Source organism: Hesperophylax consimilis, chromosome 1 (genome assembly GCF_061612785.1).
Source record: "Hesperophylax consimilis isolate HC1 chromosome 1, BYU_Hcon_1.0, whole genome shotgun sequence".
Taxonomy (NCBI): Eukaryota; Metazoa; Arthropoda; class Insecta; order Trichoptera; family Limnephilidae; genus Hesperophylax; species Hesperophylax consimilis.
Genome location: NC_142836.1, coordinates 45,407,993 through 45,480,081, shown reverse-complemented (window position 1 = coordinate 45,480,081; position 72,089 = coordinate 45,407,993).

Sequence of the window (72,089 nt, the reverse complement as noted above, 5' to 3'; positions counted from 1 at the left end):
AAAGGTTTAGGCGTCGCTTTGATATTTTTCTTGCTTTTTAAATATTGTAATAATTTTCATAAATAACGATAGAAGATAAACTAATTTTCTAGTGTAACATTTGTATTTGATGCCATATTTGTTAATTAATTATTATTTCATTTCGATTTCTTCTCAAGGGAAACAAAAAATAATTATTAGCTTTCTTTTCTTAATCTTTCTCCTCTCAGATATAATATATCCGAGTAGAATTGGTGATCATTTTTTTAAGGTTATTTTAGGGGTGTAATAGTAATATTGTTATATTATGAATAAATTTGATGTATTCAAAATTAAATTAAAAAAACGTACTTGCGATATTTAAAAAAAAATCAATTTACAAAAAAATCGTAATATTTCCTGTCCGTCACAATGCAATGCCTATTGACAATATTTATAGCGAATAACAGAATTCACCCTGCACTACGCGGCTTCCACAGGCGCTTAGCATGTGAGGGTGCTTCGTTAGGCGCGCACGCTTCTCGAGGCCCGGCACCGCATCGTCACAGTCTAAGCGCGCCCTAGGTTTGAATGGAGGGTGCATCTATTGAATATGTATGAAGGCATGCACCCTCCTTGGCTCTTTGCGGAGAAAGTGAAAGGTGGTTACAAACTTTCCGTTAAATTAAATGTATACATTTTTATAAATCACACATTCTTATTGTTTATCGTTTTGAAGCATTTCAAATATCAACGTAGTTTCAGAAAAGAAAGCTCATCACGATGTGGACTTCAACTACATTTTTCGTTAATTGTTAAAAAAAATAAACAAATAAACGACCCACGGGCTGTGTTTGTGATATTTGATCGTTGTGCATAAAATCAATACTTCTCCCAATACGATTAAGTAAAACGTATATGTATTTAATAAGCCAGGCTATTTTTTTCGATTTTTATAATCCTGCCCAAAAATAAAATCACGAGCACAACCCTACAAATTACTCAGCAATCAAGCCACTTTACAATCGAGATATCCACAGCCACAACACACGAAATAAAAAATAAAATCCGCATTCCTCTGACATACACTACAACATATGGGATAAAGTATCTGAAGTATATTGCCCGTTCAGTAATGTATGGAAACAGCTATCATATTAAAAAAGCCATAGTAACGCTTCAAAATAATATTTTTTAGTACATTTTACAAAGGAAAACACTTAGTTTACAAGTATTTCTAAATCATTCATAATTTATTGATAACAATTTATTTATTTTATTAAAATAGTTTCTATCATTCAACCAAAGAAACATTTTTTAATTTTTAATTTAATTTTAATACTTATAACAAACGTATTTTTTTTTTTTTTTTTTTTATTTGCTTAATCCAGGTACGTTCTTAATTTCACCAGGAACTAAGCTGTGCATCTAGATTCCTTTATATATTAAACAATTGTGTGTTTTTCAATTTTTTCTGTTATGGTGTGCGTGGATGTTCTTATTGAATTGTAGTGTGTCTCTAAAGTAGGTTGGTACTAAATGACTATGAGTGACTAAGATATGAAGACTGACAATTCCCTTAAAATCCTACCTTGGGTTTGTGCTCATACGACATGTATATCCTTGTTTGTTTATATTTTTATTTTCTCTGGTTGTTTTTACTACTTAAAACCTCTTTTAAAAATTTTATACTGTATTTATTGTATATAAAAATTTTATTTTTCATTTATCAAAACACTTATAATATAAAATTATATTACCTCATACTATTGAAAATTTGTCATAATTTCTCTGCAGCAAGAAATAATATTTTTATGATTGACAGATGTGTGTACTGTAAATTGAATAATTTGAGACCACCCTGTCTTTATTTTATCTCGCTAACAGGGTTATATGGCGTCTATACTTATTTGAGTTTACTACATAACTACACTTTAATACAACCGGGACGATACTCATCTACGGGAGGTAGGAGAGCCAGGACTTCAGAGGGAGGAAGGAAGTATAAAGTAAACAAAATATATGCACGGGGCATTGTGACGTCATTAAGCAGTCTTTGTTTGGGCGCCATGACATGCGCACAAATAATGCAATCTGTCTTTATTATCACCAGACAACGTATTACGTAAAAACTACGGTGATACGTTGTATGGAACGTTTACGTTGTCATTCGATTGGTTCTTACGTTGATTGGACGAGTTGATGATACCGTTTATATGCTCGTATAAATGTTAACGTCGCTTTTATATACATGTGCGGGATTACTGTTTGAGGGATTGACTTTGTTAAAGCTTGTTTTTATCGGGGAGTGAAAATCTTTAATACGTTTTTATGCATATTTTTCAGAAAACTTACATTCAAAATTCGGCTGACGATTTTAGGCTAATTTATTTTATGTAATCGACTCATTGGAACTTGAAAAAAAAACAATTGAAATTTACGCTTACTTATTCGTTTCTTACACCGCTACGTTTTCTTTGCGCTTTAAGATTTTTAAGATTTGAATTCGAATGAAGTAAAAACAAATAAGATTTTTTTACTTGTACAGCTGTGGCAAACGTTCACGGTGTTAAAAGATTTAGATTATAAGAATAACGCATTATTAGCGCTTTTGGGAATAATTTCATTGCAGGATTTGTAAAACTGAAAGAATGCTAAAAAGACAACAGAAAAAAAGGCTGCAGAATGATCAATAAATAATTACAGCAGCATGTCTCTTCTCAGCAGCAACCACATTTATTATTATTGCATATTTATTATTGATCAGTTATGTAAATTATCAAATTATGTCCGAATTCTTGACACATCAGTTCCAATATTAAAAATAAAAATTTAAGGAGTTATCTGATAAAAACATTTGCAGGAAAACGGATAGGTGTATTTATCCCGTGTGTGAATTCTTGACACAATCGGTTCCAATTTTGAGAGTTCATTGAACCAAAATTCCAATCGCAGACAGACCCGCAACCAAAATAGTACCCATTGAAAAACGATAAAGGAGAACTAAATATTAACACAACATAATGAAGAGAAAAAAAATATGTGTAATTTGTACGGTTTACCTATAGTTTGATTATTTGTGATATTACGATATATTATGAGTTATTCTGTCGGAGTCAATAAAAGCACTTATTTCTACATGCTTGCTAACTCTTCGACTAGTTTCCATTTAAAACTCAGTAAATACGTTAAAATTGATATGTATTGTATGCGTTAGACAAGGAGGCTCAATGTCCCCAGTGCTTTTCAACGTGTATATGGATGAACTTAGTAAAACACTAAATACGACAAGAATCGGATGCCATATTGCCGGGGTATGTATGAACAATATTAGCTATGCAGACGACATGGTCATACTAGCTCCATCGATAAGAGCGATGAGAAAACTTCTGGCAATATGCGAAGCTTACGTTGACAGTCATGGGCTGATGTACAATGCTAAAAAGTCATCCCTGCTGATATTTAAAGCAAATACTGGTCCCACTGTCATTCCACCCATACGTCTCGGCGGGGCCAACCTGACAATTTGCAGCGAAATCAAATATTTGGGGCATGTCATCACCGATGACCTAAATGATAAAAAAGACATAGAACGTCAAAGAAGAGTACTGAGTGTGAGAGCTAACATGCTTGCCAGGAGATTCAACAAATGCAGTCCTCCGGTGAAGAAGCAACTTTTCCAAACATATTGTATGAGCTTCTACACTAGCGAGCTATGGACGACATACACACAAGGCGTCATGAACACACTCCGAGTACAGTACAACCACGCATACAGAGCCCTATTTGGCCTCCCCTGGCGATGCAGCGCTTCACAGATGTTCACCGAAGGAAGGGTGCATGGGTTCGCTGCTTTGATGCGCCACAGAATAGCCGGGACGAGTCAGCGCTACCAGAGATCGAACAACACTCTTGTCCAGGCCGTTGCCCAGTGGCAGGGAGCGCCTCTACACCGGAGATGGAGAATTTCACTCAAGCCACCATAAAGTCCTAATGTGCACATCAATGTATTGATTTTTTATTTATTATTTTTATTTATATCTTTATTCATTTTATTTTTATGTATTAACTTAAATGTAAACTTTTATGGCAGGCAGAGCATTGCACACACCGCTCTGTCCAGCTGAAATAAACATTATTATTATTATTATTATTATTAAAAAATTGACAAATACAAACAGTAACTACTAATGCATTCCCGTTTGCAATTTTATTTCGTTACAATTACTGCACAAATCGCAAGTGCGACCCACTGTTGAATTTAAGAGCCACCTCTGGTCTGAAGCCCCAAAATACCTAAAAAAAGCCATTGACTCAGTGCAGACATGGGAGGCCCGTTTGACAGATTCCTCTATCATGACAAACGGATCGTAATCTTTTGAGCACTTGCGTAAGGTAGGTATGCTGTCCATATTCTACCAGTATTACAATGGAAGATGCTCCGATGAACTAGCGTCATTGATTCCTTTGGCACCGGTCCACAGTCGGAAAACACGCCAAATGCGCGCCTAACGTAATATGTAAACAATTGACATTTGTCACATGAGAACGGTTTGTTTTGACTACTCGTTCTTAAGTTCAACAGCTCGGTTGTGAAACGATTTGCTGTCCACTGTGTTGTGTCTTCCTTCCTACTGAGGGAAACTATTTTCCCCATGACCTACACCGTGGAATTAATGTAAAAAAAAGTTTTTTTTAGATAAAAACCAAGTTCATTGTTTACGTTTTGAACGCGGTACTTGTCAGGCTGCACCAGTGCATTGGTGGATATACTGCGTGTATCCGCCGTCACCCATCACCCCATATATCACGGTGTTATGGGCTTATTATAAAATTGATTGGATTTGGTCCATTCATCTAGTCTTTTTGTGTGCGGATTTTTTCCACGATCCGGCGTTTGTTGCCCTGTATTTTATCGCCCGTGACGCGAGCGGTAATTCCGCGGTTGCCGTATGTCGCCACGTTTCACTCTGCTGTGTGGATGCACCCTTATACGGCGAGGAGTTTTATGGATTCATATGAAACTTTAAATGCGAATTGATTTGAACGTAAATAGAGGTGAGAATTAGTGTACTCTTTTGATGGTTAATGAATAAGAGTGATTCATATTTACGATAATTCTGAGTCTAAAAACTTTATTAGATACGACATCCGCTTCCCGGTGGAAACTACGAATGCGAAACAAAGCTGTTTATTTTATAAGACAAAATAGTATGATGAGTTTAAGTCTTTTGTGCCATTGTGACGTTAATATTAATGGTAATTATTAATTTAAATAATATTAATAACCGAATTATTTAAATCAATGAGTTCGAATCTATTCCCTTTTCCCTTCATGGAGAAAACTTAGGTAGTCATATAAAATATTGCAAATTTATTAAGAATCTCATAATATGGTTAGAAACGGGGTTGCAGTCCTTTAAAGAATGAATTCACTGGTTCCTAGTAAACTTTCAATAAAACACGAATCGCAACGTTGCAACACGTGTTATTAAAAAATCCAGTATTTTCGCATTTCGTCGTTGTACACTATTAGAACGAACGCAGGTGCATGCACACATGAGTCGATATATTGTGAATGTACTAAAAGTTTACTATAAAACAGACTGCAATCCTGTTTTTAACTGGATTTTAATATATCAGGAATACTTTTTTCTCCGTGTTCTTTACAAATTATAAAAATTTATTCAAATAAAAAAATATATATTTTCATAATTATCACTCGTATAATATCCTTAACGTACGGCTATCGGTGAGCAATGGGGTTCTATAACTAAGTAATCAACTTCATTTCCATTGTGAGCTATGGAACTTTGAAACAATCGTTAAAAACGTAATATTTGTATAAATTTAAATAAACGTATACTCTGAAAAAACAGAGAAACGCAATGAATTATTAAAATAATAAATAATATAAACGGTTTTTCTAAAAAGGTGAATAATTTCTTAACTACAGAATAAATTTAATATTGTTGTACGTAATTGTTAAATCCCACAGTCAAACACTTTCAACAACTTTGCAACTCAAAAAAATCAACAACTTGTGAAGTCCTTCACAGCGAATTATCACAAAGGATATTTCATTTTAAATAAGCTTAAATAGTCCAGTGGCGCGACTTCACAAGTCGCCTGAATGGGACATCAATGAACCATGAAAATATTACATAATAGTTTGAAAGGGTGCTTAGTAAGGAAGCCAATTACGAAATGGCCTGCGGCATTTTGTTGGCATTATGGCACTTTTTCAATGACCTCTCGACCATTATATTTCAAAGAGTGCCATTAAAGCTAATACGGGGAAGTGAACGTTTCGTGTGACGTTAAATTATGTCCGTTGCAAGTGCTTACATTTTGTCATCTGTGCTTCTATCGATGACATTTTAGTTTACATCATTATGTATATGCAGTCCAACTTATATGGCTGTTTGATATTATTTACTATATTTGCTTTTATCGATGATATTTTACTTTACATCATTATGTATATGCAGTCCAACTCATATGTTTATTTGATATTATTTACTATTATTTGACTAAATACAAAATTTTTCGTAGTTAAATAATTTGATGAAACGAGAAATAATTAACTATTTTTTAAAGACTCATATGAAAGCTACCCTCTGTTTGAAATAACAACTTTGATAATGTTAATTGATTACATATGGCATATTCTTTCGTAAGCAAATTAAAGTTTATTTTATGGTGATAATATTAAAATGAATTTTCATGTACAATACTATAGATTGAAAATATGGATAATATGTTTTTATATATTAAAACCATTATTTGAAAAATTGTATTAATTTTAGAATTTTTATAAGTTTTATGTTCATACAACATATTTATGTGCATTAAAACACAATAATTGTATTGTGTGTTTTTGACCAAACCGGTTTTACCATTTTACAAAATATCTAGATATCGTTTGAAATGGTGAAACATGAGTATTGTAACAGTATTAAAAATATGTTCAAATTATTGGTAACCCTTTTAAATGCGCGATTGTAGGCTGTTTTCTGGTATTTTTTAAATAAATTTGTAATATATAGGAACACATGCTCATGCACCTACATTTATTTTGATAATATACAATACAACGAAATGCTGAAATATTATGATTTTTATGAAAAAATGTTAGTAAAACGTGAAACTTATCAATTTATTCGTAAAGGGCCTGCGATCCCGTTTTTAACCGGTTTACGAATAATTTGAAGAGATTATTAGTAAATAAAAAATATTTTGTATCAGTAAGTTTTCTACGTGGAAAGATAAATACATATACTGTACAAGCTAAAATAACATATTTCGTTTCACACAAAACGTTATAAAATCTTAACATCCCTCTGTATTGCTATTTATTTGTTGGTTTAAATTTTTTTTTTTGTTTCGCCTGTAGTTCGAGCTTTGCCCGTTAATAAAAAGTTCCTTGTTTAAAATCGTAATAAAGCTTTGTGGATGTAATCAGAAACTGATTTAGCCGCAAAAAATCATTCCGACCAACCAATCTGATAACAATTTCACAGTGTCGTGCGCGCGCACAATTGAAACGGCCCCGTGAAAGAGCGGATTAATTCGTATCTACCGGAGAATCGGCGCACAAAGCTCTGCAGTGTTGAATCATCGCAGGGAGATGCTTATCTGATCACATCACATGAAGTGACGCCTTTCGCCCAAAACATCTCCATTTGGTACCACAATCGCTACCCTCTCACCTCTCTGCTCCCTTGGTCCCTGGTCCCTGGTCCCCGGTAGGTACTCTCGCTCGGGCTCCCCAGCCGCATTAAAAATGCAAAGAACTGCAGGTTTAGGGGTGCACTGTCAATGCTGCGCAAGTGTCATTGAGTATTTGTGACGATATTCAAATTTATTTACAACACACGTAATTGCTTAATAATGACATCAAAATATTAAATAACCCGTCTTCACATTCTACTAGAGCAGACCCGCGAAAAATCACGGTATATTATATTTGAAAGAGAAAAAAAATCTGTTAAATAATATATTATAGGTAGGTACATAATTTATCTTTATTTTTCACAAAGACTGTTTAAATTTTGGAATTTAAGACTAAAATTCAAAGCAAATTTGACTTTATTGAACATGAACACACCCAAAATCATTTTTTAAATAATTGTTTAAATAAGTGTTTTTTTAACCCAATGCGACGCATGTTATTTTTAAGTACCTACGAATGTCATTGTGTTCATGCTTTAAAAAAAATCTTATTCTAACTAAATACCTGCGATTCGCGTTCTAGCAAAATTACATTTTAATATGTGAATAGGCACATTAATACAAGAGTCCCACTTACTCGGAGGCAGTACCTACCTACCTATAACATCATATTTTAACAGAAAATCTTTGTTTTCAAAATTGGAACCCATGTGTCAACAATTCAAACAAGCGAGAAAGCACCCGTTTAAATTATAACGTTTTCAAGAGAAAAAAAGTGATCATTCTGCAATAAGTATTGTCCTTATTCTGATCACAAATCCTAGCGCGGGAAAATCTGAAAATAAAATAATAAAAATATTTTAAAAGTGACAGACGGAAATTAACGAAAGTTTTCCTTGTAGAATTTTCATTTTAAATAACCGTTCCTGCACCCCCCCCCCCCCCTTTCCGAAGCATGACCGACAACAAGTGAGCAGAAAGTGTTCGAATTTAGAATAGATTGTTTCATTTCATTTCGCCCGCCAAAGGTGTCGGCGTGGAATGGAGTTCTTTTGAATTCAAAATGCCCCAGGGGCGGTTCTGGCTGGGGCATTAAGGGCACACTAGGGTAAACCGGAGAGGGGCAGACCCTATCAGCGTTAGATCAGACCCTGGGGACATATGGATTAAAAGTGGCGTAGCTTTTTGAAGCTTTCCCGAACCCCCATTCTCGCCGATGCCTATTAAGCTAAACAGCTCGCTCAGGACTCGGAACAGGCAGAGAACTCGTCTCGTCTCGTGCTTTCCTCACGTTTGCGCTTTTGTAAACCTAATTACACTTCACAGAGACTAATGTTTTCCAGATAATTGAATAAAGCTTCGTGTATCATTTTGTTGTTGGATACAAGAAAAGGAATCATTTCATTCTTAATGTGTCTACAAATAAAAGAGAACTCTTACAAAGATTTTTTATTTTTATCTTAGCTCCACACAGGAGACCTTGAGGTCAGAAAGTCAGATCAAAAAGTTTCCCACAACCAGTTTCGCCAAATCCGGCACGCCACGCAGTTGGTGGGCAGAATCATGTTGGTGGGCAGAATCAGCCACCAAGACCTGGAAAAAGCTCTTCATTTGAACACTTCTGCTATATATAGCAACCCGCTTGGAGTGATCTATGGTGAAGGTGTTGGTTTTCCAATAAATAGATCTCAGAGCAGCGGTACCCATGTCCGCCTCCCAAATTGAGAATATAATTGAGAAATTGATGGTGAAGAAATCACTGCTAGAGTCGACACTAATACATTACTAAATACCACACAGACGAATTTTAATAGCATACAGGATGCTTCAATCTCAATACTCAAATTCAGAATAGAAAAGCGATATTTTTAAATTAAGTTTTTAGGTATTTAGGTGTAGGTTTAGGTCCCTGCTAGCTAAAAACAGTAACTAATTTTGGCGTAAGCGGGAAAAACTCCTATTTTCAATGACTTTTCGAATAACATCACTGTAGGCAGTAAGTGTGTATTGTCTCTGTGGTCAGCTTAAATTGCGCGATTTATAGCGTCACGCAATTTGAGTTTTTTTATTTTAAAATAATACAGAACAGGCATTCTCGACCGGTCATTAAAATCTCCATTAAAAAAACTTGCACATAATACACATCTAATAATTCATTGCAGTTTGTCATTTCGCGGAATGCCGAGCCGCGTGAATTTGTTTCAGAAGAAAATTGATAGTGCCTATTTTTGGGCATTGAAAGCGTTCTGCGGCGGATAAAACAAGAAAATCACAGTTGCCAACTGTCTATGTCTGGCGCCCGTCCGAACTTGGATGCCTAAGTATATCTAACCACTATAATACTACGCTACTTCGCTTTGTCGATAATCCTAATTGATTTACTGTGTCTCTTTAACATATATATCTTGCAAAATTAACGTTAAACTAAATTCCAGCAATTACGAAATAAGCTTCACGTGGAGATACTTAATGTTTTTATTGAACTCTTTATTTGAATTGCTAATTTAGATCAAAAGATGGAATAAACCAGTCAGTGGTCGTAGTGTTTTCAATTCCTATTTTGGCCTCCAAGACGACACAAGTAACATTTTCTGTTTGATCTGGTCACCAAAGATGGCTAAAGGTATTTTACTTTTTAATTTTTATTAATTATTATTAAAGATACATAGGAGAGTAGTACTCACAGACCTCTTAACTAAGGATTCCTGTTGCGAGGCGGAATGTAGGTTGTTGTATCGGTGCTACATCATGAAGTCCTCATCTTCGTGTATCATGTTTTGTTGATTTCATTTTCTTCGTTTTTTCAAGCAACGCTGTAACGTTTTGATTCTGAATGGTGGTCTTTCACAGGGCGATATGGAGAGTATCTACAAATCAGAATGAGGTGATTTCCTCACGAAAACGGCGCTATACAAATAATAGAATCATTATTTTTATTATGACGAGAAATCAGAAAAATAACAGTCAAGGGTTAATTGGTTCATTCCAAAGCAATCTATAAAACTCAACATTAAAATATGCACACTGACAAATAATATATGAGAAATAATATTTTATAGTTCAATATTGTAACTGTTCGTAAGGGCCCGTAGATCGGCACTGACCTGTGGTGTATTAAATGTTGAATTCGGTCTTTCTCGAGTGGGTAAAAAGTCTTCAGAGACCATAGCAACATCTGTGTTTCAAAAATAGTATACATAATGCGAGATATGTTATATCAGGCCGGCAATTTGATATTTGATAAATGCGGGGAGCAAACTGAGAGAGAAAGAGTGAGAGTGCGCCTGCCGAGGGACGTGGGGAATTAACACGAGTGTGAAACTTTAATTGGACCCTTGCAGGGGATAGGGTTGTTATAAATTATTCGTACCGTTTGATGTTATCTCTTTATGACGGGAATATTTATTACACACTTTGTTTGTGATGTGTTTCTAATAGTCCGTGAGTTTTCATTACGCCTCCTCTCCTCGCAGAGAATATGCTATGATGCGTAAATCACAGCCCAATCACTGCGGCGCATGGCGGGATGCATAAGGATATTCATGAATCATAATTCCTTTTAAACTGATCATACTATCACCAATACCAAAAATATCTCCGATTAATTCATAGCGGTACCAAAGTAGCTGATTTAACATTTACACATAAAATTCGAAACAATAACATCGACTGTACCAAACTTATGTTCCTAGTTAATTTACACATACCTTTGAGACGTACACGATACAGCGCTATTCCAAACACATAATTACAAAGCAAATGCAGAATCTAATTCTCCAATTAACAGTGCTCTTCATATATTCAATAACATTTTTTCTAAATTCCAATATCGACATTTTTTCCTGATTTTAAAATTAAAATGAAATATAAAAAAAATGAAATTTAAAAGTGGCATTATGTCAATAATATTATAAACTATTAAATCCGCATATATATGTACACACACTCAAACATGCACAGACACCTATACACTACACACGTCACCCGGTAAATACTGAATATAAAATCACATAATTTACCTTGAAAAATTTAAAATTTGTTAATTGTTTCATCTCTGTAACCAATGTACTGTTTGTTTTTATAATATTAAAAAAAATCGCTGCTAATATAGATACTTGGTCAACTTCTATCTTTGTTTTCTTGAATGCATCTGAGAAAAAATTCTAATAGTGTTTAGTGTATTGTATTTGTATAATTAGCCAACATTGCGAAATTTTCTTATAATTAAGTAGTGAAATTTTAATAAACAATGACACAATGCAGCAGGAGGATCCATCCCACCTTTACTTACTCGTACCGTAAGTACAATCCTTACGTTTACTGTCAGTTTTATGTTCGATCTCTTGGCGAAATCTGAGGTAGGTATATATTTTTATTATCTTTATCTATCATGTAAATTTCTCTATTCTTTAGAAATAAGGTAATTACATATGAAATCTCTATTAATATTATGAGGTGTGAATACAACTCCTCCATAGAAGCGATAGATTGTGTTTGGAAGTGGGGTGCACAGCATTTTATTGTATTTATTTATAAGTAGTTAAGTAGTTAATTAATAATATGGTAGGTACATGTATTGTGTGCTGTAGTGGGTACATTGCAGTTAGAAAGTAAATAAAATAATTACATTACATAGTACAGTATAATTAAATAAATTTAAGTAGATATAACGCATATATCGTATTGGTAATAAAACATTATATTGTGTATATATTTGGAGAAGAAATTGTCGATTATGGAAACTGAGTGTGATAGGTTATTTATAAGATCAATTCATGTGGAAACAGATTTAAATTTTGATTTGAGATAGAGAATTCCACTTCTATAAATAGATTACAGGTTATTTTTTACAATCTTTACATGAATTCAGCAAAACAATTTTGATAAGTAAACCTGCAAATTATGTGCCAAAAATAAACACAAGGATGAAACAAATTTTTACTGTAGATACTTTTAACATTTAAACTTTCAGTGCATACATATACATGCTAGATTAATCCTTCGGCCAACTGCCAACCACCTCCATTACACTTCATTAAACACTGCAAAGGCTTCCTGAACAAATGGTTACATAAATTCGGTCACTCCGTCAAGTCTTGAGTCTAGAAGCCAGTGGACTCGAGTACCACTCTGCAGACCTGACCTGATCAAGGCGGCAGCAGTCAGGGCTGCTTTATGACAAAGATTCATTTCACATAATTGTAACAAATATTTGAAATTCTTATTTTATCGGTCACTATTACGATTAGTATAAGTATACCTGTGTTATTTTTGTGCTAAGGAATCCTACTGTATAGCCAGTTTTCGAGTATTTGGCTAATATTGAACTCTTATTTTATAAAGAAAGAAATACTTACACTGACGAAATATTCAACAATCGTGTCAATTAAATAACTCTATTCCAAACATTCATAAACACAAAACACATGAAATAACAACTAATACTATATTAGACGCACTTGAACTCGGAGTCAAAAGCATATCCAAGTTGCAACTACAATACATTTGGTCAAAAAAGCTTGCCATACTATGGTACAAAAATCTACAACAAAATTCCGCTCTCATTCAAAACTTACAGCAATATGATGACATTTAAATCTCGACTAAAAATATGGATACAAAACATAGGGAGAACAGAAATAGAAAATATACTGACACCAAATACAGACTGAAAACGAAACCACTCAACTGAACAAAAAATACAATTAAGTATATTTACAATTATTTATTAAAAAAACACTTCTTAATATTTATTTTTTTGGAATAACTTAACTTTTGAATAGTGAGTGAAACCTCAAATTGTAACATTTAATTATTGAAGACAATATGAGCAATTCAAACCTTTAGCAATTGTGCCCCGGCAAGGGAAGGATCCTGGGTTCGAGTCCTAGATAAGACCGATCTTTTTCTGATTTTTCTGTTTCAAATATTCGTTTAGGAATTGCTAATATTGTCTTCAATAATTAAACTTCTTCATATATTTATAACTACTTAATATAATCCACACTATTCATTTTAGTCATATGTGAATGAAATCCTCAGTACGGGAGATCCCAGCGAGGATATCTATATCTCTATTTTTTACAAAAAAATGGAAGACACTTATTACTATAAATGATGAAACGCTTCCGAAACCTGAAAATTAAGGGAATAAAAATTTAAAAAAAAACAAAAAAAACCTTATAATAACATGCCCAAGAAAAGAAGACGCAAAAAAATTAAAAGATAAGATAAATGAAGTCGACAAAACCATAATAGCGGAGGTACTTCTGAAAACGGATCCATGCGTAATATTCAAAGGTTTTGACAAAGACTATACCGAAAAAGAATTCTTAGAAGACATCATTGAACAAAACAACGACATCAAAATGATATGTGAAAAATACCAAGACAAAGAAATATTACAAGTTAAGGCCATCATTACAAACAAAAAAACTAACAGCAAAAACTTAATACTACAAACAAATCCCGAAATGAGACTACATCTTATTAATAAAAAAAAATCATCTAGGATTCATGAGAATCTATGTAGAAGACTGCAATCCTCTTACCCAATGTTTCCACTGTCAAAGATTTGGACACACAGCACAAAAATGCTACAATAGAATGAATAAACCAACATGCAAGCACTGTTCAGAAAATCATCCCATCTCCGAGTGTAAATCCCTGGAACTGCCTCCCAAATGCGCTAACTGCAACTCAGCTAACAAGAAGAAAGAAATAAACTCCTTGAACAGTAAAATGAATGAAGTAGACCACCGAACAAACAGCGAAACATGTAAGTTCCGATCTTACATGCTTAAATTAGCCAAAGAAAGAATTAACTACGACATTGAATAAAAATCTTATAAATAATTTTGTGTAATACAACCGAAAATGGATTAAATGGATGATTTCTTAAGTAACGAATTAGAGTTAAATATTAAAATTCAAGAATATGAATGTATATGTACCGATTCGTGTAACAAAATTATTTCTAAAAACATCAATGATATAATTATTATGCACATAAACATCCGTAGCGTTCAAAAAAAATTAGATGAATTAATTCTAAAAATAAATAATTTAATTAAAAAACCGGACTTTATAGTGTTATCCGAAACATTTACGAACGCTGAGTCACCGTCTTATAACTTACCTGAGTACAACTATATTTCTACCAAAGTAGACATCAATAAAAATTCCGGAATAATAATATTTGCAAGCAATAAATTTAGTATTGTTAACATAATAGAACATCCAATACACTTAGTAAACTGCATCGAAGTACATTTCAAACTCGGCAAATCCATATACCATCTAATAGCTATCTATAGAACGCATGGCTCGAGTATTATAACATTTATTAATGACCTCAAATACATATTATTAAAATTAAAAAATAAACTTTGCTTCGTCGTAGGAGATTTTAACGTTAATATTAATGAAAAAATAGAAAATAATAACAAAAATGAATACATCAATTGTATGACTGAACAAAATTTTATATCTTGCATAAATAAAAATACTAGGGAAATAAAAGAACATACTCCATCTTGTTTAGACCACATTTGGACAAATGTAAACATTAAAGATCTTCACAAAATAAAATCAATTGTTTGGAAAACTAACATAACTGATCATCACTCATGCTTACTTCTGTATAATAATAATATTAAACATAAAAAACATAATTCAATAACCAAAAAATCAACAATAGATATGACTATTCTCTCTGAAAAATTAAAAAAGGAAGATTGGAATAATGTTTTAAACAGTGATGATACTGAAATTTGTTCGACTAACTTCGAAAATATTATGTCACAACACATTAAAAATTCGACAACTGAGATAACAACACACATAAAATCAAAATTAAGATGTTTAAAACCTTGGATTACCAAAAGACTTATTATAACTATCAGAAATAAAGAAAAACTTTACAAAATAACTTTAAAAAATCCCCAAGATGAAAAAGCATATATTTTCTATAAAAAATATAAAAATAAATTAACATCTTATATTAAAAAAAGTAAAGAAGAGTATTTTAAAAATAAAATATTATCTTCAGAAAATAACCATAAACAAATGTGGAAAACTGTTAATTTCGCCATAGAAAATACAAAAAAAACACAAAACATTAAGTACATTGAACATGATAAAAAAATTATAGATGCCAATATACAGCCTAAACAATGTGCAAACATATTTAATTCCTTCTCTGCAAATGTTGGGAAAAATCTTGCGAAAAATATTCATAAACCTTCAAACCAAGAAAACCATAAAAATAAAAATATACAGAAACGTAATATACTTTCAATTTTTGAAACAAAAACAGAATGTGAAATCTCGAAAATAATAGAAAATATGAAAGGAGGTTCGTCCCCCGGTTTTGATTCTATTACGACACACATGTTAAAAACTATGAAACCTCACTTAATAAAACCTATCACTCATTTAATAAACTTAAGTTTAACACATGGAATTTTTCCAATGAACTACAAAACAACAATAATCTCACCTATTTACAAATCTGGAGATCCACATCAAGCAACGAATTATCGCCCAATATGTCTTATTTCTAATATAGGAAAGATCTTTGAAAAAATAGTAAAAAAACAATTGGTAAATTTTCTAGATAATAATAAAATATTACACAAAAACCAGTTTGGCTTTATAAAATCACTCAGCACACAAGATGCTATTGCTAACGTAACTTCATACATTTACGAATCATTAGATAAAGGTAAAAAATGTGCGGGTATATTTATTGACCTTAGAAAGGCATTCAATAGCATATCCCATGAGATGCTATTAAAAAAAATTGAATAATATCGGCATAAAAGGCAACGCGATTAAATGGATCACCGACTACTTAAAAAACCGTCCTCAAGTAGTAAAAATCAATGGTGTTAATAGTGATCAAGAGATTACAAGCTTTGGAATCCCCCAAGTTACAGTGCTTGGACCAATTCTATTTACTATATATGTAAACGATATTTTTTTTCAACCTTTACACGGTCAAATTACGTCATACGCCGATGATACAGTATTAATAATAAGTGATAAGACTTGGGAAAATGTAGAATTAAAGGCCACAGAAGACATCAACACGCTCAAGAATTTTTTCGACACTAATTTACTGTCACTTAATAATGAAAAGACATTTGTAATTCCATTTGCAATCCATACAAATGATACTCCTAAAAATTTTAACATTGTCATACATAATAATACTAAAATTCACAGCCAAAACTATTGCAAATCAAACTGTACAGTACTAAAAACAACAAATAAAATTAAATATCTAGGAGTAATTATTGATAAAAATCTGAAATGGAAGGAACAAATAAGTCAAGTAGTAAACAAAATTAGAAAATTAATATATATATATATTTTTAAGAATTAGAAACTTTCTGTCGATAAAAAATCTATATTTAATTTACTATGCCTTAGTTCAATCCACTTTACAATACGCTATTATTAGTTGGGGATCCGCGTATAACCGAGTATCCTTCTTCCAATTGAAATTATACAAAGAACAATTATTAAAATTATATTAAAAAAATCCTTTGACTACCCAACAGAACGCCTGTTTGAAGAATTTCAAGTACCTACATTTAAAGACCTATATATCAAAAACTCATTAATCCAAATAATAAAAGAAAAAGATAAATATCAATTTTTAAGTGAAAGTAGAACGCGACTTAGACATGTTTTTCTATACCCAAAACTAAATACGTCTTTTGCACAACATCATTATACTTACCAGGGAAGAACTTTTTTCAATCGTCTACCAGAAGAAATCAGAAGCATTAATGATAAAACCCGAATACTGCTCTCTGTCAAAAGACACTTTAAAAATATTCTGAAAAAAAAACTACTGTCATTTAATTAATCTCACAAATATCCTTAGTTTTCCATAACTTCCTTTCTTTTTTAAATTTAATAAATTAATATATTATCCATCACTACTATCAACAAAAATACTACAGCAAACATACATTTATGTAAAAAGAATTATATTAAGTACTAACTAACAACAACATTTATGTACACTCCCCTTCCATACACAAGCAAATGCTTTCAATGGAAGAGTAGTAAAAAAATACAAGATGTAAAATGAATTATGTACCATGTAAACTTATTATTAAAAATAAAAAATAATTACAAAAAAAAAAAAAATCTTGAAATGAATAGAAATTATTTTTAAATAATTTTAATTGCATGGAAAACAAAATTTTTACTACAATAATAAATTACTTATTCAAAAAGATCTTATTTGACAGGGTCCATCAGATAACAGTTAATGGTACCAAAAGAGAGGGTTGAACGGTGAATAGAAATTAGAATTCATATTAAAAGATAAGGAAATCAATGATACCAGAAGGGTTGCAATAATAATTACAGTCGGTTCCGTCTAACACTGGACGATTTAAACGTTCATGTTATGAATGATGTTTACGTCCATGGTATATGTGATAATGCTGTTATTATTTTTTTTTAATTGTTACGTAAATGAATCATCACCTTCGTCAGTAGCTCCGGGTGCATTATCTGGTATCCAGTAGAACGTACGCCTCCCTACATTTGGTAACCTGATAACTAATCAAAATGATAATTCAATACAACTTTAAGAGGAAGCTACAAACTCAAAATTTATATATTCTTGTTATGCCTTATATCGTCACGAATATAGGTAATAGGCATTAATATCGCTAGACAAACGCAGTCCAGAAACACTAGATTTCAAGCACAAAAGTGGTTTTTATTAATATTGTAAACAATTTTATAAGAAAGAAAAAAAGTTAATCAAGGGAAAGTGTCACAGATAAACTTACCTAAATCAAATCCTTAAATTAATTTGCACTTAATTTCGTTAATTTGTACATCTAAAATATGAATTTCGAAACAAGAGTATTCTTATAAAGTCGCGAAAAGTGAGGAAATAAAAACTAGGTTAAATTGTTTCGGTTAGTTTTTTTCAAAGCTTTTAATGACTTATCACTTTTTAAAGGTGTGTTGAATTGTGATGTGTTGAGTTGAATGAACCCAACTTATATATGTTTTAGTACTATAGTATCACTTATCACTTGTCAACAGCAGTTTTGATTCGTATGTTACCACCTGCTTGTCTAAGTTTCTCGGTTTTCCAGTGAAGAAGTCAATTTTTGTCATTTATTTTTCTGGGTATCGTGAACTGTTTCTTTTTCACTTGCTGTCCTCGAGTTGATTCATGGAGTAGTAGAATTATATTTTATTATTTTTTTGGTAAACTAATGTTTAAGATAAGATTTTTTATGCATAGCACAAAGGGTAACAATTATTTTTATAAGCAATAATTATTAGCCTGAAACACTCATCCACATTGAAAAATCTCCTGATAAAAGATACATGACGCCAACGGGACTTGAACCCGTGTCCTTTCGATTTCCGGTCGACAGCTCTGACCACTGAGCTATGGCGACTTATCTCTTATATGAGAAATAATTCAATATAATTATAATCAATTTACTGCTTATTACATTTTTTCACCTGAAAACAACTAGTATATATTGAATTATTTCTCATATAAGAGATAAGCCGCCATAGCTCAGTGGTCAGAGCCGTCGACCGGAAATCGAAAGGACACGGGTTCAAGTCCCGTTGGCGTCATGTATTTTTTATCAGGAGATTTTTCAATGTGGATGAGTGTTTCAGGCTAATAATTATTGCTTATAAAAATAATTATATTTTACTTTAAAAATACTTTTTAATAATGATCTTTTAAAATGTCATTTTATGATATGGGATGATTTTTTCACCCTTATATTTTTACAGCCCTGCTGCAGGTAGAAAGTGGGGGTGCCTTAATCGGATTAGTGGCGACCAGGACGCACGTGCATTCAATCGCGGGCCTCGCGCACTAAAGAAATATTCCCGCATTTCCTGATGCCTCTGAAAACAAATGTTGCAAATTATAATGGAGGCCACCAAATTGCGACATTGGCATTGCACGGGCCGTGGTAATCGCATTTACGCACTAACAAAAACATGGACTGACGAGTTACACCATCCACCGAACAGAAAAAAAACCTATAATAATTCAATGTGTTCAACACCGAAATGAAATATGATGGATGTTGCCAATACTTCACATAAGTTTCACCTCCTTTACCTCACTGCAAGCCAATAAACATGATATTATGCTAAAGAAAGAATTTCGGTATTTGAAATAGTTTGATCAATTCAAACATAATTAAGAATTTAGGGATATAGGGACACGCCCACAACACAATTCTACGGGTTCATCTCTTCAGTATACTGATGAGTAGATGTACAATGTTTCAAAACGGCCCAATAATAGGCAATTGACATAGAGAAAGTAGTTTATACATCCCATAATTAACACCAAGGCCGACTAGAGTACAGGCTTGAGCATCTGGCAGATTTTGAAGTGTCACGTGATTAAGTCAGTGCCATCGAGCAACGACATTTTGTAAATGGCGGCGATTGTTATTGATACTAGTTGTTACTGCTATTACATGTGTTGTTTCAGAATTGCCCATGAATATAATCTAGTCGGCTATGATAAAAACATCGTTGATATCCAACATCCAATGGGAGACAGCGCAAGAAGAGGATGATTCGTGTAATGTTAACGCATGCAGAAGTAATAACTTCGGTAATCCGAGTAATATATTCCAATTTTGAAAATGAGACTTAAATTTACTGAAAATCAAGAGTTAAATTAACTAGCGCAGATGCGTGAAAAATCACGGGACGTCTTCAAATCTTGACAAAATCCATTCAAATTTTGAATCTGTGTCACCAATATTATATTACGAAAGATAGGTACCTACTTTTGGTAATCAGGTCCAATATTGATAATTAGACTTAAATACAAAGAAAATCGGCGGTTATTGAACCAGAGTAATGCAGATAGACAGAATCACAACCGACATTAGTATTTTTGATTCTAATATTCAAAATATGATTAGAAAGCTTGGGACATAAGGTTATTCTCTAACATCGCTCACTGAGTGAGGGCATCCGACCAGCGGCATCCGCGGGTACCAGGAGCACACGCGTGGCCGGGGGTGTCAGTACCAGTGCCAGTACCGCCATCGCCAGGTCCAGCGGGCTGGTAATCAATACAAGGTGCGTACGAGGGAGGAATGCTAAGTTAACCGTTCCGGCTGACGCGCGCCACGTGACGCCCGAAGATTTCCACCTCCGAGCCGTTCTGCTACCCTAATACGACGAGTGGCGGACTTTAAAAAAACTAATTATTATTTAAGGCTATCGTTTCATTTTCAGTGAGCCCCATCTGAAAGACGGTGACCGGATAAATCATCAAAATGATAATTCATCATATCTTTAAAAAGTTATATAAAGCCATGGAAAGTAATGAAACAAAAACTTTACTAACTGGGTTAAGTAGGTTAGGTTAGGTTAGGTTATTTTTTTTATCATCGTTTTCAATGACTTTATATCTCTTTTTAAAGGTGTGTTGAATAGTCTCTGTGTTGGTTAGCACGAAACCCTGAAAGGCACAATAATTATATAACAAAATCTGTGGCAGAGCAGTGAGATGACTATGCATTCAATTCTATGAAAACTACCAAGGTAATATTATTTATATAATTAAAAAAAAAAAAAAAAAATAAGAAAATTCTAAGAAAATATTATTTTATAGCTATGTATCTACTCTAACGCCTGTTTCAATTCACACAGTTCCAATTTGGGAAATGACACTTCAATTCAAGCAAGAGACAAAATGACATTGTTTTTGTTTAAGAGGTTGTGTTATGTCTTCTATTTTCTTTTTGGTTTTGTTTTTTTGATTTTAATTTGATTTTTTGTGTTTATTTAGATGCTCTTTATAAAAAAATAACATGCAAAAGCCTAGCCGGGTGTGAATTTAGAAATAAAATAAATATGTTTGGTTATGATACGTGGGTTAGTTGAATTAGCTTTAAAATGTATGAATATTTATTAACCTACCTCTCTTTTCGAGTGGAAGTTATCAGCTAGGTACATCGACCAATTGTAACATAATCACAGTTATGGGTAATGCCGCTCTGGGAACCAATCACTGGATAACCAACAGCTCTGCCATAGGACACACCAAGTGGTTCGCTGCGTTTGGTGACTTAGCAGGGGTGTCTGGATTCAAGGGGTGAGGTATGTCAATGGCTTTGTGGCTGATGCGTTTGCAGTGGGCCAGGTCAGGGGAGGTCGGATGATGGAGACCCTCGTGTTTATACGTCACTATTGGACACACTGGCCCCCAGATTCTTACCCAACCGCATTCCTTCTTCCTTCCCAGAACTTCATCTCCTTCCTTATCTTCAAAAGTAGGTACTTGCGCACGGCATCTAGAAAGAATATACATTCCCTGAGGGAAATGATTATCCTCAGAGCATTCTATGTAGAATTAATCTAAAAAAATATAAAATAAGGAAAATCAAGGTTTTCTAGCATATCTTGCAAACTTTGCAAAAACGTTTTGAGCGGTCCCTTGCCATAATATGCCAAATTTATAGAACCTAAAAAGTTGACACAAAAATGGTGAAATTTAGGTGGATTCATCGGCTTTAAACCGCAATAAGCAGTTTCATATATTTACATACTAATATTTTGAAGGAATGGCGTTGATTACATAATATTGTAAATGTTTATTTATGTCACCAATTGCCCGAGTGAAGAATATTGAAGTAGCTAGGCTTATTAACTGGATATGGCAAGGAAATGAAGTACTTCATAAACTAATAATGTAAATGTTACATTATTTTTTTTATAATATGCTTCAATGTCATGAGATTAGCACAGATGTTTTTATAGGTCAAAAGAGCAATATTATTTACATAAAAAAATGAAGCATATATCCAAGTAACTATATGTCCGACACTGCTATATAAAAAAATTGTAATCCATGTTCATAAAAATAAAAACAAAATGAAAACAGCCGAACACAAACATCAAACCAGAATTAAGGGAAGGAATGACCTTTCCGTTCCAACAAGCAACAGAGCGGCTTATCAAAAAATATTCTCATATCTCGATCCTAAAATATATAATAAAATCCCCTCTCAGCTGAAACTGTGTGAATTGTCATCCTTCGGTCCAAGAGTGACAAAATGGTTGTTGGATCTAGGCAGGATTGATTCCGAAATGTTACTAAAAATGTAATTTGATAATTAGTTATCACGAACGCCTCTATGTATCTTTTTTATGTATCTTTTTATGTATCTTTTATGTATCTTCGTTTTAACATACTTATTTTATCTAGTCTTAAATCCTGTATTCGTCTAGGATAACTTGAAACCTGTAAATTTGACTGTCCTAAAACGGGAATCTTTCCTAGTTGGACAGTCAAAAGCATAAAATGTAATCGATATTATAAAAATTAAATAAATAAACTAAATTTTAAGACAGTACGCAAAAAAATTGTTTAATTCAATTCTTAGAGCCGGGTAGTAAAACTTAGACCATCATTATCTTATGTGTATAAATTGTGCACACTAACGATATAATAATCCTTAAGGAATAGCCTTGTCAATGCGTCCGGGTAGACTTTCATAATTGAATAGTTGCTTAGATCGATGCATTGAAAGGGCGACAGCATTATCTGCTTAAAGATAATGACTGGCACATAATGAAAGGGCCTTCACAGCAAACCTATAGTTATCTTAATAGCTCTACTTAATGGTGACCCTTGCAATTAAGTTGCTACCCTCCTTCAATAGCGCCAAAGCTCGCAGATAATAACCGTCTTGAAAGCTTTGTCATAATAATAACTTCATGCTCCATTTCGTGTAGTTGCTTCTCGCACTAATTTTATGTACAATTCATGATCACGGAGACTGCATCTTGTGGGGAGTTACATTGCTCTGTCGACTATTAAATTCAATCTACTTACATGCAGATATGCAATAATCCTTAACTGCACCAGATATGTTTTAAGATTTTCACGCCCAAAAGTATTAAGTAATTTAATTTTGGGGTATGATGCCGTGTTGCGGTACCTCCTTTTTAAGCCAACGTTTTGGACACTGTAATGCTGTTACTAAAGAAGGAGGTAGCGCAACAAGGCATAATACCCCAAAAATAAATCACTATAATACTAAACTGCATCAGTTTGTGATCATGTTACTATGATTATGGTAATAAGATTAATGTTATTTAAAAACTGATGAGGCAAAAAATTGACAACATTATGTGAGAAGCCTCTACAATATAAAAGACAAAAAAAAACAATAACAACAAAAAACTCTTCTATTTCATTGCTGTCTCGATCTTGAAGCAATTTAAACCAACATAGTGTCTCTTTAAAACCACACCTATTATAATATATGATTCCATTACATACATTTATTTGTCTAATTAAACCGTAATCTCGTTAAACATAATTCCGGAATTACCTAATGTTATTCTTCCATTATGCGTGATTAGGTAAAATCGACATCATTTCCATTTGGTAAAGATATCAGAATGATATCTGATATAATAAAATATAAACCATAGGTATGTATTGTATAATGCTATGCATTCATATACACTATACATGTTCACGTACAGTGTACATTTACGGTAACTTTATATTATTTTGTACCACCAGGGTAGCAGGAATACCGGGGGTACAGAATGGCGAGAAGGCACGTGTTAGGCGACGCGCTGTGTAATTCTTCCTTTCAGAATGGCGTCCAGCCCTCATTACGGTGGGCGTCGATATAATCCCGGATCAGGCCTTGTCAACCTAAAAATGCTTGCTTAAGGGTTTTTTTAAACCACCACTTTCTTTAAATTAGTTAATAATAAATTTTCACGAAAATAATTTTTGTGTACATCCAAATATTTTATTGTGAATTAAGAAATTTATATTTAGCTTAGTAAGAAGAGCTTTTTAATAAAAAAAAAGCTTAATTTTAAAACTTTATTTTGTATTAAGGGCTGATGTAGATAAATTTGAGCTATTAAAATGTATAGCAAATATCTAGTACAGATATGTGTTGTTTTATTATTTTCGTAAACCATTAATGAATTCAATTTTTCATGATTTTACAGAAAAATTTGACAATTATTTGTGATTTGATGAAAATTATTTAAACATCAGTTTACCCTTTCTACAATGTTAATAAATATCAAAAGTTATTATTGTTTTGTAAGTTAAATTTATGTTTACAAGAAAAGGTTTTTATGCAAAGCACAAAGACCAACAAACTATTATAAGCAATTAGCCTGAAAAACAAATATAAATTGTAATAATTTTCCCAAAAAAAAAATAACTTCAACAAATATTAAATCAATAAATAATATTAAATAAAAAAATTAAAAGCAATAATCATTATTTATTTAACTATTTGTTGGTTAAAAATAAGCCCAAGTAGCACAGTGACTTATTGCACCTGACCGGCAATCAGAAAAGTGCGGGTTCAATGCGGTTGTATTTATTTTTACTCTGAAGATTTTTACGTTTTTTTTTTGTATTTCAGGCAAATAATTATTGCTTATAATTGTTTATTATAAAATTCTTCACAATCCAAACAGAAAAACAGTGAAATCCAATTAGAAGCCTTCTGCAGGGCCTAGGAAAAATAAACTTTGTGCATGCTGTTGCTTGTAAGCTTTTAGCCACATAATAGTAAATTTCCATATAATAGGTATTTGTACCATAAGAAAATTCGTATTAAATAAATAATCATCTTGCTGAATGCGACAAATTCCTTAGATAAATTTCGAAATTTTCAAGATTTCTATGATTAGTAACTATGGGATTCCTAATCATCAAGTTAAATATGATTAGTAACTATGTGATTTATAATTATAAAGCTTACAATGATTAGTACCTATTTGATTCCTAATTATCGAGTTAACTGTGATTAGGAACTAATTCAAATTATTAAGTAATCTACGATAAGTAATTAATTCCTTTAGTAATAAATTACGGAGCTATCTGTGATTAACAACTGATTCTCAAATATCAAGTTATCCATGATAGGTAATTAAGTAACTCAATTTGTTAAATTAAAAAATAAGACCTCTGGTTTAGTACCCCTTCCTTCGGAATAGTTTTGTTGTGAAATCGTCAAATGAAATCTAGCCAACCGATAAGGGCAAGCCGCTTACATTTTAGCCATTCTATTTTGTATTTGGTTTTAACGGTGAGATTAAATTTTTAATTCAAATTGGCTCCCGTATTTGTGATTTTAAACTGATATTGGTCGTGTCACACTAATATTGCAACCTTTTCGTGACGAGAATACACTATTATGATTCAATTAAAATAAAATTAGGAAATGTAATATGTTCAACAATGACATTTATCTTGTATTTTTTGGCCTTGGTTTAAACATTTAATTTATTTTATTTGATAAAATAACTTTACACATTTAAAAATAGTATTTGATAATGTGGGCCTCACTGGGTGCCTTTACAGTGCTGATGCCTCCATTTCACAATTTAATAAAATTCAGTAAAAATATAAAATGAATTGATAAATTGATTTTAAATAAAATACCATAATAAAGGCGGTTATGAAAATATTTATATAAAAATATTATAAGGTACGGTTGTATACGATGATATGTACATTGTAATGGTATTGCGTATTACATATTGTACATGTTTTATTATTTAAATTTATGTTTTTTTTTGCTGTTTAAAAAAGCTTTTAATTTTTTATATGAAATGTTTTTTACTTCCCTCATTGTTTTTGTATCGAGTGAGAGATTTTTTATACTAACTCCACACAGGAGGCTCCGAGGAAAATAATTTCCCTCAAGGCCTGCTGTGCAGGATCCTTTGTGGAGGGTTTAAGGAAAGGCATTTCAGAGGAAAAAAAGGTATGAATGTTGGGTAGGAATCTGGTAATCAGTGTGTCCAGGAGTGACGAAGGTATGAATCTATCCCTCCAGTTTCAGCGCAAAGCGATGGGCCAAACTTTACCAGCTTCAGAGGTCGAAGACACCTCAACCGATGAACCCGGGCACCCCTACTAAATCACCAAACGTAACTTTCGGGTGATCTATGGCAGAGGTATTAGTTTTCCAATAAATGATTCTCGAAGCGGTGGTGTCCAAAACCGCCTACCAAATTGATAATTTGTGGTGTCTTTGTCCAACGCTTGTGTTTACCGTCGGAATTTTTATGTTTGTTTGTACCATGGGGAAATAATTTCTGCTTTATTTTCGTAAAAATTAAATGAATTTATTTAATATAACCTGCAAGCAATGGCCATAAAGATCCATTATATATATCGTAATGCTCAAACAAGCCCCCGTTATATTTGTTATATAGATTTCAGATAATTTGGGAACATATCACCCCTGGGAATTCATTTGCACGGTTTATGCAATCATTTTTATTAATATTTCTCTCTGGAACAATTGGAGATACGTGAACCCTCCCAGATATCGGACCAAGGGAAAAAGTAATGTATTTTTGCAATGGTTATATCGTGTATTGTGATAACATAAATATCGAATAGTCGGAAGTGATGAAAGTGAAACCGAATTGCAAACACGACCGTCAAATAAAAAAGGTATAACAGTTGTTTTTCATTAATTATTATAATTATTTTTATTTTTTCATTTATTTTTTTATTTTTTCCCATTATTTTTGCATTTAATGTGTATGCATTATAATGATATTAGAAATGCCTGTATGTGGGTAGCATATAATCAAAAATCAGCATGATATAGGATCATTATTTTTTAATGTTATATGCTTTTTTATGTAAAAACTGTTTTTTGAATTAAATAAATAAAAAAAAATAAAATATGCTAGTTCTCAGTAGAGTTAAATATTCTAGGTTAAAAATAAAATTATGTGAATGCGATGTGTACGTGTTTCGAAATCCAAAAATCTGACCATTATTTTATTAAATTTCAAATACAGAACTGTATTATGACGATGTGAGTCTTCGTCAAAATGAAATTTTCATTTGTATGAAATCAAATGGAAGGGCGATATTCGATGTCAGGTAAGCATAAGATCGAGAGATAAATGGGCTAGCAGCATTAGGTATTAACTGAGTGGCTACATGTACTAAAAAAATAAAATTGTACTGCCTAATCAATGTTTAATAAATCTTACACATTTTGTGTATTTCGTAGCAAGCCTAATTCTTACAATGAGTTTTTGTTTATAATTCATGGCAGGGATGCCATTTATAATTTCAATTAAAAATGTATATTTCAGGAACAACTATTTCTGAAGGTCATACCCATCAATAGCTTAATAAATAGGTTCCAATGGTCGAGTGGTTTAAGACGCGTGTTCCGGTAAGACAAAAGATCCTGTGTTCGATTCCTAGTTATAACCGTTATCTTTTTATTTGTATGTGTCTCGTTCTTTTTCACGTTTCGTTTAGTTTTATTAGTATTATCTTCTTCTTCAATAATATATATTTCATTTGCCTGTGTAAAATCATGTGAAGTTAGTAAGTATCATTCTAAAATTAAAGAATGCATAATTCTTGTTTTCCCGTGATTTTTCACGGGTCTGCGCCAGTTAAGCAATAACAATTTATTGTTGATTTGTTACAGAGAAATAATTTCTCGAAAATAATAACGTTTTTATAGTCTCTTGTTTTTAATGGACAGTTTGATGAAACCAGTGGCACAGTGGTAATGAATTTGGCTCTGTGACCATACCTTCTGACCCAGAGCTAGCAGGTGGATTATATTAACACATTGTTTAACTAGGTATGTCAAGTTTAATTTTGTTTTAAGTATGACGCCTTGTAAATTTATAACTTGAATTAATTGTAAAGTCACCTCAACTATCCCCACGCCCCGGGACTAGCGCACGGAGCCGGCGGCACTGCACTTGCAACAATACCAACAATGGGGGCCCACTGGGGCTCCGGGGCCTTGACACCAACCAATAAACCGGCACAAAGGCCCCCCGCTGCGCCGTTGAATAATTCACCCCTGTCTCTTAGCTCTCTCGTACTAAGTAGGATATTATTTATAGACCCGATATAAAGCTCAAAGATCAATAATTGCACAAAAAGCACTATGACCTACACAAAAAGTACTTAACAAACGTATTTGATTAGTATCGCGGGTAGTATTTTTCTCTCACTCTTTTATGAGGTGTCTTCATTTTGTTTTGCTTGTTTGTAATCGTCATAATGCATGCGCGTATGATATTGTATGCTAAATGGGGTAGGTACCGACATATTATGATTGTGAATGGATGAATTAGAAGTCAACTAGTCGCACACACGGGAGAGTAAAGAGGAAAGTATGCACGAAGGGCCCTTCACGCAAAGCATCATGCAGCATAAATTGATATGTACCGTTAGTGTTGTTTAACAAATGACTAGCAGTTATGTTTTTATTGCAACCTATAAAACTGAAGTAAGAACTTGCTGTGGGTGCGTTTCATTGCGAATATATTAAATTATTTTATTTAACGATTGTTTTATGAGGGTGTTTTTTACTAAGGAATATATATTTTTCTGTGTTTTGTCTAATAATTTAAAAAATGGAAACCTAGACATTAAACCGTAAATTAATGTTTCTATCATACTAGGAATAAAGAATACATGTTAAAAATCACCAAATTTTTAGAAGGAAGAGTTCAAATTTATAAACTGTGATTCCTTTTATTGGATGATTAAGTAACAAATGCTTATTTTTATTTTTTGTGATTTTTTTTTACTTTGATACCAGGTGAAGATTTTGTCCCATTGATAAACTTAAATAATCTGAAATTAGATTTTTTAACTTATACTCTTTATACCTAGCATGATAACTTTTTACTTGTGAATCCTTGAAATACTCTGGCTAAATTATATACACGGTGTCCAGAAACTTGTGGTGCAAGCGAGAAACTAAATCACATTTGGATTCAAGTTGAGTTTGAACAAGTCGGGTGTTACTGGTTACTGTTAGTTGTGTGTTGTCTTTAAAATGCATCAAAGCAATAACCCGGCTTCAAAAAATGCTCAGATCGCAAAGAAATAGTTTCTTTAAAGTATGTACGTCATATAGATTCAATAGTTTCCCTCTTATAGCACTAATTCCCGGATATCGTGTATAAGAAAACACTCAATTATCTTGGCAACGTTATTAGTTACACATACGGTCATAATATATTCATCAAAAAGATACTGCAGACATACAACGATCATTTTCCTTCAAAAATGTTGGTAAGATACTTTGCTGTGAACCTATGTCACAGGTCAGAACAGGCGATCAGCATCGCCTTGCTGAATGACAATATTTCAAGATTTAAATAATGCATGAATTGACGACAGTATTAAATTTAGTGACATCTCGAGCTTCGCAACAATCACTAAATGGGCACACTTTATTTATCCTAGTTCCTGTAATTTTATTCATGTAACGTATCACCAAAATTTCCAGAGTTGTGTGAACAGAAGATGACAAATTATTCGCATTCTCTCCAGGCAGTGGGACAATTGCGTAGTACTTGACTATGGGTTTTCTTCAGTTTAGTCGACAGATTGCCCATCAAGTTTAAGTTGTACCATGCAGCTGAAGTAGGTTTCCAGTCCCCCCGCACCCTTGTACCACCCCACCCCCTGCCGTACCATCAGCCCGAGGCGCCACCGGAGTAATCGGCTGGAATTGACAAACGAAGCGGTCTTGTGTTAAATTCGACTTAAATTCGGCAATAATAATAAAGTAATATGGGTCCCTTGTTATGATAATGTGCTTGCCCTGGGGCAGGTTAGGGGTGCAGCGGAACATTGAACTTGTTAGTCACCACTCTAACAGGGCCTAAAGGTTGTGTGCTGCAGACTGTAGAGGTGCAGACAGTACCTAAGGATTCCCTATAAAATTAATGTAACCCGAGAAATAATTAAGCTTACCTTAGCGCTTATACTTCGCAACATTATTAATACATTGCATTTGAAATAGCTACGACGAAGGGTGAACAAATAATCATACTATCATTGGGCCACCATATCGTGAATCTAACATAATTATTTCAAACATCAAGTGACTATGTTATCAGACATTTTGATAATACCATTGACTAGCCTTGGGTCTTTAATACAGATAAAATAGTAACAAAATTTAAAAAAATTAAAATTATTGCGTTCTTTAAAATTTGCTATTAAATTCTTTAGGCGGTGTGGAAATAAGAACCTGGGCAGACCCAAAACAAATTAATGGAACGCCACTCTTTAAGCTATGCGTATCTTTACTAAAAAACCTGTCTTATCTCACTAACCATTGATTCTATCGACTTAAAAGTGGTATAATTCGATTCAGACACTAATGAAAACGTAGTAAAGGATACTTGACCTAGTTTGTAATCATGTATTTACAAAAAAAATCACCTTTTCCTCCTCCCCCTAGAGGGGTGTTACACCACTTTTTTTAACCGACTCAGCAGATCTTCATTTTGGCTTGCCGCAGTACTCTGAAAAAAACTATTTTTGCAATAACAAACATTCCGTTATTATGTTACTTAACGTTACGTAAATCTTTTTTAACCGGCAATACTTACGAATGTCTACGAATCATATATGATAGTTTGGAAAGAAGCTATTATTATTCCGTTATATCAATAGAAGGTGTACTGTTTGAACTTTTGCAAATATCAATCGGGAGGCACAGCTGCGGTGTCAATACAAAGTTGGCATTAATTTATCGCTTGGCAACTAGTCATTTCTATGCGTACGGATGCCTGCGAGACCTGCCAACTCTGTTTTATCCTTCTCGCCTGATTTGCGTGTTAGAAAATGTGCTGCATCCACTTTAATATTCCAGAAAGCTTTACATTGACTAAATGGCTAACCTTGACTAGGTGGCTAATTTTGACTGAGCCTTTCAATATTACGAAAATGTTGCAATATAGCTTGTAATTATTAATTAGGTATGTATTTAAGTACGTACTTACAAAGCTTATAATTTTTGATTAAAAAATGTTTTTTTTTCACGTATTAAACAACACAACATTATATTATGCTTTTATGGACCCAAGGTCTAATGTTCACAATGTTAATATTGCCTGTAGCGAACTTTCAATAAGCTAAACAAATTACAATAAATTTCTCAAATTAAACGCACACAAAACATCGCCATCCGATACGATCACAGCGTCTTGCTCAGTATATCAAAGTCATTTATTTCCTGTAGGGTGGGGGAGGGTGGGGTAGGAGTGGGGTGGCAGGGTCGGAGAAAGCTGGTAATAAACACATTAAAGGGCAGTTAGCGCCGCCGGTACAGTTGCAACCCTCGGACCGCTGACTAATACACAACTGATGAAGAGAGGAATTAAAACAGAAGCGATTCACAGAAATGTAGCGCATCCATCACTCTACAGCCAGCTGAAAGGGTTAAATAAGGTTGGGGTGACCATTGCTTCCCCTATCACAGATAGTGAGATCATGTGGTTAATACTTACTACTAAGGATGCGCTCTTAAATTGAACGATTTTTTTTAAAAGATTGACTTTATTTGTCAACATACAACGTACATGGCGATTTTATCAAAAGATTTCGGAAAACGCGAGAGGTCGTATTGTAAAAAATACGTGTGGAACACCTAGGCACTCGAGATAGGGTTCCTCGGAAACTTGCCAAAATCATTGGCTTTTTCGCCGGTGTGCGCATGCTTCCCAGTGTTGCAATCCCAGAAATTGCCAGTGTTGAAAAATAAAAGTTCTCATACCAGTATTAATCTAAATGAAACTTTCAGAATTCAATGATGATCGCATAAAATGAGACCAATGAACCAAAATTTTCAACTTCGACGATAAAAATTTAAAAAAAGGGAAATGAGAACGTTGCTTATTAATCTGCAATGATTTTTTGCATTGAATATCTAGCACAGACCGATGAAAATTCACAGATCGTATAAATTCTCGCCAAATCAGTCCCAGTTTTGAAAATACTTTTCTGATAAAAATATTATATATGGGCAGGTACTTTATCGGTTCCAATTTTGAAAATGGCCTTTATAATAATTCTTCAAACAAGTACTTTCATTTTTGAATATGACAAATAAACTTACAGCAAAATTTAAAGGGTTCATTCTTCTTATTCTTTCGTATGGTTGGGGGGACATCTAGGTCTGCGAGCCATTCTAGGGATTCATGCCCTCAGGCGTCGCCATGTGAACCTCATCAATCCCACCGGGGAATGAATAGAGCGGACATTCTTTGAACCAGAGTTACAGGCAGGTAGAATGACAACTGAAATTATTATTTTGAATTTATTAATAACTTTTCGTATTGTTTCCTTGTAACAGAATAAAAGTCCGGACCAACCCGGGACACAACATGACATGATATACAGGTGATGGTTAGTATATATATATATATATATGTTATTAAAAATATGGATTATTAAGTTACCATTTTCAATTATAAATAATGACGACGATAGTAAATTAGCTTCTTACAGATATTCTTTGTGATAGCAATTTGATTATTCGGTATGTTGAAATATTTAGAATATCAGAAGACAGATTTAGATAAATGTAACACAATAACATTTTGAGATTGTTGATAAAGAAAGTATTCCTGAAAGCGTTTCTAGTTTTGGTCACCCTTAATAGTGGGATTCCAGCAACCCTTTCCTGGCAGCGCTGATTTGGGGGTAGAGCCAGGCAGCCAGGCAGCCAGGGGCAGAAGCAATAGGTTTGCTTGAGGCTACTACGTAATTTACGGGTATGAAGGAGGAATGTTTCCGCTGAGAACGATAATCTCTCGCGAATTATCCGACTGTCTGTAGGCCATATTGGACAGATTCACTTATATCTGTCATTATTACTTACCACCATGGCGATAGTTAAACAAAAGTACTGCCGTATTTAAATTGCCTTCATGTATTGCATATATTGACACAGAAACGATTTAAATTCGTACATTGCACAAAAACGGCGCTATACAATGCATACAAATATTATTATTATTATAAGTAACATGTAGCAGATGTTGGGGACGCACGAGGGAGACATGGCACGATCAAGTGAATCAGATACTTGAGTCGGGCCAAGTCAAGAATCAGAATTGGAGAAGAGTATGTATGCGACGATGTGTGAATGTGAATAAGGCAACGAGTATGTGCTATGACCGAGTTGTTTATATTGTTAATAATGATGTTAAATAATTAGGTCTCAATGGCCGAGTGGTCAGAGGCGTTATCCCGGTAAGACGGAGATCCTGGGTTCGATTCCCAGTTGAGACCGTTACCTTTTTATGTCTTGTTTCATGTTTCTTTTATATTTATTTGTAGTATCTTCTTCTTCAATGATATATCAAATTGATGGGTATAACCTTCAAAAGTTATTAAAAAGAAGTTATTCCAATAAAATTAAATAAGTGTCCATTTATTTGGACCTACAAAAAAGCTATAATGAAGCCCAAGCAAAAGTGTAATTTATCATAATGGTCATAATTAGTACATTATTAGAAATAATATTCTGAAGAAGTTTAATATGAATAAAAGTCTAACAGTAACTTGATAAATGAAAGTCTTCCCATTGATTAGTTTACTACACGATCAAAATTACAAAGCGATCTATCATGTAATTGAAGCTAGATGAATTGCATTGAGACATATCTTCAGTAATAAAGGACGTGTTCCGGCTCATTGGGTTGGGGCGGAGAGGTGGGCGGGGATGAGGTAGAGGGGAGGGGGAAATCCGAATTAATCCCATCGCAACCCGCCCTGGTAAAGGGTAAATATTTTTCCCATAACTCATATCCCATCTACACGTCAAGAAATCGCAAAGCATTTCATTTCAACCCCCTTTAATGATCTGCGGTATTTAGTGAAATGAAAGGGGAACAGATAATAATCTAAATTATCTGGCTTTCTATTTGGGAGATATTTTATCTTCTTGCGACTTCAACCCCTTCCTATAATTCAGGTTATATTATTTCTCGACGAAATTAACGAAAAAAATTTTGTACTAATTACTTTTTTTACAGATATTTTAAATGCATAAAAAGTGTGCTAATATTTAATATGTTCTGGTATTTTTAAAAATTCAATTATAAAAAATGCAGTAAGGAATAAAAAAGGAATGTTAAGAAAAGATTTCTCTAGAGATGTAAAGAGTGCGAAGAAAAAATTCCAGATTCATTATAAACGTACATTTCCATTTAAGACATTTGCTTTTCATTTCGCAGTTTTGTTCAGTACCATATCTGAACATCCCTTCTAATTTTTCTAGAAAATAATGTTGATACTCCAGAAAAATATAAATATTTTACTATGTTGAAATTTTTTTTTCACGTATAACAGCTTTTATATTCTACGTGGTCGAGGGTCAAGGCTCTAGACTAGCAATCTAAAGGTGGCGGGTTTATTCTCGACGTGCGCAAGTAAATTTTATTTTATTTATTTGTTATTTCACAATTCATTTGCATAAAATATTATACAGTACATTTGCGGCACGTTCCAAAGTGGAATACACTCTCGGTATCGCCTTGGTGTAAGACCACCATTCATAATTGAAAAATTGCTTGAAATGGCCTAAAAAAATCCCCTAATCTGGGATGTCAGTCTCACTGACTCCAGACAGTTGGGAGCACTTAGTTCCACTGTATGTGCTAAATCATTTAAAATTTTTTTGAAATTTTAATGCACTTAATTCATTAAATATTTATTTTTTTTATCTTATGTTGTTTTTATTTATATTATATGCAGGGTGTTAAGAGCCGTACTTTACTTCCTATAACCAACGATTCCTGACATTATTTGTGGTAAAAAGAGTTAACGAAATTTTAAATTCCGGTGTCTTTTTTCATGTTTTTATAATATATATATTTTTTAAATAATAATACGAATAATTTTTTCACATGTCATCACTGGTCACTCAAGCGAGTAACCGCCCATACTCTTAGTATCGCTCTGGTGATTATGTACCACTATTCAGTATTAAAAAATTTCTTTATTTAGAAAACCTTTCTATGAAAGTGATGCTGGTAAAGAACGTTAAAGACAAATTTAACTTATATATGGTTCTTTATATTATGCAACAAATAACAGATCGACCAGATTTGATCTATTCCAATTAAATGATTTAATGGTGTTCATACCCCATCAAAATATTTATTTTTTGGCTTATAAACATAATATTTATCCACGTTTTAGAATGTATTTAACAATACGTCTGAATTAACTTAGTTGTACAATTTCTTTCATACTACAATGCTACTAATAATAAGCTTTCAAGGGGCCGAAGAAACACGGATAATGATGGCGCACGCACAATCTAAAACTCACGTAAATTTTAGGATAATACCACTTAGAGTTAAAATAGCATGGCATTGTCAAGGTGAGACCAGAATTGGGCCAGGACAATGTTTAACCCCCATACAGAGTAGAGCGTACCAGCGGAATGCCCAATTTCTATGCAAAAGTAATGTAAATCACTGCCGCCAGAGGCCCGCCATTTGAATATCCGGTGACGTAGCGGGGACCTGCACCCGCCGCGTCACGCGATGACGTCACTGGAGTAATGCGGTACTAGCAGCTACTGGCAGACTACAGACTACGACGGGCTACGGGCTACGAGCTACAGTCTCGCGACTGCCGGCTTCAGCGCCCTTGAAACTTTTCATGACAAATATATGCAGAGTCGGCGGTGCTTACTTGCCTGCATAATGAGATGTTCTGTCTCTCTGTCTGCGTGTCTCGGGTGCTGGGAATAAACATTTTCCGCTGCTTTCGTCGAGAAATTAGGCAAGGTCGCGTGGATTACGTTCAATTTAAACTATTCGAACCACAAATGTACAAAAATTTTCATTGGTAACATTTTTATTTTTTTTAGCTATTATTTTTTATTCCTCATTCATATAATCCGGGCCTCTTCAAGACCCATATTAATAAATCCCTTCCTACAGCCCTTACCTTAACCCGCCTCATACCAACGCCCGACCGAGTGGCGATGTAGTTCCCCTGTATTTACACTGTACAGACAGGTTTTCTCTTGTGAGGTGTCGCTTAAATAAAAAAAAATATACATTAAAAAATTATTTTGAAACATGCAAAAATCTTCGAGCTTTGAGCTCTGGCATCAGACGCTATTCAAAACGCCAATTTCATTTTCCTTAAAGTTCCGAATTATTTGGTGTATTATGAATTATAAGAAAAATCAACAATTTATTGTCATTTTCACCTTTTTCAATTCGTGTATCTGAGTTATTTTGCAATGTATTTTATATTTAAAACACAAAAGTTTATGTTCTAAGCATATTAAGTAGCTTGATAACGACGATCGATGCGTTGAAATCATAGACACCATCAATTAATCTTCTTTCAAATATATGATATTGTTTAAGTTTGATGCTATTCCACAGCTCCAACTCTCCTTTTCAACAGATCACAGATTTCCACAAAATCCTTAAGTGCTTTAGAATATGTGACAATCAAATTTTTAAACATTTTTTTCAATTTAATCCATCCATCTTACAGCTTAGCGAAATTCAGACCAAGTACTTATCTTACGCCTTATATTGTGATTATACGTATACATTTTTCCTAATACCTTTTTTCTGGACAACGAAATAATATTTAGCTCTTAGTATCTTTCCCATTGCAAATATGATTAGTAGAAGTTTACTTTTTCTCGATTTTTCGTAAATTTTAAACATAACATCCCTTTAGAGCACATTATTTACTCATCGTTAATGATTTAATAATAAACAACCTAACCGTTTAGTAAAAAAACTCTAAATCTGACTGTTGTGAACTTTTGATAAATCTACATGTACCTACACGATCAACCAGACAAACATCAACATTTTATGATATATATTTACATATACATCTCATTCTTACTAAATTGCATTCCCCATAAAGCGTTTCCCGATTACGTAGTTTTGGTAACCAATATTTAAATGATACGGATGTATTTATTTGACAACAATTTTAACTTGTTAAACTTCATTTATTTTAACCTGGTTTTAATTATTATTAACAACAATTGTGTAACTTTTTAAATTAATTATAATCATTTATTTGGAGGATACTGACAGATTATGTAGTTTAATGTCACTTATTAATATTTTTTGTTATCGATATTTTATTAACTCTTATATGTACCTATATTTTTTCATTGTAGTTTTTCAGTAATGTACTTCATTGTATGTAAAAGCCCTTTAGGCATATCAATATATTTTTTTAATTGTTTCTAATATTTTACAATTGAACAAATTTATATTCCGTATAAAATTTTTAAAAAGAACAAGGTATAAAATATTATGAATATTAAATTTTTTTTATGATACAAGGATAGAAAATTGATTAAAATAAATGAACAATGCATTTGCTTATTCGTATGTTAGGTTTTGCAAACATTATGAATCTTCAATCGAGGCAGTTCGATGTAAATGTTCCACAATCTGTAAACACCACCTTCCAGCATCCCTTCCTCAGTCTAGGAACACAGAAGGAATGCGTGTGTATACTACCTTCAAACACATCTAGAAAACTACACACACACCACCCTAACTCCCACTATACTTATAATATAATATGTCATGCTGGTAGATATCACGTGCAAACCTACCCAAGTACGCACACACTGTCACGATACTTATGCATATATCTCCCATACCAGCACAACTATATACGTATATCCCGTAGCGTGTTATCTCGTAAGCTTATCTCGGGATTCGGGGTGCATCTCATTATGCCGGGGGATCGGTCCATACTTTCTTCCTTGTTCCGAGTCCGCCGGTCTTCCGGGGAAACTGACGAAACACGCATTTTTCTCTCCTTACTTTGCGTTGCTTTTTTCTAGCCGAGATTCTTTATCGTTCACTGGCAAAATTTACAGATTTATTCAGTGATGAAATTTTCTATTTTTACAAATTTATGTCACGTTTTTGATATATTATTTAAGCGCTTTGGTATTTTATCGTCAATGTTTGCTTTTCTATATCAAGAAAAATAAATTCTTTGTCAAAACGACATTGGTTTATTCGTGTTTTTAATATTTTATTACAATTTAACGAGAAGTAACTGCAGGTAAATTCGTTTATTCACATAAGTCCACTAACCATACAAATCGATAGAACACTCATACTGGCAGCGTTTATAAATGAAATATTTACAATAAATAATGTTCATTCTTTTCGGGTTTCACCAGAAATCAAATCTTCACTCCAAGCGCAGACAACGACAAAAACAATCACATTTCTTAAAGGTGAGTAGCTATATATACCCACGATATAACTATATTTAATACCCGAGCCAAAAACAAAGCATTCTCCAAACTCCTTTTGCTAAAACCACCTTTGGGCAAAGACATTTTAAATACATTGCTTGCAAACTATACAATATACTACTAGCCACTATTAGACGAACAGAGTAAATGACCAAATTCAAACATGAAATAAAGAAATAGATAACAAGTATTGGGCGTCTTACTATCACAAACATATGTAAACCAAATTACACGTTAACAGTAAAAACAATTCACATACAAAATAAAATAATAGATTCAATAATTTTTTAATAGCCCCTCTGTAAGTAATCTTTAAATACCTGAATACGTCTGTCTCGACACAGGTGTACCCTAGTGAGACAGATGTCGAAAAATTTATGTAAAAAAACTTTATATTGATAAATAAATAAAAATTAATAATAAACAATTATCTATACGTCATAATTAGGTATGCCTACATCTTTTTGTACAAACAAACGACTTTATACTTAAGCTTCCTCTAGTTATGTGGATAATGAATTCATCAAATTACGGTGAGTTCAAGGAGTTATATTATTTATCAAAAATACTAATTGTGTGTCTGTTATTGTAATTTTGAACTCGGACTTGCTTTGAAATTAAGGATGGATTGTTTCACAGAATTTTAACAATTCATCAAACTTCAAAGTTTATTTTAAAGTTCTGTGAGAGATCTATTAAAATTCTGTTATTATTTCATTTCCCTGAAACAACTAGCCCATGGTAACATAATTATAAAACATTAATAGGACTTTCACGAAATTAGATGAATTGTTAAAATTATATGAAACAACCCGTCCTAAGTGTTTTTTTCAATACTGGAACTGATTGTGTGAAGAATTCAGACCAGCCATAAAGTAGATTCTACTTATAATACCATATTTTGAGAGAAATTTTGTCTATATAATTTGAAATATGATATTATTTTCTTGACAAGTAGAGACAGATTTCGTAATTTTTCAATGGTTTTCGCGTTTTATGGCTAAAATTGAATTGTATTTATTTATTTATTATGTATTACGAATAATCTGAAAAGCCTATTTGAAAACCTCCGATTACTACCACAATAAATGGAAAAGTCCAGCCGTAGAATTGAACATATGACGATGCTAACTCAGTCACTGAGCTCTCATCAGGGTCTGTGCTAGTATCTAACATTAAAATCATTGCTATATTTCCACTTCATTATGCCAAGTTTGCAAACATGTTTTGTGCGATCGCTTGCCATAATGTGCCAAATTTATAGATCCTAGAAATATGGGAAAAACGGTAAAATCTAAGTAGATTCATTGGTTTAAGCAGTTTTATATATTTTGAGGCATGGTATTTTGGATAGAAAAGAATAATACCTCAATGCCAATGTTCTTGTATTGTTTTGTATTTATTATGCTTATATAATACACTCGAAAAGTGTGTGGAAGGGTTAAGTTTTTCCTGTTAAGAAGATTTAACCTGAACATAAAGTCGGAAATTTTTTTTTAATCTAGTTTCTAAAACAGTATTAGTTTTTACGGAAAATTAAAAAATAAGATTATGTAGCGCATTTGAAATACACAGAAAACATTGCAAATGAACAAAATTGTTAAAAGTACTGAAGGGTTAGGAGGTTTTTGACACATCTATGCAAAACAGCTGTCATACTGAGAATCCTTTTTTTAAATCTCCTTACCTCACTAAGAGTTTCCTTTGCACAATACATGTTCAAGGTGACGACAATACGAGTATATCTCCACCTTATTAGTTCAAACGGTGTTCTCATTTTAAATGATTTTGTCAATGATGTCAAAAATAAATTTCCAACAACATTCAAAGCGCAGCCAGAATTCAAGACATGCCACAACAACATTCAAAGCGCAGCCAAAACTCAAGACATGCCACAACAACATTCAAAGCGCAGCCAGAACTCAAGACATGCCACAACAACATTCAAAGCGCAGCCAGAACTCAAGACAAGCCACAAAATACAAAATGAATTATATTTTCAAAACATTGGCGTCGCTCGTACCCTTTAGTCGTCACACACTTCGACGTCATCCCTTCACAGAGAGTTTCTTGCTCTTTTGTAAATTCGCACGGAACGTGATGTGAATTTTAATTCAGTGCTATTGATCCACGACAGCCGACTGTATGACATCTCTACGCTCTACTCTCTCTTTACTCTCTACTCCCCACAGTCTCTGGTCTACAGTCTTCGGGCTCCAGACTCGGGCTCTACGGGCCCCGCATTCCGAATCCACAGCGCGCTCTAGTTCATCTCGCCGAAAGAAGCATTTCGAAACATTTTAGTTTATTTTGAGATTTGTATTACTAAGTGCTCGGAGATTTATCTACAGTGGTAGATGGGTAAACACTTATTATGTTAAAGAATAATTAAAAGTTATTTTGGACCGATAAAATATTGTTTTAACGGACAAAGTATAAGGTATTAAAAAAATCTTTAAATTCATTTACATTATACGTGGCAATAACCTTGACAAAGTTTTGTTTGAAAATGCTTAAAATGTTTACTTCTACCCAAATAATTCTTGTTTTCATTTATTTTTTGGAACTCGTGCAATCAGTATTGTCTTTCTATTAATGCTGAGATATTATTTGCATAATGAAAACAATTACAGAATGATAATATTAAAGGTAATTAATAATTAATGACCAGTCGGTGGCTGAGTAAATTTCGCGTTTGGGTCCCACCCAGGTGCAGTGTGTTCTATTCTTCGGCTGGCTAAGTCGTGTTTGTCTTTTTATATTGATAAATAGAGAATGTATTCAACTCAGAATATAGAGTAAATGGGTTCAAACAAATGTATCTAAAACGAAATAAATGTTTAAAAAATCTCTAAATTCAATAACATTATAAGTGACAATAACATTAATAAAGTATAAAGTTCTATGGAAATGCGGGAATTATCAGTAATGCCTTAATATTAATGCTCGGATATTATAAGATCAACGTTGTTTCATTGAAATCATTAAAGATGCCTAAAAACCTAATTTAATTAGAAGAGAAAATATGGGCGTGGAGTTTGTTGTTATAATATTGTAGAAGTTGGCTTATTACTTATTATTGATTGTTAGCTATCCATGTGTGAATGTTGTGTAGTATATTACTTACTATGCATTGTTGGCTATCCATGTGTGAATGTTGTGTTGTATATTACTTATTATGGATTGTTGGCTATCCATGTGTCAATCTTGTGTTGTAAATTTACATTTTTTGTCAGGTAAATGTCTTTATTAATTAAATTTAAAAATTTAGACCGAATTATGGTAATGTCTTTGTCCATGTGTCGTATTTTTGTAATGAGTCATGTGTTGGTGTATATTTTATGTTTCTTGATTGTGTTTTGCAGGATAACGGTTTAGTTTGTCTTTTAGTAATGGATAGATATAATTTTGATGTATGGTTGCTGTATATTCAATACGGTGAAGTCCTTGAATAACTGTGTTGTCAAAAAAGTTTTTTTTTGTATTACTCTTAATTAAGGCTTTTTACGCTTTGCCGAGAGGGTTCATTTTAGTTTTAGCAGCACCACCTCTCCAGTTCTAAATAACTTGGTACATCTTAGACCATTGGCTATACTCTTTCTCCTTCCAAACCCTAAATTCCATTGGTCTCGCGGTGTACAAATGAGTACATACTCACTTCCTATAATATACACCGTACCCTTTATTCAAGTAGAAACTGCATGAGCATAAAATTGTGCGTGGTTTATCGTCGTACCTGGTAAGTAAAATAACTATGCATTCTTAATAATTTAAGCAAAAGCACTTGCTACATTTTATATCCAGCAGGTGTCCGATTCCATTAGAACCCTGTAAGACTGTGGGGTCCCTCGGCTCCCTTGATCTGTCTTCAATAAATCCCTTTGGCCGGCCCGTGTATCACGGCGGGCCGCGGATAATGTGTTTTATTGCGGCCGCCCGACACCCAACCACCCCACCACCAAACCACCCGATCACCCTACCACCCTTACCCTGGGATAGGAGGTGGGTGGCAGGGTGGCCACAGTACTTGAGTAGGTGAAGTAAAGCTTCGTACTTTCAACAAAATTTTCTATTCGACGGATCAAATACTTATTTCATAGTTTTCTAAACAATACTACAAATTAAAAGTCAACTCTAAATAACAATTTTTTGAGTTGTTAAAATATGGATATCACTTTTATAATATTGTGCATCATCATTATTTTTTTAATTGCCCAAACGAGCATATATAAATGTATATTTTTATTTTTATTTACAGTATTATTTATCTCTTTATATTTACTATTATTTCTATAAACAAGCTGTGATTCTAATAAACTGAAATTTGCAACAAAGCTGTAGAAAACAAAATTTATGCTAAAATTCGTTTTTAAATAAGGTGTACAACAAGAAGAAAATAATACTTCAGAATTCTAATCCCAAGGAAATCTCTGGATTTATGTTTCTCACTAGGTATAAATGAAGTTGATTGATTTTTGAGGTGTCAAGCCGTATCTTTATCCAGTTCTATTATGAGGTAGTCAGATTCATCTGACCTGATGTTGGGCACTTGCTAAACTGCTCCTAAAGTCAGGAGCCAGAGAGATTGTGGCACGACATACCCTCTATTTTTTTTACATTTAAAATTTTTATATTTCCTTATAATTTATTGACCTAATATTACTGAAAACGAAAATAAATATGACAAATTTATTGTAAATATTATTGTTACCTCAATTTTTGTCATTTCATTTAAAAAATAATTAATTAAAAATTTACGAGTTCCAAAAATTTTTCTCAGATTACTGTCGAAAAATTAGGTTTCATTGAGTCTTCTATGGGTAACTTTTATATTTGAAAATAAATCCTGGTATTTTTTCTCTCTAACACTGTTAAGATCATATTTCGCTAACTAACAGAGCTCTTTTTTTATATAATAACTCCACACAGGAGGCCCTGAAGAAAATAATTTCCCTCAGGGCCTATGTCTTCTTTGGGGATGCTGTGTGGAGGGTCTTTTTGTGGAGAGGAAGGAGTGAACATGGGTCTTGAAGAGTCCCATATTGTAGGAGGGAGGAAACACAGAGGCCGGCAGTTCGTTCCACAGCCGAGCTGTTGAACTTAAGAACGAATCGTAGAAGCGACCCGTTTCATGTGACAAATGTCAACCGTGTACAAATGTTGGGCGCGCGTTTGGCGTGTATCCCGACTACGCACCGGTGCCGAAGGGATCAATGACGCTAGTTCCTCAGAGCATCTTCCATTGTAATACCGATAGAACAAAGACAGCATACCTACCTGACGCCTGTGCTCTAAAGATTGCAGTCCGTTTGTTAAGATTGGGGAATCTATCAAACGGACCGCCCGTTTTTGCACAGAGTCAAGCTCTTCATACTCTAAATAATATTTGTCTTAACTCTAACATTGACATTTTTACGGATTCACTGCCCAAATTCAAACGTGGCACCATGTCAATAATTTAAACAATTCAATGCGCATACATACAGACACACACACACAAACACTCACACATACATTACACATGTCACACACACCCACCTACAAACTACACACGCCACCTGGTAATTAAGGAATAAACATACCACTTAGCAGACATTACAAGGAAACATATCATAGGTACCCAACATGAAGTATCTTATTCCTGTGTATTGTTTCATCTCTGTAAATCATGTACTGTTTGTTTGTATAATATAAAATAAAATAAAATAAAATAAAATAATTCTCACTATGACATTAAGTGGGTCACAACGTTTTTTTATAAGACCATACGAGCTGTTCCCAAAAGCGAAGAAATTAGCCTGAAGGGTTAAGGTCTCAATAATTAATAAGGGTTAAGGAGTTCTCTCAGAATTTTGCATTCCGCATATTCTTATATAATCAACTGCAATGGTTGGAGGAGGTTACCTATGAACTGACTACGTATCTACGTATCTAGCAGTTTCCCACCCCAGCTGGAGGTTGTCCTCACCGACCGCAAACAAACCAAGTCCTGGCCATAACTCTACCATGCGCCTGTTGCGTATGTTTTACCCTCTCAACTGTTTTTTTTTATATATTTTCACAATCGGGAAACATACCATTAAGTGGAATACGAGCGTATTCTACTATTTCCATACTTATGTATAACAATTTTTATACCATACTATTAAATAAAACACGTCATCATAAAACTTGTTCTATTTCCTTATCTATTATGGTTAGATCATAGAATAAAAAAGAAAATGACACATACAGATTTTCCATACATATTTAAATGGAAACAAATGTTCCATTCAACTCAATAACCCCGCTCTGCCTCACTTACACTTGCCTGACATCGTAGATCTCCATCCCATTCGAAATTTGTAATAGTACTGTGTGTATACAGTTTATAATTAGAAAATTAATTGCATCGATTGGGTATATACTTGGATCACGAAACACTAGTTTATATATTACTATTTGTGTTATGATAAATTAAAACTGTTTTTAAGTATTTTTAGTGTGTACGTAACGTTACATTCAAAAGACAACTTCGAAAAGCGAAAATCCAAAAGGATATCCTAAATATATCGTGATTTCTAAATAAATTCATTCATCCTAATATTTAGATTTAATACACATGCGTCATGTATTTATTGTTTGTCATTCCTTATTGCAGCTTCGCAAGTAAATATTAAAAAAAAATTCCTGCAATGAATATTGTCATCGCATGCACCACCGTTTATATGAACACTGAACACTGAACACGTGGTCTTGAAGAAGAATCTTTATTCCTGACATGCTCAATTCAAGAATTCACGTGCAATTTGCTGCATTCCTGGGATTGTTTTATTCGGATCAATATCTTGCCTGTTTTATTAAAATTGACGGGATAACAATGCCTCATTTACATTAATAATTTCTTGAGTAAACAATTTTTCTCTTAATCAAATAGAAATGATTCCATTCTTTTGCAATTTGTACTATCACCTATGTAGACAAAATATGCATATGTTTACCTGATCTTTAATGAAATAACAAATATAAAATCATGTGATTCCAGCCACTGACGATCAAAAATGCCTTCTGAATAATTTATCAACCAAAAATAAGGTTGTATTAATTTATTAATTATACTGGGTTCTTACGTGAGAACAATCTAGCTAAAAAAACTCAGTTATTACACAAATAGGTACAAAAAGCTACCCAGTTAAATGAAATATAATATTTATTTAGACGTTGTATCTGAATATGTATAAATTACCCACGAAAATGTCTACTTCAGCACACTCCATCGTAGTATATAAGTAAGCTTAATTTGTTTGGGCTATAAGTTATAAAATGCACACTATGCAAGCTAAAGTGATCAAAGTAGATAACCCCAAAAATGACAATAAGAATTGACAGTGAAAGATTTTGCCTACACAACGAACATAAGAAGAATGATTAATTTTCCCAAGAATGTCCACCCATTACGTCGACCACAATAAGGCTTACCTTCCTCGGATATTAGTGTACCATCATCATAAGGCCATGTCCGGCAGCCCTAAAACAAATGTGTCCGCAAGCCGCCCACCGCTGACCGCTTCCCCCGTTAGTCGGATAGTGGGGTAGCCCGGAGTGGCCCGATGTCCAGTGTCCGTGTCTGGAGTCCCCCGCCCGCGCTGGGCGGCCCCGCCGGACGTTTATCGCCGGGGCCGGGTGACCTATGGACCCCGCCCATTACCGCGATTATTTTCGGGGGAAAACCGACACTTTCAGGGAAACAATAAGAGCCGCCCGCGCCCTCGGAGGCGGAGGGTCCAGCGTAATATGCTCACAAAGTAATTGTTTTATATAACTATTATTGCCGTAACATATGGCCTATGGCAACGGATCCATACAATTATATTATTATTTTAATAAAAGTATTTATTTATGTCTATTCTTGAATACCAACACATTTTACAAATGATTAAGTGGTTTATATGGTAGTACAGAGAAAAAAGTACAGAAAAAGGTACAAAAATAAAGAAAATAGGTTGATATAGATAAAACTGTGTGTGGGTGATATTGTATGTTACGTGAACACCTCACTAGGAGAACCTGTGTAGAGGTGTTAACGTGTTTGTGATTAAGTGTGACAAGTATTTATGTGTTGTAGTAGAAAGTTCATTTTTATTTACTTTTTTTTTCACAGACATATATTGAAACATGAAAACACACATATCTATGTGAGTGTATGTATTTTTGGATAAAATATTTTTTTGCCCATTTTATTTTATTTATTTATTTATTACTAGCTCTGAGTTTCGGAGATTAGCGTGCAAGAACAAGAAGGACACGTGATATATTAAGATACTATTTCTTTATATATTAAGATACTATTTCTTTATATTTTAAGATACTATTTAAAATTATAAAATTGTGAAATAACAAAAACTAATTTAAAAACAATTGCGCACGCTGGGATTTGAACCCACCACCACTGGATTTGTGGCCAAGGGTGGTAACCACTCAACCACTGAGGCCATCAACATTGTTATCAATGACAATATGTGATGGGTAGGAGTTGAATGGGAACTTTTCGACTTTTCAGATCTGGCTATTGCCTTTTCAAACCAAGATTTAAAAAAAGTCACAATGATTAAAGTATTAATGGGATTCCACACACCAGTACAATACGAAGAGTATCGTATACTTGTAATGGCAAACACGCTACATTATTTTTATTTTTTACTTGTGAAAAAAAAACACCTACACACAAGGAACTCGCGACCTCTGGGTCTAGAACAAAGGATTGCTTCTCCACGAAGTATGTAAATTCAATTATTTACAAATTATGATATCTTTGACTCCTTTTCCACACTACAAAACTAATCAAAACAAAAAATAACGCCATACTGTGACTAATTGACACCGTAATATAATAGTCTAAAAACATTATTTTTGTAATGACGTATATTCTTAACACAGCAATCAGTTCCCATGGCAGAATATTTTCACACGCAATAAATGTAAGTATATTAAAGCCCCAAATAAAAAAAACTTCAATATATTACTTACAAACCTAATTCACTGTACCGTGTAGTTTACGAATTCTTTTCTATCAACCTACAGGATGCATTGTTGACGTACTACAAACACACATTATTTGAACCGTCACGTAGTGTGCATAAAAATATTATATTACTAGCACTAACACAGACCTAAACATAAATTATATATATTCGTACATAATATGTACGAATATATATAATTTATTTTTTACTACCAACTACTAACTGTCACTAGTAATATTTTTTTATAATACTAACCAAATAGCAATACCCAATCATATTGTGCTCCTAGTATTTTGTTCTTGTCGGCAGGTTCACGTTTTAACGTTTATTGTTATTTTGTATATTGTGACATTATTGCCACTGCGGATACTAACATAACTTAACCATAAAACTGTATTTTTGGTATTCTATTAATGTCGGCAGGTTCACTTTTTACATTTATTGTTTATACCTAGCGCTGACCCGCGAAAAATCACAGTTAATCTAAATTCACGACAAATCATTTCCAATTTTAAGATCGAAAATTAAAGTCGTTTGTGTTAAAAATAATATATTATTGGAAGGTACTTTATTTCTCACGAAAATCGTCGAAACAAAAAACATTTATTCTAGAGTTCATTGAACTGGAGTTACACACAGATTGACGGAGTCACAGAAATTAGTATTTTTAATAACAGCATAGGTATGATGTCTCCCATATTTCAAAAATAATAGTAAGTAACTCTATTGTTAAAAAAAATATCTGAACAAAAGAAAATGTTGACCTACGACTAAATTGACTCTGATGATAATATCCAAGGGAGATGTCATATGTCACCCCTGGTCAGGGGTAGAGGTCGCCTGTCGGCTAATTCAGATTGATAACGGATGGTCCGTCCCTCCTCCGGCGCAGCATCCCGCAAGATATATTCCTTAAAGATTGCTTATTTCTTCTCCCCTAGTATCGGAACTGAATTGTCTCTCGTCCCCCTCGATCGGAAGTTGGGCGCAGAGGCGATTTGTTTCATTCGATTATTTGTCAACTTGTTAATACTGGATTTACTGACTTCTGAGAGCTAAGGTGTTGACAGACTCAATGTATTACGACTTAAATTAAGTAATGTTGAAAGAAATTACGTATTAGCAAATAAATAGGGTTGATAATTTAGCCTATTCAATTGCATGTTTCAGTGTCAAATGATTGGGATAAGTGAACGGTTCCATGCTAACTCAACACAGTGACTATTCAACACACCTTTAAAAAGTGATATAAAGTCATTAAAAAAGATGAAAAAATTAACCTTACCTAACCTACTTAACCCAGTTAATAAAGTTTTTGTTTCATCACTTTCTATGACTTTATATAACTTTTTAAACATGTGATGAATTATCATTTTGATGATTTATCCTAAAAGTGAACCATTAATAAATGGATTAAGTCAGTATAGGTGGTAAATACTTCCACCTTCAAGGACGATGGAAATCATAGATTTTGGATTCAAATTTGAAATTTCTAAGTTGAAATTTGACAATTGAATTTAATGCAAAAACATATTCTTAAAAATATACTTCGTCTATAAACATCGAAATTGATAATTGTGCAGAGCGCGGAGGGAGCGTGACTGCCACCCTTTCTGTAATTTGTCTATAAATTAATTTGACAGTGTACAAGCAACTCGCATTGTAATGTCACCATTAAAATAAAAGATATAAGCATAGAAAATAAAATCTCCTTACGAATTACTATTCCATATTCACAATGAGTTATAAACAGTATTTATACATTCAACTTTTTTACAGTGTTAGGAATTGTTAATTTCATTAAAATAACGAAATTAAAAATTATAGACCAAATAAAAAAGTAACAGTATATATACAAGCTGTAATAATAATAATATTTAGTAAGTCACTTTTACAAATGTGATATAATTTACCCACCTCATTCATTTATAGCGTCGCTACGCAAATCCGATTTGGAGGCGGTTCGGTTTTTTAACCGTTTTAAGAACATTACAATCCTGCGCAGAAAAGTCCCACAATGCCCTGCAAGCTGTTGCCTTACTTTAGCGAATTTTATTTTTTTGCGCAGAGTGTGTTTATTTCAATGTGCGCTCTTCGGCGTACAACGCACGACTGATGTAAATTATTCAAAGCATTCTCATACACTCCTGGTGTAAAAAATATGGTCACATGGTTTACCCCAGTTTTTATAATATTGTTATGAGCAAGGAAAAAAATATAAAGTTATGTGGGCATTTTGTAGTGCACTAATTTCTACCAGCTAGCCCATGTTTATTTATAGTTGAAAAGAAATTGTGTTTTGACTGTTTATTTTTTTACTTATGGTATGGAGATAAAAATACTACAAATTAACGGATTCTATCATCTGTTTTAAAATTTTTATTACGTTTTAGAGTATATTCACCAAGAACATTAAACGTACGTTGTTATAATTGATATGATTTACTTTCAACAACTAACGCGAATATAAGTACAACTAAAAGCGAACCGAGAGCATAACATTTTTGTTACGATACGTCAACTTCCGTTCCGCTTCGGAAGGCTTTATTTTCTATTCTATAATGAGCCATCCTGTTGAACACAGAACTAAATCAGACCAATTAGTTGAATTTCACAGTAGTTTAATTGTTTTATTCCATTATTGTCGTCGTAAAATCACGATAAAATACAAATGGAACTAAAAATAGATTCGTGCAATGAAGTTTGCCTTGGCGACGAGTATTGTAATATAATTTCAAACCTTTTCAGTCACAGTTCAGAGCAATTTTATTACCAAAGCACACCCATTTTGTTGATAGTTTTTGGGTAACTAGAAAAAATGAATACAATGAAAGCGTCTAGAGCTAGCGGCGGCATATTTGACATTGAGTGAGCGCTTCCTCTTTGCCTCTGCGTGAAATCACTGGACTAATTCACTAATTCGTGTGAATGCATCGTCGACAAAAAAGTGTTAAAAGAACAATTAATTCGGTTCGTCATTAGCAATTACTGGCGTATTTCGGGTTTCGTCTGAACGATCCCAAATTAAGGGAGGCAATTATCGCCCGATGATGATATCAAAAGGAAGCTCGCACGGTTCGTGATGTGATTGTTCTGAAATTAGGACTGGGACGCCATGTAAAAAGTTAAAAGGCGTTGACATCGCGCTATGATACATCGTGAGATCGACGAAACAAAGAGACTCGGGAATGAATAGATAACATAATTTATAATGAAACACCATTTCAGCACTGTGTCTTTGGATTTGTATTAATGTGTTGGAACATTTCTTAGTTATAAAATTTCTCACTTGATACGGTGTTCTCTAGAAACACCGCAAAATACTGAGACTACGAACTATTACTGCTAACTGCTCTCAACCGTCTGGAGCTAGTAAAAATATGGCATCCCCGATTGGGGTATGTTGTGAGGCTGGAGGTACTAGGGAGGGGAAGGAGATGGGGAAGAGGAAGATGGGGAAGTATCTGGCTATTCAGATCTGGTCACCAAATGCGGCCAAAGGCATTTCAATGAACGTTTCAATTCCGAATTGTGGTTTTTACACCAGGGCGATACTGAAATTATCTTATGGTCCGAGACGTGTCGCAAATATACTACAGGGTTTTCCAATAAGAGCTGTTATTTTGAATAGCCCGCTATTTCGGTAGATGTTACTTTTGAAGCTGTCATTTTTTACATTTGACAAGTAGAAACTACGTCATTAATAAAAATGGAACGATACACGCTTTAACAACGCATTGAAATTATTAAAATTCACTTGAGTGAATTAAATGCAAATCATCTTGAGTGATGAGGCCCATTTCCACCCCGGTGAAAATGGCACAGTGGCACAATGGCAATGAAACCCAAGAGTTATTGTCGAAAAGCCTTTCTATCCTCAACGTGTGACTCTTTGGTGTGGTTTATGGTCCGGCGGAGTCATTGGACCTTACTTTTTCGAAAATAAGGCTGGAGCAACAGTTACGGTGAATAGATTGCGCTATCGAGAGATGATTAATGATTTTTTATGGCTGGAATTGGATGGTATTGATCTGGACAACGTTTACTTTCAACAAGACGGCGCTACGTGCCACACAAGCAATGAAACCATTGATCTTTTACGATTGAATATCAAAATCACACCTTTTATTGGAAAACCCTGTATATATATCATTTTAAATAAGTAATTTGTGAAACACCCCAAGATTTGTTACCGCGACCTCCGGCTCGCTAATCGAAAACCTTACCACTCGACCACGGACGAAGTCACCGGGGATTATAATATTTCTAGCTGAAAATTTGCATTTTAGGTTAGAATTTCAAAGAACGTAAGAACTCACTGATCGAGTATTTTTATTTATCTTGCAAAGGGAGATCTACATTTATAAAATCATTCAAACTGTATACATTTTGTTTCCTCCGGTATGTGGTATTCGCAGGAGCCCACATGCGAGGTGATGCCATGGAAATCTTTTGCGAACTTCGACACCGTGCACGTGCACTGCGCAGTGCTCGCAATACGCACTTTGCACATTGTCCGGTCTTGTCCAGCGTCCAGTGTCCACAATGTCGAGTGTATAATATTATCTACTATATTGTCCACGTTCAATGTGTCCAGTGTCCGGGCCGACCAGCGGGACGGATGACACGGGGACGGTCCGATCAAAGGGAGTCCCCATGCCCGCTCTCCGGCCTCGAGCGTCCACGGGCGGCTGCAGCGCGCGCTAGGTAGATCCCCCTGCCAGGAGAGTGACTGCGGACACCGCCGGCGAATTGGTTCCACTCACGATGGCATTGTAACTATCAACTCTTCACACCCACCCGACAACAATCGATTTGCGTCATTGTTGTGCGCCATTTTATTGTTTTAGCGTTTGCCGCCAAGAATCCCGCCGGCGACCGGAGACACGCGGCTTCGAGATGGTTCTGGAAACCGACACATTGTTCGGCTATGCATGAAGAACACTTCTGCGAAACCAACAGCCGCCAACACTTTTCTGGAACACATTCTCAAAAGGTGCGAATGAATACCCAACTTATATTTCCATTAAAAGCAGGACGTGATAAAGATTTATGGCATGGAGTAGGTGCGCTAATACTCGTTATTACTACATAGGTATTAGGTACCTGCACCACGCGTCTGATTGAGTTGGTTCAGTTTTTAAAAACGATGGGCGCATTTGGAATGTCTTTTTAAAGTGTTCGATTATTTTTAACCAAAATATTTCATGTTCATCATCGATTCATTTCATTGGAACGAATTCATATTATGAATCATTGGAATGAATTGGTGCAAAATGGCAAATCTGTGGCATTTCCTAAAAAACTATTAAACTACGTATTCTCTGTAATTGCCTACAACTATTCTATTTTCATGTAATGTAATAACTTTATCCCAATATTAAAATATACTCTCAAAGAATGGGCAGATATTCTATTCTACCCATGAATCATATTATTATTGTTTTATGTATACATTCAATTAAGAAAGTATAAAAGATAATATATTTTATTTAAATATGCTAACCATTTCACCTAAATCAGCAAATCACAGTACTGATCACAATGGTGTGAACGGATAAAAAGTTTAAAAATAAATAAAGGAAGGGTTTTTACTACATTTGAACCACTCTCTATCCATAATGACAATGGAGAATATCAATTATTTTATTTTCCTTGAAGTTATTTAATTGTTAAGTAATGTATTAACAAGATACATCGTAAAATTTACCAGGCATTTGGTTCAAGAGACACGGTGTAATACACACGTGCTTCTGTTATTTTCTTGCTGTACTTTACATAGTGTAAAATGCACAAGAGGTAATCTTGAAACAAGACTGTTGTACACAAATTAACTATTGTTATTATATAGGTCGAAATAGGCAATGTTTTCGAAATTTGTATTTTTATGCATTTTCAAAGCGATATTTTCTAAAAAGATTAATAGGATTGGTATTTTTTTCAATTTTGATTATATCACCTAAATAGTTTAAATTATTTATTCTTGGTTCTCCTATAATTTTTTTTCAAAAACAAAACAAAAATCAAGGGATGAGGTTTGTCTAAGTCTCTTTTTCCCACCCACTGGGTGGCGGGTCGGATCGAGACTGGTTGGGGGAGACCTTCTGACCTCTCCAGCCGGACTCTCTCTCGACCCATCGCCTTGCACCGCAGTGGGGATGAATTCATACATCCGTCACTCTTGGACGTATTGACCCCCAGATTCCAACCCAACCCTCAAATTGTTTTCCTTCTCAGAACTTCATCTCCTTCCTTTCCCTTAAAAGACCGCCCACACAGCATCCCCAAAGATGGCATTGGACCCGGAGAAAAAATTTCCTCCGAAACTCCTTTGTGGAGCTAATGTAAAAAACAGTGCCAACATATTGTAATAACAAGTTGTTCCCTTTCTGAAAAATCGGTAATAATTTACGGTTCAATCCTTTTTTCAGATTAAATTAGCACCTGATTGTGTATTTCAATTCTTGAGGCACAGGTAAATTTTAAGTAAGCACCAGTTTCAGCAGTTCCCCTTAAAAAGCTATGCTTTAAGTGAGAGTATAATCAGCCCATTACGTTAACCCACGTAAAACACATGTTGGGCCACTGACCACTCACTACTAACTGGCTACTGGCGTAATCCACAATCCACACTCCGGCAGGGAAAGGGTTTATTTATAACAATATACGGGAGCACTTACAGTAATCACTACTCGCACAGAAGGGCACGTAAAAAAGACTAATGGCCGGTGCCAAGAGAGTAGCAACAGCAAGATTATTATTAAGGCAGACGGATCGAAATTAATCTGTAATCATTCCAAGACAGGAAGTTTTCAATGTAATCATGTATTATCAGTAGTATTTTATATTGATTAATCGGCGGGTACCTGGATCTTGTTATTTATTCTGTAATAGCGGGATGGGCGCACGCTGTGTGCAGGGTGTGTGGAAAAAACCACACGAGCTCTCTCTTCTATTTTGTTTATCGTGTAACCAACTATAGGTGGATGTATAATTTATCTCGAATGGCTCTATAGGTGGCTGACCTGTCTATCTTTCAAGTATTATCTACGGATATTAAAAATATTATTTTATATCACTGAAGTGGTAATATTACAATATTTTTGAGTAACGTAAAATAATAAGTATTTTTTTATATCATTGAAAAATAAGATAATGCTAATAAAGGTAATATGAAACATAACAAGACAAAGAAAAATAATAAAGTTAACGCTCTCAACTAGGAATAGAACCCAGGATCTCTGTCTTTTTAATTAGTTGAAATTCCGAATTTTAAATATGAGATGACCAAAATGACCTAAAATGACTCTCAGTTGAATCCGTTACCTTTTTATTTTTCGTATATTTTTCTTTTTAATGTTTCGATTAGATTTATTGGCATTATCTTCATCTTCAATGATATACTATTACATTGGTGGGTATAAACTTCAACGTTAAAAAGTTATTTCAATAAAATAAAATTATTTATTGATCTTTTTTTTTCATGATTAATCTCTAAAACCTATCAACTTTGGTTGGGCGCTCAGTAAAACGATAACGTGTTAAATAATAAAAAAATTTAAAAAAAAATAATCATCCTGACTACTAAATACAGGGTTTTCCAATAAGAGGTGTTATTTTGATATTCAATCGTAAAATATCAATGGTTTCGTTGCTTGTGCGGCACATAGCGCCGGTTTGTTGAAATTAAACGTTGTCCAGATCAATACCATCCAATTTCCGCCATAATAAATCATTAATCATCTCTCGATAGCACAATCTAACTGTTGCTCCAGCCTCATTTTCAAAAAAGTAAGGTCTAATGACTCCGCCGACCATAAACCGTACCAAACAGTCACACGTTGAGGATAGAAAGGCTTTTCAACAATAATTTTTGGGTTTTCAGAGCCCCAGATGCGACAATTTTGCTTGTTGACGAAGCCACCGAGGTGGAAATGGGCCCTTATCACTCAAGATGATTTGCATTTGATTCACTCAAGTGAATTTTAATAATTTCAATGCATTGTTGAAGCGTGCATCGTTCCATTTTTATTAATGGCGTAGTTTCTACTTGTAAAATGTTAAAAAATGACAGCTTCAAAAGTAACATCTACCGAAATAGCGGGCTATTCAAAATAACACCTCTTATTGGAAAACCCTGTATAATTTATGAACCGTACTTATTTTCCAGTCCTCGAGAGATAAAAAATGTATGTACTTATATTTTATGTTGATATATTTTACGTGTGATGCACTCGATTGTACCTAGGTGCACAATTTTTTTTCCAGCATTAACAGATAGTCTTACAAGATGTGTAAATAGTCTTATTTATCAGTAGGTGTGAAATAAAAAAATAAACTTAGAATAAAGAAAACTATTCATTGTAGTGTTTTGAAAGTTGGAATTTTTAAATACAACATATACATTTATTGCTAATAAGAACATCAAGAGCCGCCAGGAAGCAATAATTGTACGTAACTACTTGAAAACAATGCTTAAAATATGAATTATTTTGATTTACAGTTTCATGATAATAATTATTCACACAGTTATTTTTATCGCTGCATCACAAAAGTATACTTTACAAGAGGAGGAGTATCTAGGTAAGTGTTATTATGGCCTTGACCTCGTTATTTAAAACATACGAGTATATATTTTTGCTTTTTTTTGGGCGTAGCGAAGTCCTGTTTTATACTCGACCATTTGGCATGTCATCTTTCTGTAAATTTGTTCGTTACTTTTTGGTTCCGGTTCAAGATGGTGGAATTGTTAGATAATACCTTTTAAAACGCCAGTATTCACATGAACGTGATTCCTACACGGAGCAAACTTACTTATAAGAAATACTGTTAATTTATTATTAAATCTGGTCATATTATTATTTTTCCTGTTAAAAATGGGAATAGGTCTAAAGCGAATATTTTATGAGGACGGCGGAACACGTGTTCCTTCAAATACTGATATTTATATTGAAATACTTATATTTTTGCATTCCGTCATGATATATATTATACTAACCAATATTTTATCAGGAAGTTGACGTGCTCTCAACAGAATCATTTTTCTCTGTGTACTCCGAGCTGTCAAATCGTAAAAATCAACATTATGGTGCCCACTGGTGTGAACAAAGTTTAAAAAAATAATTAAAATCTACTGTTCATAGAACTACTAGTAAATCGTCGTATCTTCTCCTACAGGAGATTAGCAGGCATCAACAACCTTGCAGACTGCAGCCTTGGTAGCATTTATCTTCTCCTACCGGAGCTTAGCTGTCATCAACACGAATAGAACCTTGCAGACTGCAGCCTTGATAGCATTTATCTTCTCCTACCGGAGCTTAGCTGTCATCAACACGAATAGAACCTAGCAGACTGCAGCCTTGATAGCATTTATCTTCTCCTACCGGAGCTTAGCTGTCATCAACACAAATAGAACCTTGCAGACTGCAGCCTTGATAACATTTATCTTCTCCTACCGGAGCTTAGCTGTCATCAACACGAATAGAACCTTGCAGACTGCAGCCTTGATAGCATTTATCTTCTCCTACCGGAGCTTAGCTGTCATCAACACGAATAGAAACTTGCAGACTGCAGCCTTGATAACATGAATCTTCTCCTACCGGAGGTTAGCTGTCATCATCACTGCAGCCTTGATAACATTCATCTTCTCTAACACGAAAAGAACCTCGCAGACTATAGCCTTAATAACATTGAGTGATATCCTATCCAAAATATTGTTTACACTATTTTTTTATGTCCAATGATTACATAATTTCACAAATTTTAACCTTTTGACAAATAAAATTTCTAGTAAAAGCTCTCTGTCCATGATATTTCTGTGAAAATAAACGTACATCACAAATACGGGCAATATGAGTTGCTATTTTAGAGAACTTGTAAATTCTATCACGCAGAAAAGCGAGAGCTTAATTTTATATCAAGAACGGACCTTCTCGTTATTATTTTATATGTAGTTAGTTTTCAAAGCTTCAACTATAAACATAATGGCAACTTTGAATACAGTTGGTTCTGTCGGGAATCAAACTAAACAGTCTTTAATATTCACATATCGCAAATAGTCTAAAATTTATCAACATGTTATTTTTGTTTGGCATTAATTTTACCGATGGATCAGTGATTAGATTGTTCAGGTACTAAGCAAATATTGTATAATATGTACCTAAGGCTATGACTATTACAATTGTAATTGTACCTAAGTGTAATGGTTACTCTATTTCTCAATGTTGTACAACAGATGAGCTGATGTTTTAGAATATGTTTTTGAGATCACGGCAAAAGGTCTTTGGATTTTTATGTTTTAATTTGTGTGTAAATAAATAATTTTTGAATTTTTTTAAATTTTAATTTACGTAAATAAACACGGTTTTTTTATAGTATTAACATTTAAGGTTGGATTCGCGTTTAACGCCTACAAAACAAGGGTTTAAACTTAATACTCAGGTATTTTCATAAAATATTGATTTTCAAAGTACGGAAGATTTAAAGTTAATTTTACTAATTCTGATCATCGTTCCAAAAATTTCTACGTAATTTTAATGTTTTCATTCGTAATTATTATCATTGATTTTAAAAGCCACCTGAAACTGCACTTTCGTAAACCGTTCAAAGTGGCGACAACGTGATTACGACGGAAAAGCTACAGGCTTACAAGACGACTGTCACTGACGTTGGCTGACGCCATATTCACGAATAAAAACGAACATGTCGTTTCGTTATTTTTTTTTTCATCATATCTTTCAACAATAAAAATAAGTTTACACATCTGCCCTGATGATGGACACTGTAATGCTGTCCGATGCGTTAGCTAAATAATGAGGTAGCACAACACGGCATAATACCCCAAAAATAAATCACCCAAATAAAAAAATAAATAAAAAACAGTCATAATTCTACACTAATTAGGACGGGTTGTTTCACAGAATATTAATAATTCATCAAATTTCAAAGTTAATTTTCAAGCTCGGTAATTTTTCTATTCATGTTCTGTTATTACATCATTTCTGTGAAGCAATGGAACCAGAAATTTCAGAGAATATGACCACAAAATTTAATGTTCAAATTCTGTAAAACAACCCATCCTAAGCTCATTATTTAATTTTTCAATAATAATAATATTTTGATGATTTTTATAGCGCCATTTTTGTGCAAAATCACCTCAAGGGCGCTGTGTTATTTATACGAATAACTTGATTAAATTAATCAGGACGTCTGTTCGTGCAATCAGAATGGCAAACCCAAAGATTTTGCACATTACTGGAGCACAAGCTGTAGTCAGGCTTGTAGGATTTTAAACACCGTAATTACCATTTAAATATGTTGTGGCCAGCGCGGTTCCCCGGCCTCTTGCTACAGCGGCTCCCGGTGTTGCCCGTATATTTATTATGGTGGTTGTTGTAGATGGTGTTTATGTTTATGGTATGGGCTGCCACTGCCCACTGCCCGCTGCCCGCTGCAGTGTCCAGTAGCTAAGATCACAGAAGAAGACAAGGAAAGTGGTAGTGGAGGAAAATCCAGAAGATCTGTTATTTTGTAATCTAACAAAAAGCAAACTCGGATATCGGGGAGACTTCGAGTGACACTATGGCATCTACATTTATTGGGGTGTGATGTGACGCTGAAGATAGTGGAGATGGGGTAGAGGAAGGTAGGGAAGTACCTGGATATTCAGATAACACGGCTAAAGCCATTTTAAGAAACGTTTTGATTCTGAATGGTTGTCTTTCGCCAGGGCGATACTGAAAATATCTACCTTCCTGGAAAGTGCTGCAAATATGTTTTAATCAATAAATTGCCAACTTTTTAACAGAAAAATAACAATCAAATAAATAACAATTAACTTAACTTAACTTGAAACCGCGACCTTCGGATTCGTAGCCAAGGATCCTAACCACATTATTTAATTTTTCGAAGAAAATTTCTTCTGAGAGCTTATCACTTTTTGATGTCATTATTTATTAGAATAATACACAAATAACTTTGTTTACATCACTTTAATATATATAACCTCTACAAGTTTCATGAAAATAATGTTCACATCATCAGGAGCAAGTATATACTAAAGCAAAAAATTAAATATAGATTACAATTGAACAATTGAACAATTGAGAAATGCCCATCTCATACAGGACCCCTCCGAGAGACAGCCTGGGTTCTCACTGCCTCGCAAAACCTGGTCCGCCATCAATAGGTTAAGGTGCTCCCATAGCCGCTGTGCCCACATGATGCACAGATGGGGCCTTAAAGAGTCGGCGATGTGTGAATGTGGTGCGGTGCAGACTACCGAACATGTGGTCAACGAATGCCCGCTCCATTCATTCCCCGGCGGGATTGATGAGGTCCACATGGCGACGCCTGAGGCCCTAAAATGGCTCGCAGATCTAGATGTCCCCCTCTGACCCCCCACCATACGAAAGAAGAAGAAACAATTAAACAGTGGAAGAAGTGGTTACACGTTATTTAAGGTTGTTGATCTTTTATATTGAGAGGCGGAGATGATCGTGTTCCCTATTTGTCATTCCTGAGAGTTAGAAGTAAAAAAAAAACTCGTACTTATAAGTTCGTAGACACACGCGTTTTGGACGAAGGAAATCATGTTGTTTAGTACACGCATGCATTATTTCTATATGAAAATATTCTCTTAAAGTAAATCACAAAATATTTTAAACTAAATTAGGATGGCGTTTCACAAATTCATCTGTACTGTAAGGTTGAGAATTTAGCTCAAATTGCTTTAACAAAGGGCTGAAATAATATTTTTTGTGTTTTCTTTAAGCCTTCAGACGTCCATCCTTCGACGTAGGCCTCTCACAAATATCTCCCATTTAGCAGATTATCAGGCACTGACCAGTCAGGTTTCGGTAGTTTTCTTTAGGTAGCCCATTTCACCTGCGGCTACTGTTTCTATTTCCCAACCAATTTTCCAACTGTAATCTTTTCGTGGTACGACGTGTACTTATTTATTTTACTGCAATTTCTTATTTTTTAACCGAATTGGTAATCGTCATTTGATACATATATGCCATTTAACTATACTAATACGAAGTTATCCCGAATACTCTCAGACCAGCCTGGGCTAATCGATACGTAGCAATCACTTTGTGGCTTGACATTATAATTTTAAAAAAAATCGGTTTTTAGAGACTTTAATTTCGGTTATATTCTAACCTTCTTCAGAACTTGACTATCCCCCGTGGTTGAGGGGTAAGGCTAGTAAAACTAGTAGTCTGGAAATCACATGTTAAAATTCCGGAGTGCATAATCAAGTAAATTTTATTTGAATGAAGTTATTGATGAAATCCTTTAAAATAATATGAGATATAATTTCGACATGTCCTAGAGTGGAAGATCACCATTCAGTATTGAAATGTTGCTTGAAATGGTTTTAGCCATGTTTGATGTCCAAAAAATTGAACAGCCAGGTACTTCCCCACCTTTCTCTTGGTGGGGAAGTTTCCTCCCCCGTTCCCTTCCCCTCCAAGCTACCTTCATCCTCACAACATACCCCAATTGGGGATGCCAAAGTCTCACTGGCTCCATATATTTGGGACTCTTATGCGGTTTTCAAATTTGATTTTTTTTTAATACAGTGAAATTATTCACAAAACAATGTAAAAAATATATAAAAGTGGTTAAAAAAACTTTTCATTTAACAGTAATATTTAAATTTTTATCATGAATATTCAAAAAATTTAAACAAAATATTTCGCTTTCACTTGCCACATTCCGATTATATCGAGCTTCCCTTTTGAAATAAATTGCTTCAATAATCGTCATCATCGATCCCTTCTTATTCCGTCCAATCGGCCTGTTACCGTTTAATAATCGACATGGGCGCCTTCCTCCCTTCCCTGCCCACCCCCCCACCTACTTCTATCCACTCCATCCAGCGCTGCGCGTAATTAGCTTTATCCTTTCTTGGCTGGGAATTAATACGTGTAACGAACTGTAACCAAATACCACACATTAAATCCTGATTGATTCGAGTCATACGAAATACGTGTTATTGGTTCGGTAGCCGCAACATTAACTCAGGATATTGGCTGCCGTTCTAAGAGGACCAGTTATTAGTTACCTTCAATGATATAATTTTTTTATTAGTCCGATAGATTGTAAAAATGCTGCAACCATATTTTTTATGATTGATGTTTTACATGTCTATATTATCAAGGGTTCTCAAACATTGGGTTATGAGCCAATTTCAGGTTTGTTACGAAAAGTTTTTGAAATCTATTTACCATCATTTAAAGAAGGATAAGAAAGCCGATAAATTTAATTTCTGTACGACAAATTTCCAAATTTCGTAATTTTTCAAATATTTTTTCATCTACAGGATTTTTCAAAAGGAGGTGTTATATTGACATTCAATCGTAAAATATCAATGGTTTCGTTGCTTGTGTGGCACGTAGCGCCATCTTGTTGAAAGTAAACGTTGTCCAGATCAATACTATCCAATTTCGGCCATAAAAAATTATTAATCATCTCTCGATAGCGATCCATTTACCGTAACTGTTGCTCCAGCCTCATTTTCAAAAAAGTAAAGTCCAATGACTCCGCCGGACCATAAACCGCACCAAACAGTCACACGTTGAGGATAAAGAGGCTTTTCAACAATAACTCTTGGATTTTCCGAGCCTCAGATGCGACAATTTTGCTTGTTGACGAAGCCACCGAGGTTGAAATGAGCCTCATCACTCAAGATGATTTGCATTTGATTCACTCAAGTGAATTTTAATAATTTCAATGCGTTGTTGAAGCGTGTATCGTTCCATTTTTATTAATTTCGTAGTTTCTACTTGTCAAATGTCAAAAAATGACAGCATCAAATGTAACATCTACCGAAATAGCGGGCTATTCAAAATAACACCTCTTATTGGAAAACCCTGTAGGTTAAATCTATATGTCTAGAGTCCTGGAAAGCGTGGCTAAATTAAAAAAAAAAAAACCCGGGCAGCGCGGGGGAGTACAGCTAGTTATTTCAATAAGTAAAAAAAATATATAGTGCTTAATATATAATGTCACATATATTTTATTAAAGATTGACATTATAAAAATGAAAAATCAGCTGTCGAATGTTAATAAATAACAGGAGAAAAATGATTATTGCTGATTTATTAAAAATGTCTTCAAATTATTGAAAATCCGGTTAAAACTGGGACTACAGGCCGCTTCCTGATAAGCTTCTAGTAAATCCTTTATACTATCGACACACGTGTCTATGCACCAGCGTTTGTCTTGATAATCTCTAAATAGAATTAAATTAAGTCGCTATCCACGTCTGTCTGTTTGTGCGCTTAGTTCTTAGATTTTGATAGAGTTTTCACTTTCATGTAGAGAATTTCTTCCGAAAGGTATACATATATGATACATGCATATTATATTTATAAAAAGTAGAGAAAAGTCGATGTTTTATAATCAAGTCGTTAAAATATATTTTCAGGCACTACTTTGCTAACGCTGACTAAACCTTATAAGATAGGTCAAAACAATCTACTAAAGAATTGTGTTTCTTAAAAAGGCCTACAGAAAAGTCTACGATGGAATATATCTATCTCCTAAGGATAACCCCCAGCAACTTCAGGTACACGTCAGCTTGTTCCGACATAGTGACAAAACATTTTTATTTTACTAAAAGTTTATCAGGATACCAGTCATTCGTCATTGATTACGAATAATTTGAGAAGATTCTTAAAAAATTAGCATTTTTTTTGTGCAAGTTTTAAGTAGGATGAGTTGTTTCATATAATTTGAACAATTCATCGAATTTTTATGTTCATTTTCGGGTTCCGTGAAAGTCCTATTAAATTTTTGTCATTATATCACTATAGGCCAAGTTCTTGAAAGAACTTAAATAATAACAGAACTTGAAAAGAACTTTCAAAGAACTTGAAAATTAACTTTGAAGTTTGAAAAATTCTCCCAACCAAATCAAACCGTCCTTAGTCATCACTTGACCGCAAATTATCACAAGCTTTAAAGTAAGTAAGTAGGTACCTCCCGCAATCTATGTTTTTATTGTTCTCAAAGTTTGTTCCCATTAAACAATAACTAAGCATTTAATAATGGTATCCCAGCGCTACAGTATCTAGAGGCCAATCAAATGTTGACCACCGGCAAAGCTTAATCTAATAACCAAAATATAAGTTGTTGAATCGTCAAGAGGCTTATATTTAACCGAGTAACCGTCAAATTGTATTCTTCTGAATCTTGCATCAGGTGCGTTGGATTTCATAAGCACTCTCATTTTGCATTATAGATTTCCGTTTCTTCAGAATTTTTAATAAATTTTAGTGTAATAAATAAACAATACTAAATATAAATGACAGTTACGCGTTGCATGAAGCAACGCCGAAGTTTAAAGTATTAATATTAATAGTGATGTCCATGGCTGCTATACATGAAGTAGCGACTGAATTGATTTAATAATATGAAAACAAAATAATGTTTATTAGTAGGTTTTAACATGTTGTAATAATAATCATAATAATACCCAATTTTCAAATGTTTTTTTATACATTACACAAATCTTAAATTTAATACGTTTGTAGCGACGCTATGATAATATTCCAGAGCGCTCGCCTATGCAAAACGTATTGTAGCGGGAACACTGACACAAAGCGAGCGTTCGGCGTTCCTACCTACAGTTATTTTATTTATTTATTTATTTTATTTTATTTTATTTAAACGCCCATAGGGCTTTTACCTATTTTAATGGACATCTTTATTTTTTAAGTTATACAGATTACATTAAAAAAAATATTAGAGTTAACAAAAGATGTTACATAAAATATAAGAATTTAAAAAATATAGACGAAAAATAGAAAATCTGCCAAAATCCTCCAAATCAACCATAATGATAATAAGAAAGTATAACAATAGTTTACAAATTAGTTAAAAATTGTTCGCACATACTCCGTTTAAAGTTTGCCAAGTTCAAATTATTGTCAAATACATTTATATTGTTTAAGTATTTGTTACCAAGACTGTGTAAACGTTGTATTGGAGAGTGAAAACTAAAGTTGGAATGAGATGTATGTATGTAAAATGTTGATATTTGCCTAGTTGTTCGTGTAGGTTTGTGTAGATTTATTAAATGCAGGAGTTCACAACAATTGAATTTAGAGTTCAATAATTTTAATAAAAAGGTTAGGTCGTTTATTTTTCTTCTGTTTTCTAATGTCGAAATATTTAAAAGATTCAATAATGACAGGTAATATATGTGTTCAAAAGGGATTTAAAAATTTTAAACTTTAAATTTTAAATTTTCTTTGAGTTCTTTCAACATTATGAATATGTACATTGTAGAAGGGCGACCAAAGTATGGAGTTATGTTTTATCAGGCTTCTAACAAGGGATATGTACAATGGTCTTATTATTTGTAAAGATTCAAAGTTTTTAATTGTTCTTAATATAAAAACTAATGTTTTCATACCCTTATTCACAGTTTGTTGAATGTGGGCCGTAAAGTCTAGCTTCTCATCCATTATTATGCCAAGATCACGCATTTCCTTTACTCTTTCTAAATTTGTTTTATTTATTGAATAGGCAAAAAATTGTGATTTATTTTTTCTGAAAAGGGTCAATATTTTGCATTTTTCTACATTTAAATATAAATTGTTTTGTGAACACCAGTTATTTAGCGTGTCTATATTAGATTGAAGAACTTGACAGTCGTTTAAGAAAGTTATTTCTTTATATAATTTAATATCGTAGATGAATATCAGTACATTTACATTTTTAAAGCAGTTGACTATGTCGTTTATAAAAACAATAAATAAAATTGGGCCAAGATGACTACCTTGCGGTACGCCACTAGTGGCCAAAAAATGGTTTAGATAAAAAAGATTTTATTTTAAAAAGTAAAGTTCTACCAGATATGTAGCTACGTAACCAGCTTAACATATTTGCTCTGATTACTATAGCATGAAGTTTTTGGATTAGTACTTTGTGAGACACTTTATCAAAGGCTTTCTAGAAATATGTATATATACAGTCAAATCAGTTATGAAATGTTCTCGAATGCACCCGGGCGGCTAAGATGTACTTAGTCAGTCATTAATTAGCAGTTTTACAAGTGACCAGCAATGCAAGCGCCACTACTGCTTGCTGCATACTGAAGCGGCCGACAACAACCGTCGGTTTACCCCGCGTCGCGTCCCGCTCTTTCTTCACCACGCTTCCACAGGACCATTATCTACACCCGGTTCTGCACGGACTACAATTTATTATGGACTCTTCGGGATCACATCAGCGCCCTGGCCCCGGCCACCGTTCCAGGCCAGCGCTGACCTCACGCGCCCAGACCCTGCGACTACTTCGCTGGTCTGCGCTTCGGCCCCGCGGCATCGTCGCCGGCCTGCATCTCCCACTCATCTGCCGACCAGGTCCATTGCACCTTCGGCTACCTCGTTCACACTGGAGTACCCGGAAGACTCCACGTCTTCACCAGTGCTGAACACATCCACGAGTCCGGTCTCTACCAACACGGTGTCGACTCACTGACTCGCGTCTCGAATACTCCATCGCCGTCATCGCCGTCTACACCTGGTGTTTTCCTAATCGGTCCCAGTCGTCTCCCAACTGCGCAGTGCGCATTACCACTGACTTGAAATAAACGCTGTGACACAACACAGCATCATCTTTCACTGTCTCTTTACCAGATCCCCAAACCTTTAAGAAATTACATCTTATAATATTTCCAAAAAAAAGAGATTTACAAAAATAAAAATAAATATTTCCAAATTTAAAAAAATATAATAATCTGTTAAAATATACCGATATCGGAGGAGATTAGTTTCAATGTACTCCTCTCCATCCCACACAAGGCCGAATTATCAATTCATGATGCTTAAAATATATTTTTTTGATATTCTGATCAAAAATATTTATGAGGAAAGTACTTAGAAACTCAGAAAAAATATAATTAGGGTTAGTTGGGTTCAAATGCTCGTGATGTTCTAATATATTCTATATGATAATTATAAAACAAAAAATCATAAATAATTTTTTTCTGTATTTTGAGTTAGTGAGATAGGTAAATGTAAAATTTAATTATGATTAAACTGTAAAATGGCTGTAAATTTATTTTTTAACATTATAAATATGGAGTTTCTCTATACCAATGTTCATTTCCTTGGGAGCGGGGTTGCCAAGACTACCTGAAAGAATGCGCTCGAATTAACAAAGGAGGAAAATGGAGAGATATAAATAATTTCATGATTTTTTATTACTTATAAGATATTTTTTCTATCTAGTAAGAAAATATCGTGGAACTTGGTTGAACTTTTTTTAAACTCTAGTAATAAATATATAATTTTAGTAAAAATAGTATTTTATGCAACATACATTATACAAGCTGACGTGTTCCTGGCGTTGCTGGGGGTTACCCTTATAAAATAGACATATACCGCCCTGGAGTTTTCTGTAGGTCTTTTAAAGATATACCATCTAAATCTCATAAGGTTAAGCCAGCGTTAGCAATATTGTGTGCACGAAAATATATTTGTACGACTTGATTATAAAACATCGACTTTTCTCTTTTTGTAAATATAATATGCATTTATTGTATATGTAAACCTTTCAGAATTTTTTTCTAAATTATAGTGGAAACGCTATCAAAATCTGAAAAAATCTGAAAAAAAAAAATATATCCCATAAGCGCACAAACAGACAGACGCGGATAGCGACTATATATTATACTATTTTTTTATTTTGGCACAATATTTTTTGCATTTCAAAATTTTCCAGTAATGTTGGCCTCACTGGGTGGCTTGTCCGTGCTGAGGCCATAGAATTAAATTACATACCTGACGCTTCAATCAATACCCAGGTCTAAAACTTTCTGATTTTAGAGTAGGGGAAATAGAATGAGCGTAGTTACCCCGTCATTGAATCAGGCGCAGATAAGCAATTTTGGCTTCGCGAAAAATAGCTTAACTTAACAGACTATTGGGTATATATTCTTGCGGTTCATTTTGAACTGGTTTATAAATAACGTTTCAAAGATATTGATTATATATGATTATTAAGACAATGCGTTTACCTACTTTGGCACAGTAATTTCGTTTGGCCGTCCTTATGTACACCGTGAACATCATTCATTCACCACAGATTACCATCTTATTTCTATAGTTAAATGGTTATTTATTAATGATACAGAGCTCATTATGGATATGTTGCGCCAGCTGAAAATTGTTGCGTTGCCCTAGTAATTTTGTAGGAGAAAGAAACGTGAAATTTCACACGCGACCACAGTATGGAATTTTCAACTAGCGCAAAATTACAATCTTCTCCAGATGATTTCAACACCCTTTTCAGTTTGCTGTGATTTCGCGAGACCGTTGAACTTTAGCAATATGAGCTCGACCCAAAGAATCAAGAAGTACCCAGCCACTATTTTCATATTGGAATACCACACCCCCCCCCTCCTGCGGCCCGGGTGTTTCCTAGGAGGAATCTTTATGGCCGATACGTGAAGTCTCGTCTTCAATGCCGGAATAAGTCCACATGCAAGCTCAACGAATAACTTACTAGCGCATTCTTTGACATATTGACCAAGATAATGCAATCAATAGGGATTTCTATTAAAGTTTTTACGATTCAGACTCGTTTTCAATATGCATAGATTATTGAAATAACACTTTGATTCAACATAGTTGCTGTAAGAAACAGCTTTTGAATTTTCTGGAAATGAAAAATTAATTTTAATTCAATTTTCGTAAAAAGTAATGAACACGTAATATTCCGTTTTGAATTAAAGACATGTTGAATTTACGACAATGGACAGTGGTGCCAACCGTATAAAGTGCAATGTTGCCAACGCGCAATAATCTACGCATATTAGGTAGGTACAAGATTAGCGGAATAGAGTATTAGGTATTACTGTTTATTTTTTATTCTCGAAAAAATTATGATCATATTTTATTTTTTTATGTCGACGAATTAAATTACCATTTAAAATGTGCCATTTTCGATTTGACACCAAAACGACATGTTCGTTTTTATTCGTGAATTCGGCGGCTTTGACGTCACGTCGGGCATCATTTGTGACAGCCATCTTACTAGCTAGTGGCGGTTTCAATGACATGATGACATTGTAGCCAATTGGAACCGTATCGGAATATGCGGTTTTTCAAATCAATATTATGAATGAAAATATAAAAAATTACACACTTTTAGAACAATGAATAGAATCAGAAATGTAACTTTAAATCTTCCACACATTTTTGACGGTATTCCCCAGTTTGTGAAAAATTCCATTCTGAAGTAACGAAATTATGTATTTCCACATTTTCTTCACGAAATAACATTTAAAATTTAGTATAATATAATGAAAAATCCAACTTATTTTGCGTTAAATATTATACATGTTTTTTTTTTTATTTAGGGTAAATTTTTTGGAAGAAATATTAAACGATTTTTTTTTAACTTGCCTTGGAATATGCCGCTTCGATTATGTGTGAGTTCGAAATCCCTGGCAGTCAATACGACAGCCACGCCACTGAGGGAACACTTTAATACTATTCATTAGTGTTGTGGTTTTAAAAGTTTAATGAACTATCTAAATTAATTTCATTTAATATTTCCTGCTAAAGCCGTGACGTAGAATTACCATATTTATTCCAGTAGCAGAAACGTATCAGGTAGGTAATCATGTTCAAAGTAGTTGTACTTATTGCTCTCAATATTGTAATTACTAATTATATCTTCGGCATTACTTGTCTTCCAGATCATTAAGCAATTATTTGAGAAGCGCCTCAATTGGAGAAATATGTTCTCCCTATAATTATAGATAATAATCCGCCTACGAGAAGAGGTTATATTTTTATGATCTTGTTCTTCGTAATATGGGGAAATTCGAGTATTGTTATAATTTGGAATATATCCTGTATTTAACAGTACATAATGATTTACACGTTTTAATTGATCTGTAAACTAAAAGCACAAATATTTACAATAGTGGTAGATAATCTCAGTATAGCACTGGTAAAAGAAAACCATTCAGAACTGAAATGTTGCATAGCTTAAAATTGCTTTAGCAATGTTTGGTGACCAGGTTTAGTAAGGTTCTTACCAACATTCAACTCCCCCATCTTCTTCCATTTCCCACTCCCTGCATCCTCACAACAAACCCCAATTGTGGATGTCATAGTTCCACTAGCTTTGACCAGTTGGATCTAACGTGCGGGATTAATGTAGTAAAATATGTAGTATATAGTATATACATAATTGACTTATTCGATTCTCATATAAATTTATGTTTCTCCCAGAACTTTCCCTTCACTTTTATTTTTAAAAGAAAGAAAATCTGTCGAACAAGTACCAATTTTAACGTTAACCTCTATCATTTCGTCACCTGACAGAGTCCGAATGTTAACACCAATGAACCTAATATGAACATGGAAGATACAAATCACTGCCTCGCGTGGACCGGGCATACTTCATCTTATAATATTATTATAAGCACTGTGTATGGTGAATGGTGTATAGGGTATTATGGTGTATCCCGAAATCCCGGCATGATAATAACACTTTAACAATATGCAGGCAGGCGCAGTGACAATGGCGGGCGGCCCAGACGGGAATGTCAGCTGAACAATGGCCAGACAATAATAAACTAACTTAATATCCACCCAGCACAAATAATATATTAATAATCAATCCAGAATGTTTAAGGAAGAGTGTAAATGGCTCAGCGTGATACCTGCAGGAATCGGATCATAACCACTCCGAATCCCTGAAGGAAGGTGAAGGATATTGACAGAAGAGAAGGCAAGGAAAAATTATATTCTATCTATATTTACAATATTAGTATCTAGATACTTACACGTTGTATTACAATACAGACGAACAGTAAAGTGGCTACGTTCAAACAGTTAAGTAAATTTATATCTCAAATAAAAAGCTGGTTACAAAACAAATTGAGATCAGAAATAGAAAATATGCTGACATAAAATACAGATTGAAACCGAAGCCACTCAACTGAACTAAAAGACACCATGAAATATTTTTATAATTATATAAGATAAAACACTACGTGATATATTTATAATTACTTAAATTTACCTACCACTAAATTTTAATTATACCGGTAGAAGACGTGAAAGATGAAGTTTGAGAAGTTCCTAACCAATCAGATCTATTTTAGCACCGCTATTTCCACCTCAATCAATTTCGATTCCGAATGGCGATCTTTTAACAGGGCGATACTGAGAGTATATACCACCCAAAATATTAAAACCCGTTATCTACTTATGATATGATTTGAGATTTTCAGGACCAAAAGTACTATGGTGATATATTCTTGCGGTATTTAGGATCCTAAACGTTGGGTAAAGAAGGAGGAAATAAATCACATATTACATATATTTTTCTGTTATCATGTTAATGTTTGATCACATCAAATTAAAACACCATTTGTATTACTTATCTTCTTCTGTTATCATGTTAATGTTTGATCACTTAAAACGTAATATTTTACAACACGGGTACTTAGATATTATTTTCAGAATATGTTCTGTGACGATATTGGTTTAACAAATATTGATGTATCCAAGACAGTCGAGGGGTAAGGCTCTTGACTAGGAAGCCGAAGGTTTAAATCCCGGGGTGCGCAAGGAAAATTCTATTTGATTTATTTGTAATAATTTAAATTTACTAATTTAAAATGTTATACAGTATATTTGCGGCACGTTCCAGAGTGGAAAATACTCTCTGTATCGCCCTGGTGTAAGACCACCATTCAGAATTGAAACGTTTTTTGAAATGGATTTGGCTATATTTAGATCTAAATAGCTAGGTACTGACCCACCTTCCCCTTCCGCATCATCTCCTTCCCATCTCAACTACCAACACCTCACAACATAGTACATATACATAATTGAGGATGCCATAGTCTGACTGGCTCCAGACGGTTGGGAGCTGTTGGAATTCTTGTGCGGTTTTACATGAAAAATAGATAATATTCACTCATTCATTATATATATTGGATGGACGACACTTCACCGAGAAGTGGAATCACCTTATTTAAAGCTGTGTTTTGATACGAGCTCGTTCAGATTTATGTTGCATAAACCATCACATGTCTTTATGCTTTGCCCGATTACACATTATATACATTTATCTCAACACATCAACGATTTGTTCGATACATTCCAAGTACCTGCCAACATCCCTGAGATCTAGAAGACGTTTACACTGAATCCAGTTTAAGATGTCCACAGAAAATGGAAGCTCATACACATCCGTTAAATAATATATATTTTTAATACGAACCAAAAAATAACAACGTTTCAATTTACCTATGTATTTGGATGAGTTGAATCAA